Source organism: Setaria viridis, chromosome 9 (assembly GCF_005286985.2).
Source record: "Setaria viridis chromosome 9, Setaria_viridis_v4.0, whole genome shotgun sequence".
Lineage (NCBI taxonomy): Eukaryota > Viridiplantae > Streptophyta > Magnoliopsida > Poales > Poaceae > Setaria > Setaria viridis.
In genome coordinates, this window is record NC_048271.2 from 20,472,998 (window position 1) to 20,542,734 (window position 69,737).

The 69,737-nt window shown below is 46.1% G+C and overlaps 4 protein-coding genes, 1 long non-coding RNA gene and 1 pseudogene across 9 annotated transcripts; 4 read left to right on the forward strand and 2 right to left on the reverse strand.

Moving 5' to 3' along the window:
- The first annotated feature begins 1,471 nt into the window (after window positions 1-1,471).
- LOC117837549 (phospholipid-transporting ATPase 3) lies at window positions 1,472-14,075 on the forward strand. 4 transcript variants are annotated; one of them, XM_034717222.2, is made up of 27 exons: window positions 1,472-2,077; window positions 2,774-2,839; window positions 3,573-3,634; window positions 3,738-3,819; window positions 3,908-4,018; window positions 4,163-4,240; window positions 4,356-4,452; window positions 4,990-5,096; window positions 5,855-5,920; window positions 6,020-6,141; window positions 6,747-6,831; window positions 6,907-6,984; window positions 7,063-7,179; window positions 7,567-7,719; window positions 7,821-7,925; window positions 8,073-8,215; window positions 9,450-9,551; window positions 9,634-9,697; window positions 9,775-9,987; window positions 10,405-10,570; window positions 10,690-10,769; window positions 11,567-11,806; window positions 12,331-12,552; window positions 12,625-12,792; window positions 12,866-13,228; window positions 13,312-13,418; window positions 13,501-14,075. In XM_034717222.2, exons 1-27 carry the CDS (start codon window positions 1,853-1,855, stop codon window positions 13,796-13,798), a joined length of 3,720 nt encoding a protein of 1,239 aa, XP_034573113.1. In that variant the 5' UTR covers window positions 1,472-1,852; the 3' UTR covers window positions 13,799-14,075. The 4 variants fall into 4 exon arrangements, with proteins under 4 accessions (XP_034573113.1, XP_034573117.1, XP_034573116.1 ...); XM_034717226.2 differs by having other exon boundaries at window positions 2,057-2,077; window positions 3,578-3,634; XM_034717225.2 differs by lacking the exon at window positions 1,472-2,077 and adding an exon at window positions 2,115-2,520.
- A 2,694-nt stretch (window positions 14,076-16,769) lies between these two features.
- On the reverse strand, window positions 16,770-18,484 carry LOC117835439 (uncharacterized acetyltransferase At3g50280-like; annotated as a pseudogene).
- A 1,671-nt stretch (window positions 18,485-20,155) lies between these two features.
- On the forward strand, window positions 20,156-23,962 carry LOC117835543 (uncharacterized). The gene is made up of 14 exons (XM_034714900.2): window positions 20,156-20,305; window positions 20,389-20,433; window positions 20,529-20,627; window positions 21,010-21,120; window positions 21,587-21,761; window positions 21,897-21,953; window positions 22,059-22,195; window positions 22,291-22,350; window positions 22,427-22,504; window positions 22,647-22,708; window positions 22,804-22,868; window positions 23,251-23,327; window positions 23,422-23,508; window positions 23,613-23,962. Exons 1-14 carry the CDS (start codon window positions 20,228-20,230, stop codon window positions 23,685-23,687), a joined length of 1,206 nt encoding a protein of 401 aa, XP_034570791.1. The 5' UTR covers window positions 20,156-20,227; the 3' UTR covers window positions 23,688-23,962.
- A 234-nt stretch (window positions 23,963-24,196) lies between these two features.
- Window positions 24,197-26,248, forward strand: LOC140221509 (small ribosomal subunit protein eS28). The gene is made up of 2 exons (XM_072291223.1): window positions 24,197-24,355; window positions 25,726-26,248. Exon 2 carries the CDS (start codon window positions 25,727-25,729, stop codon window positions 25,922-25,924), a length of 198 nt encoding a protein of 65 aa, XP_072147324.1. The 5' UTR covers window positions 24,197-24,355; window position 25,726; the 3' UTR covers window positions 25,925-26,248.
- A 496-nt stretch (window positions 26,249-26,744) lies between these two features.
- LOC140221508 (IQ domain-containing protein IQM2-like) lies at window positions 26,745-30,577 on the reverse strand. 2 transcript variants are annotated; one of them, XM_072291222.1, is made up of 10 exons: window positions 30,211-30,572; window positions 29,323-29,882; window positions 29,103-29,217; window positions 28,857-28,922; window positions 28,679-28,767; window positions 28,494-28,584; window positions 28,234-28,380; window positions 28,043-28,135; window positions 27,863-27,964; window positions 26,745-27,764 (listed from the first exon to the last, which is right to left on the reverse strand). In XM_072291222.1, exons 2-10 carry the CDS (start codon window positions 29,772-29,774, stop codon window positions 26,970-26,972), a joined length of 1,950 nt encoding a protein of 649 aa, XP_072147323.1. In that variant the 5' UTR covers window positions 29,775-29,882; window positions 30,211-30,572; the 3' UTR covers window positions 26,745-26,969. The 2 variants fall into 2 exon arrangements, with proteins under 2 accessions (XP_072147323.1, XP_072147322.1); XM_072291221.1 differs by having other exon boundaries at window positions 27,863-28,135; window positions 30,211-30,577.
- LOC117835544 (uncharacterized) lies at window positions 29,795-30,801 on the forward strand. Its single transcript, XR_004635950.2, has 2 exons — window positions 29,795-29,935; window positions 30,012-30,801. It is a non-coding gene; the product is annotated as an uncharacterized lncRNA (long non-coding RNA).
- Window positions 30,802-69,737: the final 38,936 nt, after the last annotated feature.

The window sequence follows — 69,737 nt, forward strand, 5'->3', positions numbered from 1 at the left end:
AGCGAGGCAGCGTTCAGCTCAGATGCAATTATCCATCAATCCCTTTGCTCGTTTCCCACCCACGCTGAAGCCACCACGATACCTCCAGATGGCAAAGCTTGCGGCGTCAGAGAAAAAAGACCGGCTGCTGCCGAACGATATGGCGTCCTCAGTGAAAATCCAAAGAGCGAGCCTAGCCTCCGTGAGCTATTGCCTGGACAGGCTAGCTGGGCATGGCAAGGTCAGCTAAGAATCCAAACGTATAGTTGTCAGTGTAGTACCTAGTTATTTCTATACAATATATATTTATGCCAAAAGAAAAGGACGGTACCATACATTGTGCTCAGTATGCGCGACATGAACGGGTATTTTGTTATGATATCTATTGTTTGGTTTTTTCTACGACAAGGAAACTACTCCTTCCGTTTTCAAATTGTGGGTCGTTTTGAAATTTTTAGATTCATAGATATTATTATGCATCTACACGTACACTATATCTAAGTGCATAACAAAAACTATATATAAAAAAGCTAAAAGCAATATGCACGTAAATGCAAAATGGCTTATTAGCATCTTAAAATATATTTATCATTAAAGAGGAACTAGATCCTTTTGCATATTTCAAATAAAATTAAGGAAGGCGTGTTTGGATTGGATCCATAAGAGGATTATGTGGCTAGAGCATCAGGTAGACCTTTCACCATTAAGTTTCAAACTAAATTTAGTTCTTAAGTTTTTCATGTGTTCTAATAGTCTCATCAATTGCCGCTCCATCACAACCATGTGTTTCATTTTAAAAAGTATAGAAGTAAAAATTATCAAACTGAGTTCAACTGCTCGCAAACAAATTGCGTTTTTTCTAAATAATAGTGATTTTGTGCAAAATAAATTTCAAATAGTTTCCATACAGACTTTCGCTTGCTTGATCACATATTTATTCTTTTTACCTCTTCATATAGGTACACTATATAACCAAATTAAACACAACAACATACCTTATGGGCATTGCATGCAATGAACAATCTATATCATACGAATATAGTTATGGAAAATGATTTTTTTCTCTCGAACAGAAGACTTGTCTTTTTTAAAATATTTATTTATTATAATATTTTTATATTAGAATGGAAGAAGAGCATGTACGAGAGATTTTTTTAAAAGTTATTCATTGAAAAAGAGATTCTCTCGTGGAAAGGAGCGAAAGAAGAAGATTCAACCACACGGTTTCAACTTTCAAAAAAAACACCATAGTTTCCAATTAGTTTAGGCAAGTATATTAGTGTTATCTAATAGACGATCTCATACATTGATATGTCTTCAGACAACTTAACAAACAATATATACAATAAGTTGTAATTCTATTTTCTTAATATGTGCATAGAAAAAATATATTATGAGTTGCGGGCTTGCAGCGCAGCCACAACTCGTATGTTAATCGTCTCATAGTTCTGAAATGTTGACTACGAGGTGATATTCTTTCTCTCTCCTCACAAGGGGCATCTCGCAAGAATCCATCCACTTCCTCACGTCCAGGCTCCGCGTCTCTTCCCCTCGGCTCCCCTCCGTCTCCTCTCCCCGGCGAAGGCAGGAAAAGAGAGCCACGCGAAAAAAAGCTGACGCCCACGCGCCCACGAACAGCACCGGCGACGCGTGATCAGATTCGAGCTCCCAATCCCCTCCTCCCCAGCACCCCCACGCCCAAATCCACCCGAAGCCGCGCGAATCCGGCCTGATTCGCGCTCCCGATCTCGCGCTCGATCCCAACTCATTGGGAGGTCATCGAGCCTACCGCCAGATCTCAGCGCCGTTCGTTCGATTTGGTGGCGCGTTCGATTTGGTGGCGGGAGGCAGGGGAGGGGAGGGGGAGGGCGGGATGAACGCGCGGATAAAGGAGATGGTGCGGGTGGCCACGGCGCGTCTGGGCGGCGAGCAGCCGGGTGGTGGCGGGGCCTCCTCCTCGGGCCTCGGGCGCAGGGAGTCCACGGCGCGGCTCGGCGGCGCGGGCACCAGCTTCCGGAGGCAGCCGCAGCCGATGGCGCCCACCGTGCGCACCGTCTACTGCAACGACCGCGAGGCCAACGCGCCCGTCGGGTACAAGGTACGTCGTCGCGCCTGCTCCCCGTTCCGTTGCATTCCGTTTGGTCGGCCCACTGGCTGGATCTCGATGATGTCTCGTGTGGTATGGTCGGGTTGGAGCTGGATCGTCGGGCGCGATGAGCTAGCTGGTTCGTCCTTCGCGCAGGTCGTTTAGGATTCACTTCACGAAGTTTGTGTTGCTGCCCAGCTGTGAGTGCCCTGGTTGGATTGGAGCTTTGCCTGCAGCTTGGACAGATGGTTTTGGGAGGTGGAAATGGCAGATATTAGGTACGACGATAGGATGGTGCCGTGCTATTGGCAGGCAGCAGTACGGTTTAGACGTCCATCCTGTGGGAGGTGTGGTACAACATCTTGCTGTTTTGTTCTACTTTTACAGTTCTACTCTTAGTCCGGGAGGTGCAAGGCATCCTGTGTGCTGAACTCTTGTGTGCCTGCCTGGATGAGGTATCAAGCTTGCCACTTGATGGAACTAATTTTACAAGCTAGTATCTGTGGTTATTGTCTTAAGATTCTTCATGTTTCAATTGACATTCTTGTGGATCATACTATACCTGGTAACTGTGGGTTAATGTCAGTGGAACACAAACACAGCAGATTGTTCTGAAAATTGTTTGATCTCACCTGTTTTCTTTACTGTTGGCAACTAATATTATTTCACTGTTTAATATTCTTTTGCACGCTTTATTTGTATTTCTAGGGAAATTCTGTGTCGACTACAAAGTACAGTATCCTGACTTTCTTACCTAAAGGACTATTTGAGCAGGTATCAATACATTATTTTTGTTCATCATGTATGTTACTGATCAAGCAAGTTCTTTAGATTCAGCATCTATTATCAAAATGCTTCCTTCATTTTTAAATGGAAAGACACTATTTGCGTATATCAAATTTCATATGTGCATTAGAATGAATTTGCTTTGCTTTCTTTTCTTTTCTGTTCCACAAAAACTAATTTGTTTTGGCAATAAGTGTGGAATTATTCTTAATTCAATGAAACACATATGGTCATTTTCCTCTGTGCAAACTGATCTCCCCTAAAATTGTTCCTTTTCTGATGATCGTTGGATCTCTTAATTGGCTTAGCAATGGATTGATGATATGTCTACCGGGTTGCCAAATGTTACAGTGAATCTAAGAATTGATTCTATTGTCTTTTCATATTATGCATGCGCTGCAAAATTGTACTACCTTGGGTGATGTTAACGCACATTGTGCATTCAGTACAATCTAAGCTGATCTGTGCAACTTCTCGTATCTTGTAGCTTCCTAGTTCAGATCTTTGTTAGATGAGGGGAGATAAGCTTTCTAATGAGCCTCATAAACAGTTTTTATTGAATCAAGTTATAAGTGTTATTATTTATGTTTCCCATGCCTAACAAATCAGCCTTTGCACTCATTAATGCAACAGAGATTTGAATGTTTTATCATAACAATATCATGCGACAGTATTTGACGAGAGGAACCTTTCATAATTCATTTGTCTTTTGCTTTGACAGTTCAGGCGGGTTGCAAATCTTTACTTTCTCATGATTTCAATCTTGTCGACTACACCTATTAGGTCTCTCTCTCTCTCTCATGTGCATCTTCCTAGTCTATTAGTCAACTTGCTCATTCTTTGCTTTCCTTATGTCTTAATTTTAACTTTGCACTTGTGCTTACAGTCCAGTTCATCCTGTCACTAATGTCGTTCCCCTAAGTCTTGTGCTACTGGTGTCTCTCATCAAGGAAGCTTTTGAGGATTGGGTTAGTATTGCTATTCACTATTTTGTTCTGCCATGCTTATATTAAGAGACCTGATGCCTGTTCCTTTTCTTTGCTGCTCTTTGTACAGAAACGTTTCCAGAATGATATGTCAATTAACAATGCACATGTCGATATATTGCAAGGTCAACATTGGGAAAGTACTCCATGGAAAAGACTGCAGGTTGGAGATATTGTGAGGGTAATGTCTGAAATGCCAATTTAACATCTTGTTAGTTAATCAACATGTTCCTTTTTGAAAGTAGTTTTCCTGATCTTTTTTTTTGTGTAATATTGAGCTTTAATGGCATAAAAAGCTAATAGTGATGGCACTTCTTTAGAGCAGATCAAGCAAGATGGTTATTTCCCTGCTGACTTGCTCTTCCTATCCAGTACAAATCCTGATGGTGTCTGCTACATAGAGGTCCATATTCATTTATATCTTTTAATTTATTATCTCAATTTAACTGTAAACCCTAATAAATGTGGTTAGGAGAAGAAAATTATTTCACTTATTTTGGATGAAAATTTTATTGCAGACAGCAAATCTTGATGGGGAAACAAATCTGAAAATAAGGAAGGCTTTGGAGAAAACTTGGGACTTTGTTACTCCTGACAAGGCTTCTGGGTTCAAAGGTTTTGTGCCTTTTATCTTCTGCTTGAGAGCTTTTAATTTGTAGTTGATTGAATTAAAGAAGCTGTGTCCTTTTTCTTAACTTCATATTCTCTGTCTGTCTGTGTTATGTTACTTGGAATAATAACCTTGGTATGTGTATTGTAACTGTTCCTCAAAATATTTTTCAATGGTCAGTTTAGTTCGCACAACAAAGTGAGTGGCTGGACTTCTTTGTTCTTTCTGGTTGTGAACTCTGGCTAGAGTATAACCAACCATCGAACCCATCACCAGGTCACAGTCACCCACCAGGAAGGCATAGAGGCAAGACAGAAAGTCAAAATAGCAGGAATCGAATGTAGTCATAGTAAAATGATATTTCAAAGTAGACTTTTGTCATAGGGCAAAGGAGCTTGGAAGGGCGGTGTTAGGAAGTAGTAAGGGATGAAATCACTTACAGATAGAAGTATGTTGTATGGCAGAAGGATGACTTAATGCTTTAACTTTTGCTTTAGAGATGACGTATGTCTTCATATTTAACTTAGATATACGTCTTACAGGTGAAGTGCAGTGTGAACAGCCAAACAACTCACTTTATACGTTTACCGGCAACCTTATTGTGGACAAGCAGACTATACCTCTCTCACCAAACCAGTTACTCCTACGGGTAAGCTTTTTCCCCATGTTTTTTTCTATTATTAACCATACCGTGTTAATTATCAAAAAATAAAAAACCATAGTGTGTTTGCTTGTTCCTACATTTGGGACATGACAAGCTATTTGATAATCCATTGTTCAAATCCTTTTCACTTTGACCAGCAACATCTCTGGAGTTCCCTAGATTAGCCACATGATAGTGTCTTATCTAGATCCTTCATGAAATGCTTCTAAAATGTAATTTATGTAGCTTTTGCAGAATTAGGATGACTATTGCTTGTGAATTGCATAACAAAACCTCTGTACCATTCTAAAAATATACTATACTAGAGGAGAATGGTGAAAGTTGTATCTCTCAAGATTGAAAAGTAGTGACCTTATAACCATATCTGGGGACTTTAAAGCATCTCTTCTGCTCTATGTTATAGGGTGCTTAGAGTTCATTTGCCGTGATAAGAGAAAGTCTCTAAACCTGATATTGGCTCCTTTGGCTAAGAGAACATTGTTTTAGGGCTCCATTGACTTTTGATATTTCAAGTCTTGCATATATTTGTGCTCATGAATCATTTCTCCTTTGTAGCCACCATCCTCTTGCATTACCGCATTATGAATAATTAAATATTCATTTTTATCTTTCTAATTTTTGCTTTCATCATATTGATTTGTCTTGTGCGCGCTTAATGGTCTACTCTTTTTCATGCACAAAGTAGCATTGAATTATCTCTGTGTGCGAGTGAACATTGACTTAACATTGCCTTCCTGCTACAGGGATGCAGCCTTCGTAATACAGAATACATTGTTGGGGCTGTCATATTCACTGGGCATGAGACAAAAGTATGCACATCTATCTGTTCCCTATCTATTCGGTGTAGAAACTTGAACTGGTGATTTTCTTCATGCTTTGAAATTTACTCCTGTGGAAAACTGTCATAGGTTATGATGAATTCTATGAATGTTCCCTCCAAAAGAAGTACCTTGGAAAAAAAGCTAGACAAGCTTATCCTTGCTCTTTTTGCAACCCTCTTCTCAATGTGTGTTATTGGCGCCATTGGAAGGTCAGTTCTCATACAATCCATTTGTTTGTTTATTCAACATTACTCTTGATGTCAAAACATGTCTGCTTCATACATGAATACCTATATCATTTATCATCATAGAATATGTGTAGTCAAACTATTTTTGACTTTGGGAACAAGGTTCTTCATATTAAACTGATATAAGTAGATTTATCATGAACAATACTTTCACACTTTTAAGTTATTAAGCTTCACAACAGTATTCAGGTAGAATTGGTGGCAAAGGCTATGTTTTGTGGCACTTGTCATGTCCAAAACTTGTCACTTGAAGGAGCGTTTATTTTGAACAGTTGATGTTCCTTTTAGGTTCATGCTGTGGATGCTTACAGTTGCATAGTCAATTAACAGAATTTCATAATTATTTAGCTGAGAGACCATATATTTGTTATTGTGGCCATAGGCTACCTATTAGATTTATATTCCTTGTTAGCATAAAAAATGAAATTATGTAACCAGATAATACAACTTCATCAAGCGCATGCCATCTTCATCTAATAAAAGGGTTATGCAGCCAGTTCTAGTTTTCTTTACATACTACTGCTTTTGCTGATCAAAAGTGGACTTATTTTTCCTTTTGCCAACAGTGGTGTGTTTATTAATGAAAAATACTTCTACCTTGGATTGCGTGGGCGTGTGGAGGACCAGTTCAATCCCAAAAACAGATTTGTGGTATATACTGTTTTAGACATTTTTTGTTGTTGTATCTAATCCGTACATGTTGATCTAACACTACTTCTGCCGCAGGTGACCATTTTGACCATGTTTACTCTAATAACTCTATACTCGACGATCATCCCAATTTCTCTTTATGTGTCCATTGAGGTATTATGTTCAACTTGTTATTATAATGTTCTATCCTATTTCCGGACTATTGGAGCTTATATTACCTTTGGTTGCCAGATGATCAAATTCATCCAGTGCACACAATTCATTAACAATGATCTTCATATGTACCATGCTGAGAGCGACACCCCCGCTTTGGCACGGACTTCTAATCTTAATGAGGAGCTTGGGCAGGTAATCTTTCCCTTTTGCCCCGTGATCATCTTTTCAGTTTCAAGAAAACCCCCATTTCGTTACTCGAATGGGATTATGAGACTATCTGACCAACCCTTCGTGGTTGTGTAAGGTGGCATATATTACCCCATTCTATCACAGAATCATTCCACAAGTTGGATGAATTGACAGCGCTTGTGGAATGGGATGTGTCCACTGTTGAAAAATGTGGAATGGCTTATTCTGTTCAAGCTGTACAAATACATAATCAATCATGGGGGCATTCCATTTTTCATGAGACTAAATGGAATGCTCAGTGGGATCTTGTCAGATTTTAGCGATTACAAATAATTTTTTTACATTTCGTCTTACTTTGGACTTAACTGATAATTAACATTATGGTTCCAGGTTGAATATATATTTTCTGACAAAACTGGAACGCTCACAAGAAACCTGATGGAATTCTTTAAATGTTCGATTGATGGAGAAACGTATGGAACTGGCATTACAGAGATTGAGAAAGGAGGAGCAGAGCGGGCTGGAATCAAAATCGATGATGAGGTGCACCCCCTTTTCTTTTTTGCTGTTTTAGTCATTAAACTGTGTCATTATGTTTGCAAAATTAACAATGTTTATATCCTTTATCTACTTTCATTTCATAGGGTAAAAGATCAGCCAGTGCAGTTCATGAGAAAGGATTCAACTTTGATGACGCTAGAATCATGCGTGGTGCGTGGAGAAACGAACCTAATCCTGAGGCTTGCAAGGTAGATATTTGGGGTATTTTTGAAATAATTTTGACTCTTCTGCATGCAAAGCCAATTTTTTTTATTCTTTTCCTGCTCATCCAGATACTATGATGAATTCTAATTTGTACTGAAAATCAATCTTTTATTTGCTCTTGCTTTGTTTAGGAATTCTTCAGATGCCTTGCAATCTGTCATACAGTTCTTCCAGAGGGTGAGGAGACACCGGAAAAGATCAGCTACCAAGCCGCCTCACCAGATGAGGCTGCACTTGTGGCTGCTGCTAAGAATTTTGGTTTCTTCTTTTATAGGTAATTCTTATCTTGCCAATAGTCTTAGATTCTCAGATTTTTTTATTCTTTTATGTTATATCCAAATAGTTGACATTTTCTGAGAAAATCTCAGTATCTTAAATGGAACACCCATGAAAATACCTGTGTATGGGTCATAATTGGAAAGATTGACTTCACACCACCATTTTGTTCAAAGCCTTTAGTCCCAAGCAAGTTGTGGTAGGCTAGTGTCATGCATGGGAGCCTGTGGAGTGTGCTACCAAACTGGACAGGTGTAAGCCGTTGCAAGGGTACGCAACGAGAAATTGAACAGCTGCTTCTCAGGGGCGTCAATGGACAGAGCAGAAAGCTTCATCTTCACCTTCACCTGTTTTCCCTTGTGCAGCCATTCACCCCCAATTCTTATCTGTGATCTACTGCCTGTTCTCATTCTAGTGCTTTTGCAATCCTTGATTCCAGCTCTTTGAATTGTATTACCAAATGTCTGTATCTAGAATTGGATTTGGAATTTGGTATAGACCTGGAGGTGTTGGTGTCGACCGGTTTTGATTGAGTGGGCAAGTATATATGACAGCTAGAGGTAAAACCCAACAATGGCTGCACGAACCAAAAAGATCGTATAATATAACAATGGTATTCAGTATTCTCTTCTTAATGAAATGATACACAGCTCTCTTGCACATTTGAGAAAAAAAATATAGCATAGTATTCTGAGAACACTACAGTAGGCACAAGGACAACCTGAACTTCTCATTAAAAAGCATAGCAAATCCACAGAGCACAGCAGAAGTTGTGAGCACAATGGAAGATATATACCAGGGACGCAGGAAACAGCAGAAAGATGCGGAGAAACACAACTCCCAAAAAATCCCAGAGACAAGACCAAGACTGCACTCGAGCCAAAGAAGAATCCACTGATTAGTCGCCACCAAGCAACACACTTGCCAGTATTACATGAGCCATTGTGCTTCCGTAGCACCCCTCATAGCCATGCTGCTCTGCTGCCACCTGGTCAGAGTTTGCTAGCTGTATATTTTGAGTATTGTTATTAGAAATTCTGAGTAAAATATTTGTACCACTACCCTATTTGTAAACATTTCCCATGAGTAGGTCTATTTCCTACGGGTTTTATGGTTCTACATGAGTAGTTCCTTCATCCAATTTTAGATGTTACATTGGTGAATGGTAATGTTTCAAGGGTGACATTGTGAGATATTATATTGTGAATGGTAATGATGTGCTTGTTTTGTAGGCGTACGCCAACAACAGTTATGGTACGTGAATCACATGTTGAAAGGATGGGGAGTATACAAGATGTTCCATATGAAATTCTAAATGTTCTGGAATTCAACAGGTGTGGTTTATTTGTTAATTTTGAATATAATTCAGTGTGATGCAAACATTGTTTGATAGTTTATATTTTATTGTACTAACAGTACGAGAAAGCGGCAATCGGTGGTTTGTCGTTTCCCAAATGGAAGACTAGTTCTCTATTGCAAGGTAATACAATAAAGACGAGCTTGATTTGGCTTCTATGTTGTTATTGCACTAACCTGAAACTGTCTTTGTGTTAATAGGGTGCTGATAATGTCGTATATGAACGATTGGCTGATGGAAATCATGATATGAAAAAGACCAGCAGAGAGCACCTGGAGCAATTTGGTTCTGCTGGCTTGCGCACGCTTTGCCTTGCCTATCGGGATCTTAGCAGGGAGCAATATGAGAGCTGGAATGAGAAGTTTGTTCAAGCAAAGTCATCTTTACGAGATCGTGACAAGAAGCTCGATGAGGTCATTAGATCAGCATCTTTTGGCTATTACTATGATGATTGAATGATAGTCTGACAATGCATTTGCTGAACTGGGCCCTTTCTGATAGAACTTTTGCTAGTGGATCTATGTAGTACCCCTTCTTCTCTTGCTTGGATGATTCTTATTTAAACGGGTGAACCTCATACAATGTTTGAAGGAAGCTTGACTTAGTACATGGAACATTTTGAACTCTACACATTGTTATTAATTTTTCCCTGAAAACATTATTTGTGACATTTGTTGGAACTTATCATTGGTTTATCTGAGCATTTATCATACAATAACAGACTTAACTGCATTGTAGAAAGAGAAATCGATCCTTCATGTTGAGGCTAAATTGTTCTGTTATTGCTGGCTACATTGTGATGTAATTTGACTTCCTTCTTTGCCCTGTAGGTGGCTGAATTGATTGAAAAAGACCTTATATTGATAGGGTGCACAGCTATAGAGGACAAACTGCAAGACGGGGTGCCAGCCTGCATTGAAACTCTCTCTGCAGCTGGCATAAAAATTTGGGTGTTAACTGGAGATAAGATGGAAACAGCAATTAACATTGCATATGGTGAAGCTTCCATCTATCTTGATTAGTTTGCTTTACTTGTTCTGCTTATACTATTCTTTCAGTAAATTTTGGATTCTGGATGTTATTTTTTCCTGATCTCTTTCATCTTACATATTCAGCATGCAGCTTGGTAAACAATGATACCAAGCAGTTCACCATTAGTTCAGAGACAAATGCTATTAGGGAGGCTGAAGACAGGGTAAGATGCACATACTACTGCTCTTTGGAAAACATAGGTAGTTTTTTAGTTGGTTTATTTCTCTAGTTGAAGTTGTCATCCATAAGATTTGGAAATTAAAATAATGGGATTGCTTAAGTGCAAAAAGTTCATGCAAAGTGCCAAAGTAGGATTCTGAGTTCATTTGGTACTTGACTTGTGTTACTGTGGTAATTGTGCATTTATGTGGGTCTGGTATATATGGGATATTAACATTTTGTTTTGACTTGTGTTTCTTGATATTTAATTTGAAGGGCCCTGCTAACTTTTTTTTGGGAATACATGTAATAAAGTGGTAGTATTTAGTTTTCTTGGACCTTGTTACTTATTGCTTTAGTGCTTTGGTCTCTCTATTATCTTTCTGTTACATATCTTATGGTACTTATTTTCTTTCATAATCAGTTATTTGATTGTTTCCAGTGAGTATAAAGCGACTTCTTTTTTCAATGGCAGTGATATATACTTTTGGGGGGATATTATGGGACTTGTTTTGGAGAAAATGCATTCCTTATTCTGCTACCAATTATTTTTTAATACATATCACCCATTATTTTTTTCATGGTTCTGTGTGGATTGTGCTTCTAGTGCTTTAGCCTCCCTGTTTTGTTGATGGTTGTCTTGCACGTATCTCGTGGCTTCCATTTTCTTATTTGTTGTACTTGGGGTCAAGAATAACCAGCTATATGATTGCAACCTGATGCAAACTGACTTACCGCCAGTAGCGCATACTTTTCCGCGTACCTACATGTGCCGTATATAACACTCGGTTCTTTTTTCAGGGTGACCCTGTGGAAATTGCGCGTGTTATCAAAGATTCGGTAAAACAGAGTCTGAAAAGCTTCCATGAGGAAGCCCGGCATTCTTTAAATAGCACCCCTGAAAGGAAGTTGGCACTCATTATTGATGGCAGATGCCTGATGTATGCACTGGACCCAACTCTTCGTGTGGATCTTCTTGGATTGAGTCTAATTTGCCACTCAGTTGTATGTTGCAGAGTTTCTCCACTGCAGAAGGCACAGGTAAATAACATTTCTTTCTGTACCACTTGGCTCCTCAGGGAAGAATTAATGACTGTTTTGTTGTTAGAAAAAAAACACACGGAGACCAGAAACTGAATTAATGTAGTTTTATTACTAAACTAATCCGGTTCTCTCTAGCATACTGTGTACACATGTACTTTAGCATTTCTGATGGGTGACCATTCTGTTATCACTATCCTTATAGGGGTTCTTTAGTTATGTACTAATCTAGTATAGGGTGGTGCACCATGGTATCATCCCGCAGTTCTGGTATTGTGACACCTTTCCTCATGTTTATACTGGATATGTGCATACAAGGGATGAGGTATTGATTGGCCACCCATTCCATTCCTCAAACCAAACAAGTAGAAGCGAGGATTGGTTGGTCCCATATGATCGTTTCTCAAACCAAACATGGCAGTAGTCTCTGATTGATTGTCTAGTTTCATTGTGTAACCTAGTTTTTGTTAAATTTATGTAAAAATGTCAAATGCTGAAATTTAAGTATTTAACACATGTTGTAGGTTACAAGCTTAGTCAAGAAGGGTGCTCGGAAAATAACTCTCAGCATTGGAGACGGTGCTAATGATGTGAGTATGATTCAAGCTGCTCATGTTGGGATTGGCATCAGTGGCCAAGAAGGAATGCAAGCTGTTATGGCTAGTGACTTTGCCATAGCACAGTTCCGTTTTCTTACTGATTTGCTTCTTGTACATGGGCGGTGGTCTTACTTGAGACTCTGCAAGGTATGGCAATTGTTGCTCAGCTTTAACTCTGCATATAGTTCAAAGTGCTAAATATGAGATGTTCTGTTGCAGGTTATCACATACTTCTTCTACAAGAATCTGACATTTACACTAACTCAGTTCTGGTTCACTTTCCAAACTGGCTTTTCTGGTCAACGATTTTATGATGACTGGTTCCAGTCTCTATATAATGTTATTTTCACGGCACTTCCTGTAATTATAGTTGGATTGTTTGATAAGGTATGGTTGCTCTTAGTTGTTTATGAAGTTAAGCCGCCTCCTTCCTTCATTGCACTAAACCGACTCCTTTCAGGATGTGAGTGCTTCACTGTCGAAAAGATACCCACAGCTTTACAAGGAAGGAATCAGGAATTCATTCTTCAAGTGGAGAGTGATTGCAGTGTGGGGTTTCTTTGCCTTCTATCAGTCAATAGTATTCTTTTACTTCACTGCAGCTGCGAGCCGGCATGGTCATGGTTCATCTGGCAAGATTCTTGGCCTATGGGACGTTAGCACTATGGCCTTTTCTTGTGTTGTGGTAACTGTGAACCTCCGCCTTCTCATGGCATGCAACTCGATAACGAGATGGCATTATATAAGTGTGGCGGGCAGTATAGTAGCCTGGTTTCTGTTTATTTTCATATATTCAGCGATAATGACATCGTTTGACAGACAGGTGGGCAACTTCTTTACATTTTCAGTAATCTATTATTCCATTGGTGACTTTCTTCCTTCCTCACACTATCATTGCTTTTGCAGGAAAATGTGTATTTTGTGATTTATGTTCTGATGAGCACTTTTTTCTTCTACCTGACACTATTGCTTGTTCCGATCATCGCTCTGTTTGGTGACTTCCTATATCTATCGTAAGATACCTGATTCCTGTGAAATTATGACCAAGTTAGCGTGACCATGTGAGCCATCACTGATCTTGTGTTGTTGTATCAGGATTCAAAGATGGCTGTTCCCCTACGATTACCAAATAATCCAGGAGCAGCACAAGGATGAACCCCATGAGTACAGCAGGGTGCAGCTGCCTGAGACCAGCCATCTAAGCCCAGAGGAAGCAAGGAGCTACATGATCTCGATGCTCCCTCGAGAATCTTCCAAGCACACTGGCTTCGCCTTCGATTCCCCGGGCTACGAGTCGTTCTTCGCCTCGCAGCAAGGTGTTGGCGTGCCACACAAGGCGTGGGATGTGGCCCGGAGAGCAAGCATGAAGCAGCAACGAGCTGGGAAATCCTAATCGCGTGATGACCTCAGCATTTTTTGTAAAGTTTTGTACATCTTGTTTTTTGAGCGCAGATCACAGGGGTGTGTATAGGTAGCCTTGTAGCCCTTTTTCGTGTTTGTCAGTGGTTCACCCATATGTTGTGTTGGGATGAAGGGTAGGCGTTGATCCATTTGGATGTTAAGAACCACGTAGGGGACGGAGTACTTGGTAGATAAACATAGGTGGTATTGGAAATGCAGTTAGCAAAATTCTTTCCGACGTTTATGGCATGTTGCACGTTGTTTGTCAAGTTCATTGCGTTACCTTTTCGAGTTTCGGTTTTTGAGTAAATTGGTTAGTCTATGCAACCACAACTGATACGCTGAAGCCTTGAGTTGCTGCAGTTTAAATTCTTTTGACATCCTATTCCTCTCATCGTCTGTCTTCATCAGCTCAAGGCTTTTTGGTTGGTCGATGTATGCCATCGCCTCCCCCTGAGGATTACTAAACAATTGTTTATATCCGTCACGCCTGATGTCTCAGGGTCAGGCCCGGACTGGCTGCACGCAAATCATCTCGTAGTAACGTGTTTTATTGTCTCCTCTAGATTTGAAAATTCGAAACCTCAAGAAAGAATGGACGACCAACGACTTGCATCGGGAAAGTTCTTCATTCAGGGTGGCGAGCAATACAAATTTACAGCTGCAGTTGGCCTGTAAAATAGAATTTCTTAATTTCTTCGACGACGTTGACTAACAAATACTATCGGTAGACTTCTATGGTGCTCCATCCGTTTCAAATTATAGATCGTTTTGATTTTTCTAGATTTATAGGTGTTTGTATGCATCTAGACAAACACTAAACTGTTTGTTCTATACCATGATATCACTAGATTTCCAACAAGAACATCATGATGCTACTGGGTGTCCGGATTTAGTTTCCCAATTGATCATTTTAACCCTTTGTATATTCTGCACATGTGGGCTACAATTGTTGCAAGCATTGTTTTCCCGTTGCTGTGTTGGAGCATCCAATGGGAAACTTCTCGTCCTACGTCTTAGAGTCTTGACCCTACTTGTCTTAAGAGGGGGAAATATTAAATATTTTGAGTAAATCTCTTCAAGCTCATATATAACATCTAGCCGCACACTATGATGGTGCAAACCATTTTGTATAAACTTTGGTAGACTTGATGATAACCTGGCTCATGGGCTCATAGCATGGCTGATTGCTTCTTGTTCTTCTTTTAAAAAATGCATGTCTGATTGTTTGAATCAGCAATGTGCAATTATTCAGTGTGCATGGTTGAAAACGAGTCATCTCAAACTTTGAGAGACTTGACAACCTGACCCATGCAATGCCTGATCAGTTGATTGAGATCTTGCTTATCTATTAATCACCCAAATTTCTACTAGAAATTGAATGGAGATGGGATTCAAAGTTAGGTTTGGAGGTTGGCTGTAAGGGAAGCCGAAGAAATATCGATGTTGCACTTTGAAGGGGTCGTCGGTGGGAAGCGGAGGCAGCGGAGGCACCGCCGGAGTCAAGCGGTGGAGGCGACGGGAATGTCGAGGGCCAACCAGTTAGCAGCGGCGGAGGTGGCGGTTCGCTGCCGGAGCCAGGCAGGGAGGCAAAGGTTGCGGGGGAAGAGCGGAGACGGCGGCGACCATCCGCTCGCTTTCCATGTCAGGCCAGGGAGGCGAGAGAGAATATGAAGGACATGCATCTGGATCGTTGGATCTCGATCCAACAGACGAAAACGTTGATTGATAGAAAAACAAAATCTCAATCGGTTGATGAGGAGACAGATTCATGCCTGATTGCCTGAGCGGCTGAACCCTGAATCGGCAATATGCATTTATTCAGTGTGCAATGTTGAAAAGGAGTCATGATGATAATAGTTGCTAGCAACATTAGTTGGTAACTTGGAGTAGTACTATACTACTGTATGTTGTCAGAGCAATTCCAATAGATTGAGAAAACTAATCCCTTTTTCCTGTATTCATGGTTAAAGGGCATTGAGGGGAAAAAGCACTTCTCCAACGGATTGAGAAAATAATCCTCTTTACCTATATTGTTTTCTCAATCGAGAAATCACCCGCTACTCTCGCTTTAGAATGGGATCTCTCTCCTCTCCCCTTTCCTCCCTCCCACTCCGGTAGCATTTTCCCTGCCCTGACGAGCTGCCACCGCCCCTGCTCCGGCGAGCTGCCCACCGTGCGCGGCTCGCTGCAGCGCCATCCCACCGCGCGGCGCCTGACCACCCCGCCGGCCAGCTGCAGCGCCGTCCCGTCCTGCTGTAGCGCGGCCGCCGCACCGTCCCACGGCGCCACCGTACCTGCGCGCCGGTGCCCCACGGTGCCGCGCCGTCCACCCCACCGTCGGCGCCCCGCTCCGGCGTGCCTGCTTGGGCCGACGAGCCACCGCCGGGATGCCCCTACCCCAGCGCCGAAGACGTCCCCGTGCCACCGCCGGGCTCAGCGGACGAGGTGGCGCGGTCCAGACGGAGGACCTCCATCTGCGCTCGCCTCTACGCCAGGCTGCTGCCGCCGCCCAAGGCCGCCCTCCTCGACTGGGCCGTCCACCTCATGGCGGACGTGGCGACGGAGGAGCAGGCCTTGACTGCTGCTAGCTTGTCATTGAGTCCATCGATCGATCGAATTCAATTGATCATCATCGATCTTGTCTTTTGTTCAAAAAAAAATCATCGATCTTGTCTTCTTCATGATCATCAACAACTGGTAATACTGCAATTGCTTTTGCGTGCCGGCCGTGGATCCCCTGGCGGTGCTCAAGCACGCGGTGCATGCGATGAACTTCCGGCGGAGGAAAGACAGAAGAGAGGGAGAGTTGATTGTGCCACTGACATCTTGGACCCACATGCTGGAGGAGATGAAAAGGGGTTGGGAAAATCAATCTGCCGGAGTACCTCTCCCCAATATTCTTGAATTTCACATGAGGATCTTATATTGTACTCCCTCCGTCCTAAATTATAGGTCATTTTGGATTTATTAAATTCATAGATTTTGTTATAAATTTTGTTATGTACTTAGATATATCCCATATCTAGATTCATAATAATATCTATGCTTCTAGAAAATCAAAAAGACCGATAATTTGAAACGGAGGGAGTAATACACTTCGTCATAGACAGCAGCGGTAAAACGCAGAAGACTCATCCTTTCCTCGCCGGCGGCACGTCCGGAGACACGGCAGCCCAGAACTCATCGTCCAGCTCCAGCGCCGCCATGTGCTCCGGCGCCAGCACCACCTCCGCGTCGATGCTGCCACCTCCCTCCCTTCCGGGGAACAGCGACACCTTCCCGTCGTACTTGTTGGCCTTGCCGCTCCGCGCCGCCAGCGGCTTCCCCCACCCGAAGTCGCACCCGTACATGTCGAACCGGGGCGAGCTGCTGATGAACATGCAGTTCGGGTCGAACAGCCTGAACGCCGACAGCCCCGGCTCCACCGCCCACGCGGCCGCGCGCGCCCGGACGCCCGCGTCTGTGTGCGCCGCGACCGCGCGCCCCACGGCCGCCGCCGCCCACCCGTGCCCCCGCGCCAGCAGTTCCGACGCGCGCACGACCTCCGTCGACACGGCGCCGATGGCGTTTCCGAAGTACCCCGCCGGCAGCGGCGGCCGGAGCCGCGCGCGGTTGTTGGCGGACGCGCGGAACATCACCTCCTGATCCGGCGCCGTCCGCCGCGCGCGGACGAATCACCTCCACAGCAGCGAGCCCAGGGCCTGGAGCCTTGTCACCGCGGCCGCCCCGGCCGCGTCCCTGGCCACCAGGAGCTCCTGCCGCGCCCGATCCTTGAGCACCGCCAGTGACTCCTCCGAGAAGCGCAGCATCCGCTCGCGCTGCGGCGGCGGCGGCTGAGTCGGCCTCGCGATCAGCCCACCCAGATCGGCGCCGCCGCGCCGCCGTCGGGCGACCAGCGCTCGAACAGCGGCGCCGCGCGCGGCGGCAGCGCGCGCGGGGCACCCATCATGGCTCGGGAGATCTCCGCCCACGTGCCGATGTAGTCCCAGAAGGCCGTACCGTCGGAGAGCGCGTGGTTGACACGAAGCCGACGAAGACGCCGTCAGCGAGCTCGGTGATCTGGACGGCGAAGAGCGGGCGCTCGTGGCCGTCATAGTTGATGGCCTCGTCGAGCGGGAAGAAGGACCTGACGAGGCGCGGGACGTCGGCGTCGGGAAGGATGACGTCGGAAACAGCGACGCCGCCTGCGACGGCCTCGAGGAGCTCGACGCCCTGACCGGCGCAGTCGACGGAGACGGAGCAGCCGACGACGCGCCCCCTGTCGTCGCGGTGCTGGTCGGTGGCGAGGCGGCCGGCGACGGGGTTAGTAGGCGGCGAGCGCGTCGGCCAGGGAGGCCTTGAGGTGGTCGACGAGGTGTGCGGTGGTGGAGAAGGGTGGCGGCGCGAAGAGCAGGCCCTTCTGGATGTAATCGGCTGAGAGCAAGGAGAGGTCCCACGTGGTGAGCGGGATGCGCTCGCGGTCACGAGGTGGCGGCTTCACGGTGCGCCTCGACACCACCTGCACGGCTGCACCGGCGACGGCGGCTGCATTATTCTCGATCTCGGAGGTATGCTTGCTTGGACTTGGAGTGGATTGCAAGTGGAGTCGAAGTCGATTGGGCAGCTGATTCCCTTCTTTGGTGATGCAACAGATAACATTCGTGGGGTAGTATATATATAGCACGTGAAGATGCATGCCTGCATCGTCGTCATGGCGGCTTCGCCAATTTTATCTGACCATTAAACAACAAAATAAAAAGGTTGGAGTCAAGCTTAGGTCGTCTGTTGATCCACACTTCTGGTTCCTGCAAGGTCGCCATGGAATGCTCAGGGAAATTGCCGTGCCCAATGGCAAGTGTCCGTCACTAGAGCTAACCGAACCTTATTAGTACTTTTAGGAAGACACAACGCAAGCGATCTTCAATTCAGAGTGGATTTGCTTGCTCTTATGTTGGAATAGTCACATGTTAGTTATATTACACATGCTGCCATGTATCTAGTCGTTAGCAATGCCCGGCACCGTAACATACAACAAATTAGAGACGTCGCTTTCTCGATGACATCATTGCTGATGTTGGCGAGGAAAAATTGATGTATTTTCTTTAAATGAGTATCGCTCTCTCCTCGAGCATTCGTTTTCAAATTTGTTCTACAAAATAAGATCCATATTTAATATGCTTTGAAGCTGTTTTATGCTACTAGCAATTTATGTTGAATGCCAATATTAACTTCTATACGAGATGTATAGCAACTTATAGTGTATTTTGGATATATCAAATTCATTTGTTTGTCTAGTGGAGATTATGCATGGATAGGTAGCAACTTATGCTACAGTGTAATAACTTGTATGTTTACTTATTACTATCAATTACGTAGAGAATTTGTGACAACTTCTATATCCTCAAGTACTTATGTAAAGACAATGCAACGACTTATATAGGGACAATGTACCAATTTATGTACATATAACGTAGTAGTTTATGTAGATACTTCAGATAGTTAACAATGTCATGTGAAATCGTTTCTCAAAAAAGATATCATGTAAAATCATTTTTGTAGCAATTTATGTATATTGTCTATTAATAGGTAATATATATGTAACTACTACATATCAACATAAGTTGCAAGCATATTTTTTTTTAAAAATATATGCATCGTGGATCTAGTTATAGAACTTGTCGTAATGAACAAGAGCAAACGGAAATTCAAATGGACACTTTGAGATAAATTTATCGTATTCTAAAAAAAGGGTAAATGACTTAGTACAAAACTCTAATTAGCATCTCCACTTCGGCATCTACTTCAGCCTATATGCATGCATAGTCTAAGTTGAAAGAATTGTTACGTGTCAATTAACTAACTGCGGTCCGTCAAAACTGTTGGGTGCAGACCGCGCAGGGTCTGCTCGCATGGGGTTGTGACTCACGCGTTCTAGCCCAAGTGTGAATCCGCGCATAGTAACATTTTCCACTAAGGAGATGTTAAAGTGGAAGGGTCATTTTGAGAGATATTTTAGGAATATATCTATTTGTGGTTATAAATGTTGATAATTGTTTTTATAAACTCGACCAAATCTAATAGTTTGACTTAGTACTAATTAAAATTGTATTATTGTTAGGATGAGGAATACTCAATAGTTATTAGTTAAGCAAAGGAGGCTACTGCAAATGCAGCCAGCGAAATTATTTCTCACGTTCGCGCAAGAAAGTTGAAGTTTCCGCTGAATAGTCTGGGCTTTTGAGGGCTTGCCGTTGCTCGATCAAATCAGTCCGCTCGCTGCTTTTAACGATCCAGCCCAAGCCTAACGTTTTAGTGGGCCTAAACTATCTGAGGCTTCAGCGGTGCCAGAAGCGCCGAGCGGACGAACCGTTGGATCATCATCGGGAGCTGGGGACCCGAGCTCTCTCAACCTCTCCCCGGCGCGGCGCGGCGCGGCGCCATGGAGACTGAGGCGGCGGCGCTGTCGCAGCTGCAGCTGCAGCTCCTCGCCCTCGTCTCCGAGCTTCGCCTTCTCCGGGTGAGCCGCCCGCCCGCCCCGCCTGGCCTTCTCGAACCTTCTGAACCCTTGCCGTAACCATCCGCCGCGTGTCCCATTCGCAGGAGCGGGAGCGCGGCGCCCGCGACGAGCTCCGCGACGCCGGCCAGGTGCCCCACCCGTCCTTGCTTCTCTCAGTGCTTAGGGTTCTACCGTGTCTATGGGTTGTTTCGCCCGCTGATGGAGTTTGGCGCTTTGGCCGCAGAGGTGGGAGGAGGCGGAGGAGGAGCACCGCAGGGAGGCTCGGGAGCTACGCGCGGAGGTGGCCGCGCGGGACGACGCGCTGCGGAAGCTCGAGGCGAGGGTTCGTGCTCCCTGACATTTCTCCCCAGATGATGCGTTCCTTGGCTGGGCCGCGCCTTCTGATTTGACGTGATGTTATTGTTGTCAGTTTTAGACTGCGTTCCTGTGGGACAAGAGTTCATCGCTAGGCACGAGTTACGCATTGTTAATCATGCTCTGGGAGATCATTTTGTTGCTATCTCTGCTTGTCCTTTTAACCATATGTGCTTAGAGTCCTAGAAACTAGTAATTCTGCACAATATCATTAATTCATTATATCAATCATATGTGTGCCATTGCTTACAAATCAGTGTCATCGTAGTATATGGATAAATCTAGTTGACGATTCTGCTTTGTATCTATTAGGCTCATTGTTGTGGTTCCAATTATGTGCTTCTGTACAGATAAAGTGCCTTGAGAATGAGAATGAGTTGCTGGAGAAGAATGAAAACAACTTGAAAGAAACCATGGAGGGGCTGCTTCAATCAAGGGAGGCTTTCATAAAACATTATGAGGCAGGTATCCAACTTTTACGTTCTTCTGCTTCTTTTGGGCTACCATTGCTGTTTTGTTGAATTTATTTGTATGCTTTCTTTCTAGATACTTAACTTGCTATGTATATCTAGGCCTTTGCACCAATTGCACGTCTTTTAAAGGGCCCTTTCAATTAATCCGCTGAGTTTTTTTTTACAATATTTATCCACATAGATAGCTTCTGAAACTAAGATTAAAATACAACAGATTTACTGCTCCCTTTAAGGCATGTATAGCTTCAATACATGCTTTTTTTCTTGGTACATTGCCAAATATCTCTAAAGTGTTATAGAAGCATTCATTGGTTTGAAAAAATGGGACACCATTTACTTTCATGCAATTCACATTATTTGATTCCCCTTTTATTTGGAGATTCTAGATTAGGTTCTGAATGATCCTATACGGAAACAAACTGACATTTCGCTCATATACCATGTTCGTAGGCAGGACTCTACTTGTTCTATGCAATGGACCATCCAGATGAAGGATAAACAGATCGCCGTAATTTCAGAGAAGTTAAATTCTCATCTTGTTTTATTTAGTTCGGTACAAAAGGAAGTTGCGGCGGTGAAACAAGTATTAGGTGATGTGCATTTTCTGGTTGGTGAGAAGGAAAATGTAGGTATGGCTATGATCACACTTAACACTTCATTTTCCTGTCATCTAAGCCATTCAATTTCATCTTGATTATTATGTTTTCTTGCTTTTCTGATGTGTATTCTTTACACATTACTGTGGACTACAACTGTTATTTCAGTTGCTGATTTGAAGGATAAGGTCCAAATGATTTCTGTGCTTGAGAAAGATGTTGTAGGTATGGCCACATCTTGTAGTCTCGCTTGATCAGAGTGTGATTTCCGTATGATGACAGTGTTTTTATCTTATGTTTTGCAGTAACTCTCATGTTTCATTTGTGCAGATAAACTTAATTTCTTGGAAAGTAAAATTAGTGCTTACCAGCTTGAACTCCGGAGTAGGGCAAGGATCATATATGAGTTGAAAGATCGCCTTGAGGCTGAGAAGCTTAACAACAGTTTTCAGCCCCAACTGGAAGAAATATCCATTAACTAAGTTAAATATATTGCATATATTTGATCTTTAGTTTATAACAAAACTATGACATTGGTTGTTTTGTACCTTAATGGTGTTACCTTAAAAAAGCTTTGTTGGTGAAGGATGATATTATTGAGAGATTAACTTCAGAGAAGCAGGTAATTCTGTTACCAATATTGCAAAATTCCAGTTACCTGGAAGACCCAAATTGATCGTGCCTGTTATTTTGTGCAGGCAATGCATGTGGAGCTTCACAATATGGAGATTGCTTTACAGAGATTTCAAGATTTATTCAGTAGCATTGGTCATGGGGTAAGATGCAGATATCAGATAAAAAAAACTTGAATGCAGTTTTTGCTGTCATATATCGATCTTGCAATATATTTTTATTTATTTGAGGTACATCATGCCCATAGCTAATGTTGTTTATTTATGATATCCTAATTGTATATAGAGGATGAAGAACTTTTTAGCAATTTCTGGAAGTCAGGATGTGAATAATGGGCAGCCTGAAAGGTGAGAGGATTGAACATTCAGTGCTCGTGGTATTAAATTGATATTTTTTGTTGTAGTCTTCACATTCAGTATATGCTACTTGGTGAAATCATTAGCATTCCGGGTACACAGGGAGGTCTAGCCAATGAGCATAACTCGGTAACTGCAATTGACGAAGCAGGCAAGTCCTCCTTTTAAAGTTCTTGTTCATTCTTATGAGTTGTTTTTGGGGCGGTTTTGAAGAGCTCATTGAATGTGAGGTGACATGTGAATGTCGTTGTATAAATTTATATTGCCTTCCTGCAATTGTGTCTTGATTCCGAATCTTCTGAATTTCCTTTCTCCACATGTTGTAAGATCCACCTTTTTGGTCTATCAAAGACACTCTTTAGATTCATATCCAGTTCGCACTTGGCATATTATCCTTTGACAGAACTATAGCATTAACAATTCCTTGGACAGGGACTGCATTGTAGCCTGTATATATACTTCATTTCCACTTCCTGTTTCTGATTTTCGTGACTTTGTGTCTTTTGTGTAAACTATGTTTTTGTTTTCTACAGCTACCACTCAAAATGTAGACCATCAGTTGGAAATTAGTCCAGGCAGCATGCAAGTACAAAGCCCAACATGCCTCAAGGTAAGTAGCCTTACTGACTTAATTGTTTGTCTAGCATGAGCACAAACCCCATTTTCCGCTGTATGAACAAACTGAATTATCTTTATGCTTGTAGTCTGGTGCATTGTCATCTCCGGAGCCAGTAGCAGCACATACAGAAAAAGCTGACTGCCTTCCTGAGCTCAAAGAAGACATTGTCATGGTATGGGCCATGACAAGCTCCTTGCTGCGCAATATACTACAAACAGCAAGCATCGTAATTACTACTTATAACTCCACAGCGTGGCTGAACTTGCTGTTTTGCAGGGTGATTTATCTCCCACGCATCCAACAGATTCTGTGAATCCGGAACCTGACTCGGAGAATCAACAGATTCTGTGAATCCGGAATCCCTCGTCCCTTCGCTTCTTCACCATGAATTTGGATACACAAAGCTACCGATTCCGGTGGCGATAGTTGCTGCACATTTGTCTTGTACTCATAGTTAACCATCCCATGTTTGTATAGATCGTTTAGCGGTTCAGGTTGGCCACGAGCTTAGAGATATTTTCTGCTCGTCTGAAGTTCTGTCAGCTTGCTGTGTGTCAACGGCATTACTGTACGACTGTACGTTGCAGTTTGTTCCTTCCAACGATACGAAATTTTCTTTTACTAAACTTTCCATGATAATTTCTTTATTTCGGGAAGGTAAGCAAAACTATTTGTTTTCTTATCCACTGATGATCCTTTACACGGAGAATTTCATGTTTAAGAATCATTTCGATGTGGTCCATACAGGGAATTTCTTTAGTATTATTTATTGAGAGAGAAATATGCATAAAACAGAGCGAAGTTCACAAAATCCACCAGGCCCATGTTTTCGTGTCGGCCCAATTCGCTCGCGACCGCTAGTCCGCTACGGGCCTGCCCCCAAAATCAACGAGCCCCTCTATATATGACCACCCGACGAGCCTAGGGTTTTGCTTCTGCCTCCTCTCTCCACACGACTTGCTCGCGCCGCCGCCGCCGCCGCCGTTGCAGCAGTCACCGTGACCAGCAACCGGAGAAAGGTGCTTGCCCTTTGATCAATCCTCGTTCCGTTGGTCGTTTCGTCTCAGATGCTACCCTTGCTGTAGTTGGTGTGTTCGCTCGTGGCGGATCCAGGATTTGGGATTCTGACCTGGCTCCTGGCCGTTCCGTCAGTGTCATCCCTGTGCGTTGTGTTCGGTGCTCGCCTGGGGCCTGCTACCACCCTCGACCCCTCACTGCCTCTTTCGCTTGCCGGCGCGGCTTCTGACCTGCCGTGCCCGTGACGGTCGGTGCTGCTGGCTGCCAGTCGCGCCATCGGCCCGCCGCCGCCCCGTGCCGCTGGCCACCTGTGCGGCACTTGTGGCTAGGGATTTGGTTGGGTAGAAAAGAAAGGGGATTGGGGAGGGCAGGGAGGGGCGACGTCGACGTGGAGGTAGTGAGTGCTGGGATCGATCCTCGTCTTCATGCGTCGGTTATGTCCGGGACCTGGCTTGTTACCTGAGGAGCCTCTGTGGGGAGTGTTGGGCCGCGAGGATGACTAAGAAATGAAGATTTGGCCCAACTAGAATATACATAAGTATATACTTGTTTCATACTCGATTTTTTTGGGCAAAATAGTTTGGGTATTCTCGGGAATTCCCTGGCATCTATACTGGATCCGCCCCTCCGGCATTATTGTATCTTAAGATAGTTGCTGCAGGAAGGTAGTGGGCAGATGGCCAGGGAGATTTATGAGTAGGGGGTCAAAGTTAGAGGAGCCCCGTCCAGATTTATTTACCTTTCTCGTGCTAGTAGATGTGTGCTAGAGAGATGTTATTACTTTATTTCTTGTGGTTGTCCTGTTTCGACTTGATCATAGTAGGGTAATGCATGAGATGAATTGACGAATTGCTTTTGAGTTGACATAGTTTTATGTTCTTTACTAAGTTAGCTGTTTGGAGCTGTGAATTTGTAGTACCATTTGCTGCGTGTCTGCGTCCCTTGCTATTTGTCATTGTAGAGAGGTGCTTATAAGGTTTTGGAAACTTATGTGAAGGAATTACCTTTACTCAATTTAGGCATTTGTTTCAATCTTGCTGGGTGATGAAATGTTATACTATGCGGTCTCGGTATTTTGTTTACCCTTGTAGCTAAGCTAGCATTTGATTTTGTACAAACAAAATGTGTGGAGGATCTAGATGTGCATTGCTCTGCACATAAAAGCTTTAACAGATTACACTCTTATATTTCAGTTTTTGCTACAACTTTGATTCATGGACCTAAAGAATTGGGACCTTGTCAGATTAATTCAAACTTGTTACTAGTTTTTATCATGAACTTTATTCCTGAACAAGTAAACTTGAATTACTACACAATGAATATTTCTTACCATCTCTTCCGGGGCTAATTGGAGTCGATTCTGTTGGTGCAGCATGGATACCCAGGTTAAGCTCGCCGTCGTGGTCAAGGTGATGGGCCGCACCGGCTCCAGGGGTCAGGTGACCCAGGTCAGAGTGAAGTTCCTGGATGACCAGAACCGTCTCATCATGAGGAACGTCAAGGGCCCAGTCCGTGAGGGTGACATTCTCACCCTGCTCGAGTCGGAGAGGGAGGCCAGGAGGCTGCGCTGAGGCAGCTTGTCGTTGTGCCTGTTGTCCGCTGTTCCTGTCTTCAACAAGTTAAATCATGGATTGTTGCCCACTTTACTAGTACTGCTTTCATATCAAGTTATTGAACAATGCTACTTTGTCCTTTGAGTAGGCTATGGAGAATTGAGTTAAGAGCAATGGAAATGTAACTTGAGCACTTGTCCTGTTGCAAGTTTTGGTCTGTTACTGCGTGAATTTAAGGCTCTTGATATTGTGTGACATGGTTATGTACTTAAGTTGCAATCTTGGGTATCAATCATGAATGGCTTGTATGGTTGCTACTTATAATATGAATTCTTGGGTGAATGCTGCACTGTCACTGCAAATCCAAATTATTTGTTTGGGATTGTAATTTGCATGCCTGTTTATTTTAGTCACTCCGGTGTGCAATCACATTAGGTTGTGTCGTGCTTTGTTGCATATGTTGAATCACACGTATTTCATCCTAATTTGATAAGTGATAACTTTTGCCTTCCTACACTGTGATCATCTGCTTAATTCTTTTAAGTTGCTATACATAATCTGCTTAGGATGTGTGATTGGTATGCAATGTTTAGGCATCCTAGATGTTTTCAACACGGAGCTCTTGCACTTGGAAAACTACCATGAACATTGACTTTGAATCAACCTATAACTGGTGTAGTGACACCTGTTTTCATGGTAGCGTTTGCTCAGTTGCTAAATTTGGCTTCAGTCATTAAATGGTACTCCATTTAACCAGGAGTATTATATTATCTGCTCATTTGTGCAGTGTGAAACGTCGTACGATTTTCTCACCGAGCTAAACTCTGCTGCTCCTATCTACGTATGCACTAGTAAGGTCTCAAGAACATGTTCATTGGACCATCTATTAGTGAAGCAATGGCACCATCCAATGCTGCCAAATGTTAATCCTAATCCTTGTACTAATCTACTTCAACAATAAGAATCATCATACCATCTCACTTTTCCCTCTCAATATGCACAGTTGGCATCATCCTCCCGAGGAACAAAACAAGAAAGCAGAGCAATCCACAGCATCGGCCTCTCAGAATGCAGTCCAGGTAGCACTCCTCTGCCTGGGCTTGAGCGACATGCTCACGCCGTCGCCGTCGGCGGTGAGGCTTCCGCACTTGCCGGCCGGAATGCTGTTGGGCGTCAGCGCGCCCAGCCTCGGCGACGGGAACCTCGCCGGCCTTCCCCCGCGGGGCGACAGGCTGACCTCCTCCAGCGCCCTGAACTGGAGCTCCGACGGGTAGTCCCGGACGCACCCGATGCGCGGCCCGGCGCCGGTGCTCCACTGGAAGGACAGCTGCTTGCCGAGCTGGTACGACCGCATGGCGCGCTTGGAGTTGATGCGGCTCAGGATCAGCTCCTCCGGCACCTCCGCCAGGTCGTCCAGGCCGTGGTCATCGAGCCAGTCCTCCGCGAACAGGTTGCGCTTGCAGAAGTCGAGGCACTCGCCTAGCATGGCCGAGTCCGGGTCGATCTCCTTGCCGCCCGGCGACGGCGACGGCCGGGAGCTGCTGCTGCAGTGCGGAGCCGGTGGCAGCGGGATCCTGTTGTTGGAGCTGATCAGCAGCCTCGGCGGCCGCTTCCCTTGTAGCCTGTTGTCCGAGGAGGCCTTCCTGATCGTCGCCGCCGGGGTGCTCGTCTCGGTAGGTGGCTGGGTGGGCTCGGCGTTGCAGGTCTCGGCTTCGTCTTCGGCTTCGCCATGGCGCTGCACGGATTGTGCCTCTTGTTCTTGGTTCTCTTCTTGCTGGCAGAGCTTGGTCAAGTCCAGCTGCGAGTGGTTGCCCCTGAGGCTGAAGTCGCCATCTTCTTCACCTTCTGACGGGCTCAACTGTAGGAAAACCGAAAAGAAATACAGGTATCGGTTTTAAGTACAACTTCATTCGTGGTGATCATTCAGCATGATATATATTGCATTATGCTTCTGACCTTCACGTCGCTGAGATCCACACTCCTGTCCTTTAGGAAGTTCATGAACTCCTGGAAGTTCTGCTCTGTCGGTCGATAATGCCCGCTGTGAGGCCACACAGCCTGAAATGGACAAAATTTAGAGTCGAGCGAGAACAAATTTAGTGTTGCTATTGTGCATCCTACTGATTGCCCTGGTACCTTCAGATGTCCATCCTCTACAACCAGCCTCCCTGCAGCAGATGTCGCTCCTCCTGCAAGGAAGCTTGAGTGCTGGAATACGCCCTTCTGCTTCTGCAAAGATGTCAAAATTTCAGCCTTGAGTCAGTTGCTGAAATGCTGTCAATGTTCAAGAAAGTTATACTGGAACTACTTGGGAAATTGTCATTCACCTGACCGATGTAAAGGGTCTTGCATGTACTCAGCACGAAGATCCACTTTGTTCCCCTGGCGCTTCCGGTTGTATCAACAATCTGACGGCTCAACTTGTACATCAGCCTCTTATTCTCGACTATCACTTCGTAAGATTCCCTTTCTTTCTGCATAGTGCCATGACAGCATATCTTGTTAAAAGGATGTAACATCTGCAACCGAGCAGATTCTGCCTGAATGGGTTTTCAGTTTGAATCAGAGGAAGAACAGTTAAACTTACAGGGCCAAGGTACTTGATACATTGCTTGTGCATCTTCCATCTTGGGCAATGGTCCTCTAAGTTGACATCTTTCCCTTCACCTACATCCAACCTGTCCAAAGAGTTTACAGAACCATCAGTACTCAGTAACTATGTTGTTCATTTGGTTCGGACGCATGACCACTACAGTTTTGCTATGTCTGTACCAGTAGAAGAATGGTTGCTTGCTCTCGCAGTGGAGCCAACGGTGGTAGTAAAAGTGCAGGTTGTGGCCATACCGATGTCGAGGGTCAATCTGACAATCAGAAATGAGTTGAAATCCAGTTTTGGTTGCACAATAGCATCATACGAATAGCATCGAGATATTATATTCTCTGTTCATACCGCCTCAAGCCAATGCTGCAGGGCAAGTTTCTGGGCCTTTTCATCCTTGGAGAGACCTTTGCCAACCTAAATGTGATAGCAAACACTACACCCGTGTCAGAAATGTAGTATATTCCGAGAAAACTGCTGACCCAAAGTTGGCAACGCTGTATTGCACCGTACAAGATTCACCGTACTGAAGCTATGGTTGCCAGGAGAAAAAAAACCAGTTATGATGATATCTGAACAAAAGAATACAATTGTTACCTTGGCAGCCCTCATTCTTGCCCGGGACCATTTTGACACAGCAGTCTCAGGCTTCTCTATATCGAAGAATGACACCGAATTCCGCTTGAGCAGCGCAAAGTCGAGCAATTTCCACCTGCATTTGAGGATCATAAAATTCAGAAATTGCCACCTCAATGTCAAGAACAAGGTCCCCCAACTATGACAATCAAAACAACAACATAGAACATGGCAGTCTTACCATCGTTGTTCCACAAGAACGGCACAATCCGCAAGCTGCCGCCTTGTCCTGAAGCTCTTGTACACCTTCTGCAGCCTGAGTGCCGCGGCCTGGTGCCTCGGGCTTTCACTTCCGTCTACAGGATGATCTGGTGGACGGTCTCGGGCTGGCCCGAATCTTGATGAACTAGAAGTGCCAGCACTAGGACTTACATTGCAACTGTCTCTGTCAGGTTTGGGACTCCTGACGGACATGAGAGTCTGCATCTGAACGTTGTCTGCCTCTCTCCTCTTGAAGCTCAGGGACCCTTCTATGATCAGCTTCCCGTGGCCGAAGCCAGGGGGCAATGAGGAAGGTGAATCGGCTGCGTCCTCCATGTCGTCGAAGCTGAGGGACCGGATGAACAGCCGGCCCATGTTGTCCTCCACTGCTGGCAGGTAGTCATCCGGTGGGTATGAGATTGAGAGCCCCATTTTCCCTGATGGCAAGATGTGGTGCCACACAAGCCTTTCGCCGGCTTTCTTTTTCTGCGATTAGATTTGGTTGTTGGATCTCACAATCTGTGGTCCGTACCAATCAACCTGTGCCAACAAAAGCTAATTATTGGAACATCAAGTTGATGTTCTTTGAATGGGTAAGAACTTTTCTACAACACATTTGAAGCCCTTTTTGGTTCATGCTGCAGTTTTCAAACGATTTTCCATTTTCAGGAACAGATAGGTCAGGACTCAGGATGCATGGACAGGAGATGCTAGGAATAAAGAACAATCAAAGAAGGGAAAATCATGCAACTCAACAAGAACAGCTTGCGTCTCAATCAAACTTGTTTGTTGCTCCCAAAATCTGAATGACCATGATCTGGGAAAAGCAAAATGATATAAACATGAAACCAAGAATGAAGAAACACACCTTGCAAATCCTTGTGCCAAGTTCCAACGACCTTACAGAGGCTCCTTGATTATGGGACAGGCTTGCTGTGAGGCAGAAAGCTATTTTGGTGAAGTACAGGGCCAATGGAGAGGAGAGGAGATTTAGGAGGAACAGAATCTAAATGGGGTGGTGGCCATACAGGGAAGGTAGGTGGCAGGAGGTCAAGCCCCTGCACGGCTGCACCTATAAATAAACAAAGCAAAACTTGGGCTGTCCTATCCTAGTGCCTTGATTAAAAGAAAGGATCACTGGCAGACTTGTTGAATTAAAACACACTACAAAACAGGCTAACATGTACTGTACTGTGTAATACTACAAATTAGAGTTTTGTACACATTAGCTAAGAGACACGCAAAGCATGGATTATGGAGCTTTCGCACTGGTCCTCCTTGAAGAAAGCACTCTGAAAGTTTTTTTTTAAAAAAAAGGGGGGAACAGGCAAGAGTGTGTTGGCAGCAGATGGCCCGTCTATTCTGACTTTTTTGCCTTGTTTTGTTTATCTTCCGCTGAAGTGAATCCAATTGTTTAAATGAAAATTTTGAAAATAAAGAAAAAAATTCTGGAGGTCTCCATTACAGTGACTTATTTTTGAGAGTGGTATTTAATATTTACTTTAACTGGCGTGTTACGTTCTCAGTCCAAATATTAGCGGAATAAGAATTCCGCTTATCTTTATTTTAGTCTATTATCCAACTGACCTATTTCTGAACGCGATTGCCTCTTGCTTTCCTTTTCTTTTTTCGGTTTTGTGAGCATAGAACGCGTCAGGAGCATTTTGCCGACACATAACGTCATGCCAAGACATCAAGGCTAATAAGTGGTATTTAAATGGAGATCTCGTGATCCATATTCTTATCCAAGTCCCCATCAGAATGAAAAAAGAGGAGTCGCTTTCAGTTGGTAGTTGCTGAATCTTACTTGAAGAGCCACTAACCCTTTGCCAAATGTTAGCACGGGAAAGGAAAATAAGAGAAAAAAGGCGGCAAGAGTTGCAGCCCGGCCTCCATGCTACACGATGTTGAGCTGCAAGATCATGATGACGCCTTTATAATCCCCTTTTGAGAGGGATGTGATCCAGCAGAGCAGAGAGCACTTTAGCCCATTCCTAGCTAACTTTTCCCCATTATTGCAATTGGACAGTAGAAGTCCCCCACGTCGCCCCGCTCGTGCGACACGGGCGGAGCAACCACCCACACCGCCAGCCCTCCTCCCCGTCCTCTCTCTTTACCTCACCGCTGCCGGAGTGCCCCGTCGGAAGCCCATGCGGGCACAGGGATGGCGGCGGCGGGGCATCTCCTCTAGCCAACACCTACAATAGCTCGAAGGCGGTGTTGGGCACGGCGGCGGCCACCGCCGCGGTAGCGGCAGCAGCCTGGGGAGGTCGATTCGATGCCCCAGTGGCTATGTGCCGGACTGTGTGCGTGCAATGGCTAGGGATGGGATGCTCCGGGTGAAAACCTTTGTCGGCAATCTTGCTGGTGGCGATGGCGGGGCACCCTAGAGCGTCATTCTGCCCGTTGGGGGTGTCATGTTAGAGCTCCATCCCGTTGCACGGGGTTCTCTGGGTGAAAACCCTGTCCAGTTTCTGGACGAGTGACGGCGGCGCCATTAGCGTCATGTCCTCCTTGGAGGTGTCGTTTCTAGAGACCCAACTCGGCTTGTGGCAATACTGGTGATATCGATGGTCATGGGAGGCTGACGCCAGTGGCAGCGGTCTCGCCGCGACGGGCTTGCAGAACGGTAAGGCAACATGGTGGAGCATGTCAAGCTGAACAGGGGTTGCCGAGCTCACATGGAGGCAATTGTAGTTGTGGTGGCGGTCAGGGGTTGCCGCATGTTTGTCGGGTTGGCTGCTTGCAGCAGACCGTGGTGGCTGGTGTTTCTTGGCAGCTGTCAATGCGGCGTGGGACTGCGTCGGAGGACACAGCTTGTAGCAACGACATCATGGGTCGACTATGCTTGCGGCAGTCTCTGCGGCGGGTTGCTCAGCTTTGCTGAGCTACTCCGGTGCGGTACATCGTTGGAAGACGACGCAAGCGACTTAACTTGCTGGCACGGTGGCGGAGGCTATGTGCGTGGGTTGTGCAACGAGGTGAAGTCGACCTGCGGCGGCGGTTTGGCTGTTTGATGGTGACCCTAGGAAGTGGGGCAATATTGCTCATCATTCTGATGGCGACTTAAGAAACGGATCCGTGATATGGAATACTGGGTGGACGTGGCAAGACCCCTGCGCATAGTGTTTCTTTGAGGCGACGAAAGCGAGGTGGAGTCCAACGGCGGATGTGGCGAGGCCCCCGCGTGTTTGTGTTTTCGTGGTGACGACTGCGAGGCAGCCTACGAGAGGTCCGGATCGATGGAGTGTGGTGTTGCAGTGGCACTACGGTGAAGGGTCCTGCATAGCGGTGGTCTTCTTAGTGCAGTGCGGTCTACTTTCTTGGTTCCTATCGACGCGGAGTCATGCCTAGAGGGTTCGGCGACTACATGAGCGTGAGACTGAAGGGGGTTCCGCGATGCTGGCTTCGCCTTTGCGTTTTTGCAAGTCGTGTGGTGTGGTGTGCTCTGCTGCCGCTGTTTGAGTGGAGTGTTGCGACCGCGTTGATGCCATAATCTAACCGGTCGGATTTAGTGATTTTAAGTTGAGTGCGTACCCGAGTTGACGTTCCAATCCAACCGGGCGAGTCGAGCTATTTTTTTTCATTTTCTTTTTTATTTCCTGCCTATGGTCTCTTAGTACTGTAGTCTTATATTTTTTTTTCTGCTATATGGATTGAAACTCGCACTATCTTGTTCGTATCTTGTTCGTTAAAAAAATCTATATCGATTGAAACTCACACTATCTTGTTCATATCTTGTTCGTTAAAAAAAAATTAGACAGTGACATATGTACGTGGATTGCTGAAATGGCCTGGAGCATGTCGATACGTCGCAAATAGCATATATACGCGGATTGCAGATTGATCAGCTAGCAATCTCTGTAAAAGAAAACTTGTATATTGCATCAGACTTTAACGTCGTGTTCCTTTTTTTTTTGGGTTGGGAAAGTTGAAAAAGAGTTGAAGTCCCTGTAGTGTCGTTTAGGAAAACACATCTGTGAAATTAGCTGCAATGATTATAATTATTATTGAGATTTTAACGATGGATTTCTGTGTAGAAGAAGAAAGGCAGAGCAGAGGTGGATGGTTAGGAGTTTTAATTTTGGAAATTTGCTCGGGGGCGACATCTTACAGTCACTTTTGAATTTGCCGTACTATTGAATACCCACCGACGCCGGATGGCAGGTCTTGAAGTTTGAGATCACACGTCTATTTCTCACCGCCGCCGGCGTCGGCGTTCTACCCGTACAGGCCGTACCGACGCCCTGTCCTTGCTAGTACATGATATGACTGGGTCAGCGCACCAGCTGTGTCCAGCTTTCCAACCAAATGCACGAGAGAGAGGAACCAAGATTATTTTATTTCAAAAACAGAATCAAGATTCCTTCATTTAGGGGCCTGTTTACTTTGACACTATTAAAAAAAATTCCCCATCACATCAAACTTGCGGTACATGCATGTAGTACTAAATCTAGACGAAATAAAAAACTAATTGCACAGTTTTGTTGTACTTTGCGAGACGAATCTTTTGAGCCTAATTAGTCAATATTTGGACAATAATTCACAAATACAAACGAAACACTACAGTATGCTACAGTGCTAGCACAATGATTTTGGACATCCAAAATCAGGCAACTAAACAAGGCCCTAGGATGGATTCAATATATACCGTTGGTAGGTCGCTCTCTCCGATTTGAGCCTTCAATTCGTCGTCCGGCAAGGTCCTCGCGAGTGAGGCCAATGGAGGGACGGGCGAGGCGGCCGCTAATGTGGGGGTGGGAGTGCGGCGGCCGACGTGGGTGGGAATGCGGCTAGGATCCACACGCCTTCGAGCCCCTCGCCGACGTGCACGTCCTCGACGCCACCATCGGCGAGTGGCACCGCGGCGCACCGATGCGGTCGGCGCGATCCTTCTTCGCGTACGCGGAGGTGAGCGGCAAGATCTACGTCTGTGTACCCGCTGCCAGTGGCGCGAGGTCGGGCCGTACCCGTTGGGGCTCAAGGCCGGCACGGTGCGCGCCATCGGCGGCAGGAAGGAAGGAGAAAGGGGGGAGTGAGGGGAAGAAGATAATACTGTGGCTGGGTCCCACTTCCACGTGTCATCCACTTCAGCGAAACCATCAGCTAAAATCTAGCGCTAGATGGTCAAACGTGAACGATTTTAATAGTTGATGAGTGGTTAAAAGATTTCTAATTTTTGAGAGTTTAATGGTGAAAATCAAACCGAATCAATAGTTGGATGGTTAAAATGAACTTTTTCTTATATAATACGTATCCTATTTCAAATCGGTTTCTATACCAGCATTTAATGAACTAAGTAGGTCGGATGAGAATATGTACATAGAACCTACAAAATAAATATTAGGCACACAATCTCCTCTCGTTTAAATGCATTTAAAACTACCAGCTCTCTCCTCCATCCCTCTCCTCACAGATCTAGATGCGCATGGAGAGCAGCACCGAGCGCGGAGCCAATCGGCGGCGAGCGGCACGATGCGGAGGCCGGCACGGTGGGGGCAGCGGGGCCGCGGCGGGGCGGGCATGACCAGCGGCGGCGTGGAGCGGCACGACCAGAGGATCGGCGCGATCGCCCTAGCCTGGCCACGGCATTGGAGCATTTAATATTACACACGAGAACATGAGTGACCAGATACAGTCCATTTGCATGTGAAAAAGTTATCTAGACCTTGTTTAGTTGCCCAAAGTTTGGAGGTGCAAAATTACTGTTATAGCACTATAGCACACTGTAGCATTTCGTTTGTATTTGTGAATTATTATTCCAATATTGACTAATTAGGCTCAAAAGATTCGTCTCGCAAAGTACAACAAAACTGTGCAATTAGTTTTTGATTTCGTCTACATTTAGTACTCTATGCATGTACCGTAAGTTTGATGTGATAGGGAATCTTCTTTTTGCACCGTGTAAAAGTTGGGAGTTTTGAGTAACTAAACATGACCCTACTTGCATGGGCTGCTGTAATTTTTGTCCTTTTACCGGTGCAACGTGCCAGCCTTTTCCATCATAAAAGGTACCTTTATGTCTATCAAAAAAGAATCCAATCACCTTTATATCACGTCGGTATGAGTCATAGTAGTACATCACTGCACATACGATAAGAAAAAAAAAATCAAAATACATCCGGAATGTATATGAATGGAACAAGAAATCAGGGAGGCGGATGTAAGATGGACGGTCAGGATAGCATTGTCAGGTACATAAAGGCATTCCACAGAGAGATCATCAAACCATGCGTATGCGTGGGTGACAGGGTGAGGTAAGGTAACATGGACGACCGCTTCATTGAAGCACGGGCAGGATTATGAGTACCTGCAGGGAGATCACCGTCCTCCCTCGACTCCTCCGTGCCGGCACCGGCGCCTACTCCAGCTAGCCCTCCAGGGCGTTGAGTCGGTGACTGGTTGGAGTGATAAAAACGCATCAGGTCGGCACGCGCGCACAGCTGGCACCGCGTCGGCCTGCTGCAGTGCAGGTCCTGGCCGCCCAACTGATCGAGAGGCGACAGCCACAGCCCATCCAGAGCAAGATGTTGGATTTCAGTAATTCAATGAAAAGAATTAAAGCTCACCTAGAGAGTTAAAGGTAGTTAATACACATTGTTAGTTGAGGAGAATTCCAATCAACTTAAAGGTGGACTGTTTGTATACCCTATGTGAAGTTTGAAAAAGGAAATTGGCAAGCCACACATGCTCACTCACTCACCTCGTCGAGCCCGTGGGTGAGGCAGCACGACTGGATGGTGCGGTGCTGCGTGGATGGGAAGTTTTTGCACCAATTGAGATTAATGGGATAGTGGTGATTTGATTAAGTTTTTGCCTGCGTAGTGCTCGTAGAGATCAAGGTGAATATAGTGATACTTGAACTAAACTAAATAGTGACTTGCATTAACTATTTTGCTCTGCTGAATAAACTGGCCAGAGACGAAGTCCTACACTGCAGCATTGTAAATTATTTTTCGGATATTATAGGTTACCAAAAATAATTCGAATCCAAGCTATGCTCATCAGTTCCAATTTCTCTATAGTAATATCCAGGCTTAACGAAAGTGTCTATGATCTTTTTTTATAACAGTTCCAATCGGCTGCGTTCATCAGCCACAACTATGACTGAATGTTCTGGTCCAATCCAAGCTTGAGCATTTCATCAAATATGTATAGACCATGGGCATCTCAGCTTGTCTAAGGTGTGGCAGCAAGATGGGCAGATGGCTTTGATGGGGTAAGAGCTTGCAAAATGATAGTCTGTTCGCTTCAGCTTATCAGCCGGCTTATCAACCACCAAACAATATTTTTCTCTCACAACAAATCAGCCATTTTAGCTTTTCAGCCGACTTATAATTCCATCCAGCTTATAACTCCAGCTTATGAGTTGTTCGCAAGCTGCTGCGTCTACAAGTCTAAAAGCACACACGGCAAGGATGAGCCACACACAGTGCTTCCGGTGAGTGCTGGCCGCTGCTAGCGGACGTTGCTCTGTAGTCTGCACCCAGCCAGTCTACCATGTTTTGACAGTACATAGCCGGTCTCCATCACCCACTCAGAGAATTTCATCAAACGACACATTGCTGACAGAGAAGATGACTCCATCGACTGCCAGGAAGAGTATGTTTGATACTAGGTGCTAAACTTTAGCAGTGTCATATCGGATGTTCGGATGCTTAGGTGCTAAATTTTAGCAGTGTCACATCGGATGTTCGGATGCTTAGGTGCTAAACTTTAGCAGTATCACATCGGATGTTCAGATGCTTAGGTGCTAATTAGGAGAACTAAAAATGAGCTAATATAAAACTAATTGCAGAACCTTGTGCTAATTCGCGAGACGAATCTATTAAACCTAATTAATCCATCATTAGCAAATGGTTACTGTAGCACCACATTATCAAATCATGAACTAATTAGGTTTAATAGATTCGTCTCGCGAATTAGACTCCATCTGTGCAATTAGTTTTATAATTAGCCTATGTTCAATACTTCTAATTAGCATCAAACATCCAATGTGACAGGTACTAAACTTGGGGTGTATCCATACACCTCTAAGACATGGCCGAGGATGTTGTTGGCCTGTTGCTGCTCTGCTCCAGGTCTGAGGACGTCTGGGCGCAGCGTTATTTAAGTGAGCAGCTTGCCTTGGAAGCATTTCGTCGAGTAGCTGTTGGGCGTCGTCCATATTGATGGCCGTTCCACCTGGGGCGCTGGCCGGCGTGCTCTGCAAAGCGGGAAGGCGCACGGGGCGCGGGTGATCCGCTATGGGTTGGCTCTGCTTGCTTGCTCCGTCGTGTGTGTCTTGCTTGACGCCGATGCGGATACCGCGGTTCCTCCGCGAGCGATGGGCAGTGAAAGTCGGGATTGACCGGAGGGAGGGAAGAGTAAAGGCTGGCGACGACAAGGGTAAGCGCCATTCCTCTGACCATGTGCGTGCTCTCTCCTGGCGATTCTGCCCCCCGTGCCGTGTGGCCGCCAGATGCCTTGTGCCTCTGCGCCGTGCACCACCGGCCACCTTGCGCCTTTTGCCCTTGTCCATGTGGGTCGCGCGGCCCTGTCCTGGGAGCGCATGGCGGAGGAGCACCGGTGGTAGGGACTCCCCGCCACAGCTGCAGCCTGGACGAGCGCCGCCGGCGAGCCCATCACGTGGGGCCGCGGCTGCAAGGCAGGGAAGCGGCGACGGCGACGGCTAACTCTGGAAATGCTATTAGGCTTTTGAACGGTCCGATCGAAATTCAACGGTGAGGAAAAATGGGTGACGTGGCCCAATGAGGTACCCGATCTTGAGGTCAGGATTCGGTCTCTCAAAATCGGAGAACTTGGGCTGCCAGAGCGCGCGCTCCACTAGCCGCTAGCTCGCGAGGGTTCTCTTTCCTGATTAAATACAGCACACGTCGGCTCGTTTTGCTACCATGGCAGTATAAAGACGGCCGTCGGCTGTGCGTTGTACGTGCCTAATAGTCAATTTAGATCATGTATTTATGATATGGTTCTCATCCGGTTCCTAACACATATATTTCTTTTTTGCTCCTTTACTGTACACACGGTCCTCGCACTCTAAAAATCTCATTTATTCCCAGTTTCCCCCACCCAAATAAATAATAAAATTTGTGCAAACAAATATATAACAAAACTTTCAAAAGTTTAAAATAGAAAAAAAAGGGAAATACAAAATTCTGAAAAAAATTTGGAACTCAAATTCACGTAGCGGCAGGAATTTTAAAGGACTAGGATTGTGCCCGTGCGTTGCTACGGGCGATAAAAGAAATTCAATTCATTCATCTGAGAAGTGTACAACATACCAATGAAAAACATAATCCTTCTGACAAAAATAAAAAATTAATTCAAACAATTTGTCAAGCACTATAATTATAGGGCAGGCGAAAGTTAAAGAAACATTATCAGTTTTACAAATTCAAAAAGATGTCCATGGCACCATAATATTTTAATCCATATTGAGGTACACAAACATTAATTTTAATTTTTACATAACAATGTCAAAAGCATGAAGAAATCTAAGTAATATGATAACTCGACAGCTTGTGAAATGCCTTTACCGTATGGTTATCTGTTGGAGAATTTTCCTCCTCCACCGTCTACAGAATACAGTTAAGTTTATTCCAATTTTAAAAACACTACAGGTAGCTGGATGATTTAGACAATTAGCTGGACAAAACAGTGAGCACGTCGTTTTACTTCATATGACTCGTCGCATCCACAAATATTTATAATTAACACACAATCTACCGAAGAAGACTTCTACGAGGTAAACAACACTTGTATTCAATGAGCATTAACCATTGAACTTCGACTGTAATAGGGTTGTTGACTCCTGACTAATTGTGCAGGTTCCAACGGTGACAGTCTAATAACGAAACTAACATCTCTTCCTAAGATGCAATTTTGCAAAAGCTTGTTGGAACTCGATCGGGATTTCTTTTGTATCCACAAGATCGTCAGTTCATATTTTTAATCAGATTAGAAGACATCTGAACACCTCCTTCTTCATGGAAATCATTATCCTCATGTCTTGGAGTATTTGGACTACAAGGAATGACTGGACATTTAACAATGTGGATCCGTCGATTTCAGGAACTCGATCCAAATTTCTATCTGAATTTTTATTGGTAGCCTCGCACAGGATGAACTCTGTTTTAGGCCAGGAATGTTTAGATTGGATTCGCTCCCTCTGATTTTCCCCCTTGTTGTTTGTTTCTTTTATTTCCCCTGTGTCTTTTTTGGTGCTGTTCGCTTTGTAACCTTTTTAGACCTTCTTTTTAATATATTTCAGTAGAGCTAGCTCCTCCTATTTCATTCAAAAAAAATAACGAAACTAAAAGAGACAGAATCATGGGAGCATAAGCAGCTTAATCTTCTGCGATACCTCTTATTTTTTATATAATTATAATCAGTAGCTGGGAGACCCCTCCCATTTCATTAAAAAACCGGTCGACCACTCAAGAAGAAACACAACTATAACTATCTCACTGCAGACAGATCATGCTGCACAACGGCCATCTTAATTTATTCATGCAAGTTCTTCGGATGGTTGGTGATCCAGAACAGAATATGGACAACAGATAGATTGGCGAGGCGGGATGGCCGTGCAACCCGTGTTGTGTCCTCTGTGACTCTACGCTAGAAACGGGACTCCATCTATTTAGGAGCTGCACCTATACGACGACGATAGAAATGAATAACTGGTCCCACCGTGCAATTCTAAACCTTACCCATCGTGGTAGCCAGGACTCCGTACACAAGTGGTGGACAACACTAGCAAGTGCCCAGGTGGCTGGCCGGAAAGGGCTAAAAAGCCTAATTCTCCTAGTACCGTGGGAAATTTGGCTTGAGCGGAATGTGAGGATCTTCCAACAGAAACAGCAAACTTGCAATGATGTAGTTACAAAGATCAAAGATCAAGTGTCGATTTGGATAGCGGTAGGAGCAAAACATCTAGCGCATTTTCTTCGTGGTGTTTGATGTACATAGCTAGCCTACAGGGCTCTTTCTCCTTTCCCTAAATGGGGGTGTGAGTATATATGCTGTGCAGTGCTTCCGTTGTTTTTGTCCATTGGGCTTTCCTCTTTATTAATATAGCAGCAGCTCTTCTGCTGGCTCGTTTAAAAAAAAATAGTAGAGTTTTCTTTCTATATTGCATATAGCATCTCAAACTTTGCCATTCATGCGTGTGCGCATGAGGCCATAAAACCCAATGGAACTTTGCGAGATCAGCATTCATATTGGTCTCTGGTAGAACTTTATTTAGCCCTTCCAAACTTAATACAGATCCATCTGGAGTTTTGATGGTTGGGTGGGGCATATAAGCGCATGATGATTCTATTCCAATCGTCAGTGCAAATGTAAGAGTAATGACTGGAGCAGAACTCCTCCTTGCATTGCTCCTCTGCTGAATAGATCATGCTCCTTTAGCTCACCATCTAATATTGGTTGGTTTCCATCCCTGTCTCATTGGGTCCGGGAACTCTAGCTCTTCGCCTCTTCCTTCAGTATTGGCGTAACCAGTGATGACAGTGCCTCTGAGAAGGGCAAAATGAGAATGACCATACATGCCCTACAATGGAAAATACTCAGCTTTCAGAATTGCACATACCAAACAAACAATGACCATACCCTGCATGATGATCTTGATAGGGTCCTGCTCACATTCTGATGAATTCTTCTGACGTAATTTTATTATCCTCGTGAACCTGATGGCTTTCCTCCGTGGCCTAGCCATCCTAAAACCATTATGCAGAGGATTCTTTAGAGAAATAAGGTCACATATACAGAGTTTTCAACTAATATGGATACAAATCACATTGAGCTAGCTATAAGTAAAGAAAATCACAGAAGGCATGCTTCTCAAAATCACAATAAATTTGTGCACCTAAATAATGAGCAGTTAGTTGGCCTCTAATGCTCAAATTGCTACCAAACAGTAAGCATATGCCAGCTTGGTGAAAACAAAGTTAACTGTTCAGAGTATAATGAAATGGAATAATAGACTCACAAGTCACAAGAGTCATGAGATTCAGCAGCAGCATGTAATCAATAGGATCCAGCTGATCTTTAGAAAAGGAATCGAGTCTCAAGGTCATGTGATTCAGTAGCATATAGCTAATATGATCCAATTAATTTTTAGAAGAGGAATTGAGTTTTAGGGTGATGTGATTCAGCAGCATAACTGTTACAATTGATTCAGCAGCAAGTGCATTGCCATGTAGACCAAATTGCAAAACTCTATGAAACTGAATTGCAGGCAAACATGTTTCACTCGACAAATAGGCCAAGAGTCTTATCCATAATTTAGAGCTTATGACTGTCATACTGTTCAAACAAATAGGCCAAAAGTGTTATCCAAAATCTCTGAATTCAAATAGACATAGTTCTAACCTTCCAGGTGCCAGAAGTGCACTTGATATGAGTTCTACGAAGTCTTCAGAACCTGAAGGCATTCAGAAGAGAAAATAATCAATTCCATGCTAGTCCTCAAAAATAAAAACAAATCGATGCTGAGTCACTGTAATCAATATGGCACAGGCTTACCTGTAGACCCAAATGAAATTAATTTTGATCCATGCATGTTAAGCATTCAGTCTCATACTGCCAAGCCACACGAAACAAATATCCTTTTCATTGGAAATGTAAATAGAATGCAAATTGAGATATATCATATCACTATTTTCGTAAGCTCTTCTGAAATCTCATTCTTACATGTTACATGAAACCACACATACATGTACTCAATTCAGGAGCATCTACACTATGATTCAGAAGCACCAGTTTTTCACACCAACATAATTCAGAAGAATCTAGATACACAATACATAAGTGCCTCCTAGCGGTGGTGTGCATGGTGCACAAGCAACAGATTGGCTAATGTTTCGTAAAACTACAACAAGTCCACATCATGAATTGTTGTGCAACCATTAAGATTGGTAACGCCTGATATATTATGCTTTTCCTCACAGAGAGTTGGACTGTATGTCAACGAGCACCATGGGAAATTGTCCTGCTGCAATCTGCCTAGCTAATTGAAGCTCGTTACACTTACAGATAATGCAAAACATATTTATTCTAAAGCACTTAATGAACACATATTGACAAAGTTGGTGTGGTACCTGATGGCATGGATCAAGAGTTTTACCCACAAGAATAAGCCATGTGCAATGGGCTGGCACGTCCACCGTCCACATAATAAGTTGTTTAGATCATTAACTTGAGAACTTGAAGTTTCAGACTTCTAAAATCTCACGATGGAAAAACCATATATAAACCAACACACCTGTCCATACATCAAAGCAATCGAGTTCCAACATCACCTCCCATATCCCAGGCAACATTTATGAAGGTCACGCTTTAAAATTATTGTGAAAAAAAGGAACTAAGCAACTCCTAGAATTTAACACTATTCAATAAGTATTATTTTTGCTATTTTATAGAATACAAAAATGTAGAAGTATCATACCTGGAGTACATCTGGCTTATGGAATCTCTCAATGCTGAACGTAAACAAAATGGTTTATATTTCTCCCTCTAAACTTGTTTATTCCATATTATTTGCAACAAAAGCCCGCAAACACTACTCAAGAAAATGAAAGCTCCTGTGAGGTAACTCAATAACAGAAGCTTGAGCTTATTATTAGAAAAATGAACAGAAGCTTGATCTTGACCCAAGAAGAAAATATACAATTACATCCCCTCGCAGTTGACTCTGGAATGCACCTCGACCGAGAGTTCATAACCACCATGCTCAAGATGCAACCCCAGTTTACATCTTAAGCCCAGGATTTTGTGAACAGGCTATCTGGCTATGTATGTCTTCTGAAATTGAAGGAGTACCTCGCATGTTCATTACACACTGAAGGAACATGTAAAATTCCAGTTGCTTAAAATTTACATGATGAACCAATTAGATTATTATAATTTTTTTCCAATTTCAAGTTACAGAATGAAAGTATACCTGCACGCATTGAGGTGTTGAGAACTAAGAGAAGAAAATATAGTAGAATAGAAGAGAATTAACTATATATAAAATAATGAGATTGTAAGTAAAAGGACAGATTTAGGTAGGTAACAGAACAAAAAAAAGTTAGATCGGAGACTGGAGCACAACCATATATAGATGATACTTACGTGATGATACGTGATGGCGATACTTACGTTCATTCGCCGGGCTCCCTGCTGAATGTAAGTATATATAGATTTTTCTACTCTCCATTACCGACCCTCACATTCGATCTACGATGTCGATCTCTCTCTTCCCAATGCATAGGCCACAAGCACCCTAGGCGCTTATCACACTCTACCCTAGACCCCAAAGATTAGTCTCTGCGGGGCGTCAATTGTAGCAGCCAGAGCGGTGCGTGGTAAGTTTTCCCCAGGAGTCTCTCCATGCACCATGTGGCCAAACAATTCGGCATTGGGATCGGCCTGCAGCAAAAGCAGCATCGCCGTTAGAAACCAAGCTATCTAGCATCCTAGCTATGCGCCAAGTATCGCCCAAACCACCGCCATTACTGACGTCAATTTTGCAATTCTAGATTATTTCTCTTTGCGGATACCAAAATTTCTCCACATTTCTATATATATAGAAAAATGCCTGGCTCCACTTTGTGTTAAATACATGCACTGAATTTTAAATTGGATCTCTGCTCTATGCGTGCTAAACATATATTATGTACATATATCTTTCTGTTTATCATGTTCCCTCTTCAGTACATATATATCTTTCATGTATACTCAATTAGCATATATATGTATCTAGCCTTGTTATTTTGGCTGCTTCCACAGTTGCTACTTGGTTCTTATATTCTCGTAGCATTGAGCTTACATCTAGGTACACTCAATTAGCATCTACTACCTCGGTCCATAATGAATATATGATGTTTAGCTTGTCCTAAACGTCATATATTTAGGGACGGAGAGGTAGTATATGCCTAGCTCATGTAGGCATCTCAAATGAGAAACTACTACCTCCAACTCTACATAGACACCAATTCAATTACATATGTATTAGCTCATCAAGCCATCTGAAATGAGCCATACTATCTGCGACTCTACACACCGTCATCTTCAGTGTGCCCGTTCGCCATTTTCTTCAAGGATATGGGGCTGTCTTGCGTGGGTTTTGCTCATTGTGATTGGTAGACTGCAAATGTGCTATATGTTCATTTTACTGCTTATAAAAGGTTAAATAGCTCTGCAGATTATAGCACTTTGATTTTTCTCAGTTTTATTCATAGAAGAGAAGAATTGTGCAGCCATCGATTAGCCATCATTAGCACAGAATTGCCTCCCCCCACCCCAACCCCCCAACCCCCCCCCCCCCCCCCCCCCCCCCCCCCCTTTTTGAGTTTTCGCCACGCTTTCCACCACTGTGAGTGACATTGTGTTTTACATCTATAACTGCATGAGCAATGTCAACATGCGAATTGATAGCCTTTTGTTCACATTTTTTTAATTTCTTTAGTCGACACGTTAAAGAATTTTGTTTAGGTTTTCACTAGCCATATTTTGTAAAGAAACAGTTCTGCATGATCTTTGTAATATGTTTTTACATTTCTGAAAAGATTCATGCTAGATACATGTGTATCACGTAAATATGTACTAATGAACACAAAAATTTCAGCAGGTCATCCTCAGCGTCTGGAGGCCAGAAGTGGTATACCTGCTGCTGCAAATTTGACATCATTAGATGAGAGCAAGATCAAAATAGTATGGTGCCTCTCAGGGCAGTGTGATTATTTTGGCCATGGTATGCAGGATTGTTACTGCTGCGGGGATCCTTATCAGAAACAGAATTGCCACCTGACAGCAGAAGAGTGCAGGTCTAACTGCTTTGTTTGCAACCCTCAGTCCCCGCCCTAGCTGCCTCTTCCATGGATGAGGAAAGGTTGAACAATAAAAGGATCCAGTGGAGAATGGTACCTTACACAAATCATAAGTCATGTGGTCATAATAAATTATATTAGCTGGTAGTAACCCAAATAAAAATGTACTGGTGCTTACAAAAGATATATATTCTTGAAGAGAATTGTTATACATGTTCCTTCATTTTTCTTAATGACTAGTTTTTACATTTGCTGGTTTCCTTGCTCGTGATTATGTCTTGCTTGTCCCCTTTTGTTGTGGTTTCTGTTGATACTAAGCAACCATCGGCAACTTGCATAGAGGGCCGGCCAGCCATGTTGTGGAAGGCAACTGCCTCCGGCCAAAGTTCTTTGATTCCTTCCCCTTCTCTGATGCAATGGTTCTTCATTTGCAATACAAAGGTCCAAACGTTCAATGTGCCACCTTCCTCAGACAACTCACAAATAATATATTTTTACCTTATTCTTAGGTTATCATATTTTCCTCGCTGAAGCAAATGAGTGGTGATATCAAGTTGATAAGCATCTAGTTGTTGTAGCAGAATTCTCAAGTGAAACGGTGAATGACGTGGTCGCCAAATAAAGTCCATGTTCAATATTGCAGCAGATACGTTGGCAATGTTGATACCACGAGCAAAGAGCGATGTGAAGTCACGGCAGAAGATGGGCTGTCTATTTTACTTTTCAACGTGTTGATGGTACTACAATATTTATATTATTGATTCCAACTTAGAGCAAGCAAATAATATGATCCTTTTGCTATTTGTACTTGAACAACTACCCAGGATCATAATTAATTTAGATAAATGCTCTTTTCCCATTGTGATGAAAAAATTATATGAAACAAATATGCAAACGTATTTGGGTGCACTACATGTTACCTTCCCTTTAATTACCTTTGCAAACCAATGCACCATACCTTCCCTTTAATTACCTTTGCAAACCAATGCACCAGAGGAAAATGAAGAAACAATAATTGGAATGGAGAAGAGGAGAGCATTTTAAGAGATAAATTAGTTGGAAAGGCAAAGTTCTATCTGTGCGTGTCGGTGTTTAGACCCGGCAACCTACTGAGGTGATACCTGAGGTAGTGTTTTATGCGTGGGGCTCACCGAAGGTGAACTCGAACACACGATTTAGACAGGTTCCGGCCGCTTATGTCACGTAATACCCTACGTCCTGTGTGTTGGTTGGATTGTATTGATTGAACTTGTCTGGAGGGGGTTCCCTGCCTCGCCTTATATTGCCTGTGGCAGGGTTATAGGTCAGTTGTTTACGAGAATACTAGTCGGATACGACTAGAGAGTCCTACTCTAATTGCTACGAGTAGTTTTCTAATCTTTGACTAGTTCTTGTCCTCCATGTAGACCACGCCGTCTTGCACCGTAGTCTCCATGTCTGACACATCTCGGTGTACAATCTTGTATCTAGGACTGTGCTAGCCTCCAAGTGGGCCCATAAATGTATGGCCGACAATCCCCTGAGTACTTTTTAGTCAAATGCAGCAGTCCCGAGTACTTCTGTAGACATCTCCGACTAGTTTGTGGTGCTTCTTTGAGTACTCCATCGGATTGAGTCTTCGAATGTGCTCATGTACTGCCATGTGGCTAGAAGGTGCTCAAGCCTCATTTAACTTGGTCTTGAATCTTAAATCTTGAATTTTATATGGAAGTGCAATGAAAATCGCACTCCATATGGAGTAGCCCCCGAGCCTTAGGTTGAATCGAAGAATTAGGCTGAGGGTCAGTCTTGTAATTTCACATCTTTTTTCCCCTAAAGCCCAACAAAAAAACTTTTTGTCCAACAGGCATGTGGCACATAGCTCCCGAGCCGTTACACGACTAGTTTGGGTATAAGGGTCAACCTTTGGTCAACGTGACCGTTCGGCTTCAGAAACCTTATCTCTTCCGAAAATATTGAAAATCGTTCCAGCGATAATTGAGGGCTTTGAAAAATGGAATATTCCCTGTAATTCTCACCTCTCGGTTAACTGTGCCGCGGTTATAAATAGCGGAGGGATTCATCCCTTCCATTTCACCCGAGCTATTGCGTCCGTTCGCCTTCTGCACTATAGCTCTAGTGCCGCCGCTTGCCATTCCAGAGCTTGAGCGCCACCATCCCCCACTGTCTAACCTTCCAGCTCATGTGCCAGAAGACCATATGAGTAATGGCACCAAAGAAGGCTTCCTCCAGCAAGGTGGCGGAGACTAAGAAGTGCAAGGCCGCCAAGAAGGAGAAGGAGGTCTAGCTGACGGCGCCAAAGTACGGCAAGATAGACCAAACAACACCGTCGAACCAAGTCTGTGCCTGGAGGAAATTGACAATGAAGGAGGCAGATATCCAGACACTGGTGGATGCGGATCTTCTCCAGGAGAAGGAGTTCATCGATTGGAGGTAAGCAGTCGGCAATCCCTAGCCTCTGAAGAGCTACTCCAATTAGACAGTCATCTTCGCACATTTCGTCGAGCGTGGGCTGGCTCTCCTGTTGTCCGACTTCTTCCGGGGGTTATTGAGGTACTACAACCTAGAGTTAATCCACCTCAACCCCAATTCTATTTTGCACATGACAATCTTTGTGCATCTCTGCGAGGCGTTCCTCGGCATACAACCACACTTCCAATTGTTTAGGAAGTTTTTTAGAGTGAAGCCTTACCCCAGATTGGAACATACAGAAGTAGTTGGGGGAGGAGGGGGGTGGAGATCCAGCTTCAGGAGCAGGTCAAGGGCCAGTACGTGGAGTACGAACTCGTGGATTCCCACTTTGGATGGGAGCAACGATGGTTTTACATTGGAAATCATGAGCCCCATCTTCCCAAGGTCACCGGCCACCGTCCAGTATGGAATAACCACTGGCTGGACGAGCCGAGTACTGCTGACAGCTTTCAACTACCATATTTGATTTAAAAGATCGTGCCCTCAAGAGAGAAGGCCTGACCAACATCGGTGTGGCCTTCTGCTTCACGAAGAGATGTGTCCAGCCCCTGCAGCTACGTTGCATAGCATGGTATGACTACTCAGGTCCCAGTGACCCATCGCGGATGACGTCGGAGGAGTTGTCCCCTGACGAAGTGATGGTGCATCTGAAGCGCTTCTTCAAGAATGTCAAGGGCATCCCGACGATAGTGCAAGAGCACTGCGCCGTCAACCCGCCGAATCCCATAAGTACCCATGGCCTGCAGCCCCCAAGTACTAATTTTGGCGTCTGTTATTTGGCTAACTAGTCTTCTGTTTGCAGGATGAACTCAACTTGTACATCTCCAACCCTCCTCCTCTTGGAGTTCATGTCGCTCCCCGTGTACAGTCCCTTGTGGCTGCATAGAAAGCAATCGAGGAAGAGGAGGAGAAGGAGCAATCACCGGATTGGTCCTCCCTCAGCAGCTTTGAATCAAAGGCTGCTGAGAAGTACGTCGTTAAGCCCTGCCATTATGACAAGGTGGGGTCGTCTTCTGGGATGTCCAAGCGTGAAGCGAAGGACATTCTGGAAGTTGAATTGGCGTCACACCCGAAGAAGGCGCGCACTGTCACCGTCAAACGGGCGGTGAAGAACTCGTTGGCCCATGAAGTCCCGCCTCTAATAATTTTATTTGAAGGAAAACAAGATCATGAGGATCGAGTACTCCTGAATTATTTGATGTACTCTCATCTTTGACTTTGTCATGACTGATTTGTAGGTAGTCGAGGTGGAGACAGAGCGGAAGAATCGACTACAATAGCCGTGGAGCAGAGGCTGCCGTCTATAGAGGAAGTCCCGACGCCAAGTACTTAAAGAGAGGAGATGGCAGCTAAGGCTGGCGAGGATCCAACTGTGATCTGACGAGCCACGCCAAAGAGGCCGTCGCTTGTTATTAAAGCACGGCGCTTGGAAACCGGACCCTCCATCAAAATAAAGAGGTCCACCAAGTAAGTATTCGTGTACTGAGTTGAAGCGTCCCCATATAAGTAGAGACTAAATGTGATCCAATTATCAGTCCCAGGAGGCTGATAACACATTTAGTAACCGAAACATCAAGTGGGGTTGATCCTACCCAAAGGATCCAAGTTTTATCACTACCGGACTCCCCGTCCGCCGTAGCGCACAACACAATTGCCGGACACTTCCAAAATCCAACACACGCCATAAAAACCAACCATCCCCAAATGCTAGTTATGTGACCATGCCTTAACTCGTCCAATGCCGTGGACACGGCTACCCAGATAGGTTTTAACTCTGCAGAGGTTTTACACTTTTCCCACAAGTAGGGTACCGCAGCACGATCACCTTGGTGCCGGTGCGGATCGTAACAAAGCCATTATCCACCTTAGCCAACACTGACTAGTCAACACGGAAGCACCCAAGGGGTTAAAGACCTATCCATGAGGCCGGAACCAGGACCCAAGTCACCAAGAGCTTACTCCTTTTCCATGGGCTCCCGTAGCTCACCAGCACACCTGAAGACTAACAGTTTAGCTAGTGGGATTTATGCTAAGCCGTTGCCCATACAATGGTCGAGTGGTTGCACGATGGTTGAATTAGGCAAGATGACACATCAACTCGGTCCTTAACCATGACAAGATGGATATCTCCCAACCTTTCTCAACCACTAAGGTACGAGCCCAACATTCTGGCATTTCACACAAGAAACACCCATCCATCTCATCTATGCATCCCATCTCCTTGCACCCGAAAACCTATTTTCTCATTCGAAAACACGCACACATTTATTCTCTAAATAAACCATTGTAGTCATGATTGAAGTTGAGTAACGAGTTACTAAGCATTCTAGCAGTATTTATCATCCAAACAGAGCAACTCATATTTAGAGATAAATATAGGACAACAAGGAATAACCATAACAATCAAGGGGTGGCTATCCAACCATGTCTTGCAATAAAATAATATGCATTTTATAAAACAGGCCAATAGGTTGTGTTTGAAAAACTAGGTATTAAATATGCATCAAAGGGTGAGATTGGACTTGCCGTTCCCAAAGCCCTCCGGAAGCTCCTGCTCGCGGTACAGGTGCTCGGGCTCAGGCTCGCGGTCGAACTCCTCCTCGTGCTCCTCCTCGGGTACTCCGCGATCTACGGCACACACAAATGAGCACACAATAAATAAAAAGAAATAAGATTTTACCCGTCGAGCTCCGAACAGAGAATGCGAACAGAAAATAGGTGGGGTAAGTATTTTCATGAAATTTGGATATGCCTCAGCAGAAGTATATGGGAGGAGGCCGTGGCCGAATTTGGGATCAATTGGAGAAAGTTTGGCGCATGAAATGAAGAGTTAAAGGAGTGTTAGGGGCTTAAAACAAGGTTTTAGGACTAAACTGCGAGAACCAGGGACCTATTTATAATTATTTCTGGAAGATGGAAGGGCGTATTCGCAAAACTTCTTTGAAAGAGATAGGAGGGCTGGTTTGTAATTAGAGGAAAGGAGGGGGTTATATCGAAATTGAAGGGGTTCTTCCCTTCTTCTTCCTGGAGCACGAGTACAATGAGGTAGGAGGCAACCCGGCGGTGGGCCGGCCAGTCAAGCTCGCCGACGGCGAGACTAAGCGGCGGGGGAGGTAGAGGAGACCGAGGGGACTCCATTTTGACCCTCACCTTGGGGATTCGGGGTGGGAAGCGAGGGGGCCGGCATGGGGAAAAAGGGCGGCGGGCGGAGCTCTAGCGGTGGCGCACGGGGTCGATGGAGAAGGGGGGGGGGCAAGCTAGGAGGCGAGGCGAGGTGGTGGCAGGGGCGGCCGGCCTCGGCCCCTTTTATAGGTGACGGGAGGGGCGGGCGGAGGTCGGAGGTGATGATGGCGGGCGGACTTCCGGCCGGTGGCGTGTCGGAGTGGACGTCCTCGTGGATGGCGTGGTGGCTCGATCGACGAGGAGCACAGGGAGTCCACCGAGGTGATGGCCGGCGTGACGTGCGGTGGGACGGTGGCGACTGGCGGCCGGCGACGCGACGTGTGCGGCCAGGCGCTAGGCGCTAAAGGCCAGGCGTGCGGTGCGCAGGCGGGCGCGGGCGAGCGGGCGCGGGCGAGTAGGCGAGCGCAGGCGCAGCCGGGCGGCCTTGTGCGGAGGAGCGAGCGCGCTCTGGTGCGGGAGTGGTCGGGCGCAGCGCGTGCGTGCATGGATGAGCATGGACGCGTGCGAGGGAGGAGCTGAGCGCTAGGCAGCAGTGTGCTAGGGTGCGTGCGTTGTGCAGGTGGGACCGGGTGCGGCAGGAGGTGGCGTGCAGCAGCTATGCGAGCAGCAGGGTTCAGGGGGGCCAGCGCTGGGGGCTAGGCGCAGGCCCAGGGGAAGTACACGCACGCCAAGAAAAGCTAGGCACCAGGTGACATGCACTGGAGCATGTGACACGCACTGGAGCATGCGGCAGGGGGGAGAAAGGAAAAGAACCAGGCGCGTGTGTGCGGAGCTAGAAGCGGTGCATGCGGCCAGCTCTAAGTTCCAGGGGGAAAGAAAATAGAATAAAAGAAACGATGCATGCGGCCAGCACCAAGTTCTAGGGGGAAAAGAAAATAGAATACATGCATGCATGCGGTACGTAGGAAAAGAAAGTAAGGTGCTGATGGTGCGAGGAAAAAGGAAGAAAAGAAAGTGAAGGAAAATGAAAGAAAAAGAAAGAAGGAAAAGAGGGAAAAAGAAATAGATGGCGGCGATTGCGGAAATGGTCGCGGGCACGCGCGGCGGTCTTCTGTCCGGCACGCGGCGAAATTTGCGGGGAACGGAAAAAGAGGGTTGACGACGTCGGGTGCCGGGACGACGGGTCCGGCGGAAAGGAAAAGATTTCTCAGGAGCTCGATGGTCGGGAAAAAAATTTGAAATGAGTTTTTAGCGAGTGATTTGAGTTGGTAATTTTACGGGCGTTACAAACCTACCCCACTTAAATTGAATCCCGTCCTCGAGATTCGGCTGAATTCTGAAAAGATGGGGAAACTCCTTCTTTAACGCATCCTCGCGTTCCCAAGTAGCTTCTTATTCACCATGCCTACTCCATTGGAATCTGCAAATCCATACTACTGAATTCCTTGTCCTTCTGGTGACGGTGTCCAGAATCTTGACAGGCACCTCCTGATACCGTAGATCCTTTTGCAAATCTATGGTTTCCACCGGTACTTGCTCTTATGGTACTCTCAGGCATTTTCTTAGCTGGGACACATGGAACACTGGGTGTATATCCAACATCTCTTCGGGCAGCCGAATACGGTATGCTATAGCTCCAACTCTCTTTAACACCCGGTATGGTCCAATATACCGAGGGGCTAATTTTCCTTGCACTTGGAACCTTCGGGTACCTTGAATCTGGGAGACCTTGAGGTAGACGAAGTCTCCTTCATTGAAAATCAACTCTCATCTTCTTTTATCTGAGTAACTCTTCTGTCTAGACTGTGCTGCCTTCAGCTTCTCTCGTATTTCAGCCACTCGTTCTTCTGCTTCTTTGATAAAGGCGGGTCCTACTAGAGTGCGCTCTCCTACTTCCGACCACATCAACGGGGTCCTGCACTTTCTTCCGTAGAGAGCTTCAAACGGTGACATGCCTAAGCTGGCTTGGTAACTGTTATTGTATGAGAACTCTGCATAGGGTAGGCTCTGTTCCCAGTCCTTGCCATAAGTAAGGACACATGCCCTCAACATGTCTTCCATAATTTGATTCACTCTTTTAGTTTGGCCATCGGTCTGGGGGTGATAGGCTGAACTAAAATCCAGTTTGGTGCCCATAGCTTTATGCAAACTTTTCCAGAATCTAGAGGTAAATTGGGTCCCTCTATCCGAAACAATTCTGCTAGGCACACCATGCAGCTTCACTATATTGTCCACATAGAGCCGAGCTAGCCTTTCTCCACCATAGGTGGTCCGTACCGGTAAGTAGTGGGCAACTTTAGTGAGTCGATCCACTATTACCCATATGGAGTCATTCCCTTTTTGAGTCTTGGTTAAACCCACTACAAAATCCATGCCAATTTCGTCCCATTTCCAAATTGGGATGGGTAGTGGTTGTAGTAGGCCGGCTGGCTTCTGGTGCTCGGCCTTAACCCTTTGGCAAATATCGCAATGTGCGACGAACTGGGCTATGTCTGCTTTCATCCCATTCCACCAGTACTTCTATTTTAGGTCCATATACATCTTAGTGGATCCCGGATGGATGGAGTATGCTGAGTTATGGGCCTCATCCATGATGGTTTGCCGAAAATCACCTTCCTTGGATACACAAATCATATCCTTGTACCACAAGGTCCCTTTGTCATCCACTCTAAAGTTTGGGGCTTTATTCTCTCCGGTTTGCTTGCGAATTCTTACCAAGTCCTGGTCTAAACCTTGGGCCTTTCGGATTCTATCCTCCAAAGTGGGCTGAACACTTAGCTTGCAGCTGGTATTCTAAGGAATAATGTGTACATTTAATCGGACCATTTCCTCTTGTAAGTGGGTATCCTTAGGTCTGATCTGTCCATAGGATTTTCTGCTTAAGGCGTTCGCTACCACGTTAGCCTTACCGGGGTGGTAGTGAATTTCCAGATTATAATCCTTGACCAACTCTAATCACCTTCTTTGCCTTAAATTCAGATCTGGTTGAGTGAAGATATATTTTAGGCTCTTGTGGTCTGTGTAAATCTCACACTTGTTCCCAATTAGATAGTGCCTCCAGATCTTGAGAGCATGCATTACTGCTGCAAATTCTAAATCATTGGTGGGGTAATTTTGTTCATGGGGCTTAAGCTGGCGGGAAGCATATGCCACTACTTTCCCATCCTGCATCAGGACACACCTTAACCCTTGTCGGGAAGCATCACAATAAATGACGAAGTCCCGCTGGATATCCGGTCGTCAATCTTCTCTTCAGTTCTTGAAAACTCCTCTCACATGACTCTGTCCAAATAAATTTCTTGTCCTTCCTAAGTAGCTCTGTCATGGGCCGGGCTATCTTAGAGAATCCTTCAATAAACCTCCGATAATACCCAGCTAAACCAAGAAAACTCCTGATTTCACTAACATTGGTGGGTTGCTGCTAGTTGGAGACGACTTCAACTTTCTCAGGATCAACTGCTACTCCTTCTGTGGTCAAAATATGACCAAGAAATGCCACTTTCTCAAGCCAAAATTCACATTTGCTGAATTTAACATAGAGTCGGTGGGCTCTCAATTTCTCCAACACCACCCGTAGGTGCTGCTCATGTTCTTGGCCACTCTTGGAGTAAATAAGTATGTCATCGATAAAGACTACAACAAACTTATCTAACTCCTCCATAAACACCTTGTTAATGAGGTTCATGAAGTAAGCAGGGGCATTGGTCAATCCAAAGGACATCACTGTGAATTCAAATTGGCCATAGCGGGTGACAAAAGCTGTCTTCGGGATGTCACTTTCCTTGATTTTGAGCTGATGGTACCCTGACCTCAAATCTATTTTAGAGAAATATTTGGCTCCTTTCAACTGGTCAAATAGGTCATCTATTCTGGGGAGGGGGTATTTATTCTTGATGGTGACTTCATTCAGTGCGCGGTAATCCACGCACATCCTCATGCTTCCATCTTTCTTCTTGACAAAGAGTACTGCCCCCCCCCCACGGGGATGAGCTAGGTCTGATAAAGCCACTCTGTTGCAGTTCACCTAACTGTTTCTTCAGCTCTGCCACCTCAGATGTTGCCATTCTATAGTGTCTCTTGGCTATAGGGGAGGTTCCAGGGATAAGATCGATTACAAACTCTATATCCCTGTCTGGGGGCATTCCAGGTAGTTCTTCAGGAAAGACATCAGGGTATTCACTCATTACCGGGACTTCTTCTATGGCCTTGGCTTCCATGCTAAAAACCATTTGGTCGGGTCCACTTCCCCGAGTGTGACAGGTCACTTGTACACCATCCTGATTAACCAGGCGTACTACCTTATCAGTACATCCTATGTGACCATCATGTAGGCTTAACCAATCCATTCCAAGGATCACATCTATCCCCTTAGACTCAAGTACTACTAAGTTTTCTAGGAATTCTACCCCACTTAAATTGATCCTTACCCGGGAACAACCTAGTTGACACTGGATGTCGGCTCCAGGCGTCCGGGTTATTAGGGGTACCTTTAGTAGTACTGTAGGTATGTGGTGCTTATCCACAAAGCTTGATGATATAAATGAATGTGATGCTCCAGAATCGAAGAGTATTGTTGCCAAGACTGAGCTGACTAGAAACTCACCGAGTACCACGCCCTGAGCTTCTTGAGCCTCTTACGCGCTGATGTGGTTGACGCGGGCTCGTCCAAACGACTGCTGGGGCTGCCTCATCTGCTTGTTGTTGTTGTTGTTGTTGTTGTTGCTGGGGTTGTTGTTGCTACGGACAGGAACATGGTTGGCTCATGACACTGCTGCCCTTGGCCCAGTCATTGCATTGGGGAAGGCTGATGCAGCTGGCTTGTTGGCGTAGGGGCAGTTGGCGATGAAATGCCCCGGCTCACGACAGTTAAAGCATGCCCTGCTGTTGTTGGTGACTTGACTGGCGCTGTTCTGTGGGGCCTTGGCAGGGTTCTGGCTTCTGAATGGGGCATTGGGTTGATGGAAACTGGAGGCTTGAGACTGGGTTCGGTACTGCATGGGAGCTTGGGACCTAGGCATGGGGTGACCAAAGCTCCTTGGTTTCTAGAACCTGTCCTGCTGGTGGGCCTTGCTGTCCAGGAACCGGTGCTTGTTGTCCCTCCTTTCATCTGCCTTGGCCCTCTCAGTCAGGATGGCCATGTTCATCAAAGTGTTGAAATCAGGGTAGATCTGAGGAGTAAGCAGGGTCCTCAGTTCTGCGCTCAAACTCTTCTTGAACATGTCTTGCTTCTTCTCATCCTTGTCTACTTCTTCTGGAGCATAGCGGGCCAACTCCATGAATTGATAGGTGTATTCTTCCACGGACTTGTTGCCTTGGCGTAGTTCACGGAACTCATCCACCTTGCGCTTCATGGTGGCCGCAAGGATGTGATAGCGGCGGAACTCAGTCACGAACTCATCCCAGGTGATAGTAGAGGCATCCTGGGCGGCAGTGCAGTAGTTCTCCCACCAAGCTAGAGCAGTCCTGTTGAGTTGATGAGCAGCCAGGAGAACCTTGTCCCTGCTCTCACAGCCAAACGACTCTAGCTTCCTCTGGATGACCCGCAGCCAGTCATCTGCGTCCAGAGGGTTGATGGACCCGCCAAAAGTGGGTGGCTTGATCCGGAGGAAGTCTGTCAGCTTCTCATTCATGCCCTGTCCGCGGGGCCTTTGGCGGGTGATGGCATTGGCCAAGGCTTCCAGTAGAAGGGTCTCGTTGTTCATTACTTGTACCAAATCAATGACCGGTGGGGGCGGTGGCTGCTGTGCTCCCACTTGACTTTCTCCCCTGCCCTCGGGATGATTCACTTCTTGCTCCTCATGGTGCACCGCTGGTGGTGGTTCCTGCCTTTCCAGCTGTCTTTGTGCACTAGGGGTGGCACGTGCTTGACTCGAGGAGGTCCTGGTAGCACGCTTGGGAGGCATATGCAGATTGAGTGAACTTTCATGAGACTTGATTTTGGATATTAAGGTGATGTTTAGTTAATTAGTTCGGATTTTCGAAGAGACAGAATCCACCTCCTGTCGACAAGCACACAGACTAACGAACAACAAGCACATATGATTTTATTATTTTGTCGGGGCGGGTACAACACTTGGGGTGAGGCCAAAACACGCACTACATGGCCAGTACAACAACACAACTGGGGTACAAGTCTAGACTCGGGACAGCTTCTGGGGTACAACTCTAGGTGGGGCACTCTACTCACGGGACGAGTCTTCACCCTGCACGGAGTGGTCTTCTGGCAGAATAAGGAGGGCCAGCACCTCATCTTTTAGGGTCCCACCTGCGGGAGGAGGTTCCGAGGCTTCTCCGTTGGCCACCTCAGAATCCCTTTCCAAAGGCGGTGGTGCTGGTGGTGCATCAGGGCTCTTCCGCTTTTCGGACCCCTGGGCAACAGGGACTCCATCCAAGATTGGGGCCTCGTCGTCCTCCACGACCCGCATCTTCCTTCTTGCACGGTTCGAGTGGTGGACCTCCTTCAATGCTCGAGCGTGCTGATCTTCGGCCTCCTTGAGGGCCTCTATGGCGACGGCCTCATTGCTTTGGGCGGCCACGGCTCGTGCCTCAGCTGCTGCCAATCTCACCTGGAGTCTCCTCACCATGACCGCTGCATCCTCGGCTCTACGAATCTGCTGCTTCAGATGGGCAGTCTGCTCATTTTAGAGTTCATCCAAAGTGAGGAGGTAGGCAGCCATGTGGAGCACGGTGGGGTCATCCTCGCGCTGTTCACGTCCTTCCAAAGTCCTCACCCGGGCCATCCAAACCGGGCGATTCTTCTTGACAGGTGGGTAGAACCTCATCAGTGTGCGGCCGATGTGCATCTCATAAATCTGGCACAGGTAGCGCAGGGCTTTCCGAGCTGGCACCTGGTAAGTGTCTTTCCGCCGGAAACCAGTGGCAGACACATTCCAAGGCTGAATGTCGGGGAAGCGACTACTCCTGCCCACATAGATGGTCATCTAACACCGGAGAGTTCCACTGTCTTCATACTCCCGGCTAGAGTACTCTGGGTGCTCATAGATCCCGAGGCGATCCATGCAGGCGAACAACAACCTGGGAAAACCGGGCTCCTCCAGGCAATGGTTGTTGACCCATCCTTCTTCGATCATCTGGAAAGGAATCGGGGTGTAAATCAGCTTTGCAATTGAGCAGAGGAAGCAAGAAATTTTGTAAATCATTTATTTTGGTCAAAAAGGCTTTTCCGGTCCTAATGGTTACGTCCTATGGCCAACGACGGCTCTAATACCACCTGAAGCATCCCCACATAAGTAGAGACTAAATGTGATCCAATTATCAGTCCCAGGAGGCTGATAACATATTTATTCAACAGATAGTTTAGAAACCGTACAGCTCCCGAAGGAGCGGGCGGGCAAGCCACACCCAAAGTAAAACTAAAGCAATAACAATACAAATCCAAGTTGCAGTCCAGTCGGACTCCGGGCTGCAATCGGAACTATGCGTCAGCGGAAGCATCCTGCAAAAGGGCCAACACCGCAGGCAGCGTTGGGTGCAAACGCAACCTCCTACTCGAGATCCTCGGTGACATAGTTCGGATCCTCCTCTGAAGCAACAAAACAGGGGTGAACACAAAAGTACTCAACAAGTCCAACCCCATCCATGGAGGGGGATACAACAAGAATATGCACAGGATATGACAAGGATAAGGTTAAGGTTCATTTGCAATAAAGCTAGATTTTCAACACATGCATGGGTTCATTTTCAAAGAGTTTTTGCAAAGTGTTTTATTTAGTAACCGAAACATCAAGTGAGGTTGATCCTACTCAAAGGATCCAAGTTTTATCACTACCGGACTCCCCGTCCGCCGTAGCGCACAACACAATTGCCGGACACTTCCAAAATCCAACACACGCCATAAAAACCAACCATCCCCAAATGCTAGTTATGTGACCACGCCGTAACTCGTCCAATGCCGTGGACACGGCTACCCGGATAGGTTTTAACTCTACAGAGGTTGTACACTTTTTCCACAAGTAGGGTACCGCAGCACGATCACCTTGGTGCCGGTGCGGATCCTAACAAAGCCATTACCCACCTTAGCCAACACTGACTAGTCAACACGGAAGCACCCAAGGGGTTAATGACCTATCCACGAGGCCGGAACCGGGACCCAAGTCACCAAGAGCTTACTCCTTTTCCATGGGCTCCCGTAGCTCACCAGCACACCTGAAGACTAACAGTTTAGCTAGTGGGATTTATGCTAAGCCATTGCCCATACAACGGTCGAGTGGTTGCACGATGGTTGAATTAGGCAAGATGACACATCAACTCGGTCCTTAACCATGACAAGATGGATATCTCCCAACCTTTCTCAACCACTAAGGTACGAGCCCAACATTCTGGCATTTCACACAAGAAACACCCATCCATCTCATCTATGCATCCCATCTCCTTGCACCCGAAAACCTATTTTCTCATTTGAAAACACGCACACATTTATTCTCTAAATAAACCATTGTAGTCATGATTGAAGTTGAGTAACAAGTTCCTAAGCATTCTAGTAGTATTAATCATCCAAACAGAGCAACTCATATTTAGAGATAAATATATGACAACAAGGAATAATCATAACAATCAAGGGGTGGCTATACAACCATGTCTTGCAATAAAACAATATGCATTTTATAAAACAGGTCAATAGGTTGTGTTTGAAAAACTAGGTATTAAATATGCATCAAAGGGTGAGATTGGACTTGCCGTTCCCAAAGTCCTCCGGAAGCTCCTGCTCATGGTACAAGTCGTCGGGCTCAGGCTCGCGGTCGAACTCCTCCTCGTGCTCCTCCTCGGGTACTCCACGATCTACGGCACACACAAACGAGCACACAATAAATAAAAAGAAATAAGATTTTACCCGTCGAGCTCCGAACAGAGAATGCGAACGGAAAATAGGTGGGGTGAGTATTTTCATGAAATTTGGATATGCCTCAGCAGAAGTATATGGGAGGAGGCCGTGGCCAAATTTGGGATCAATTGGAGAAAGTTTGGCGCATGAAATGACGAGTTAAAGGAGTGTTAGGGGCTTAAAACAAGGTTTTAGGACTAAACTGCGAGAACCAGGGACCTATTTGTAATTATTTCTGGAAGGTGGAAGGGCGTATTCGCGAAACTTCTTTGAGAGAGATGGGAGGGCTGGTTTGTAATTAGAGGAAAGGAGGGGGTTAGATCAAAATTGAAGGGGATTCTTCCCTTCTTCTTCTTGGAGCACGAGTACAATGAGGTAGGAGGCAACCCGGCGGTGGGCCGGCCGGTCAAGCTCGCCGCCGGCGAGACCAAGCGGCGGGGGAGGTAGAGGAGACCGAGGGGACTCCATTTTGACCCTCACCTTGGGGATTCGGCGATGGGAAGCGAAGGGGCCGGCGTGGGGAAAAAGGGTGGCGGGCGGAGCTCTGGCGATGACGCACGGGGTCGGTGGTGAAGGGGGGGGGGCGAGCTAGGAGGCGAGGCGAGGTGGTGGCAGGGGCGGCCGGCCTGGGCCCCTTTTATAGGCGACGGGAGGGGCGGGCGAAGGTCGGAGGTGATGATGGCGGCCGGACTTCCGGACGGTGGCGTGCCGGAGTGGACGTCCTCGTGGATAGCGTGGTGGCTCGGTCGATGAGGAGCACAGGGAGTCCACCGAGGTGATGGCCGGCGTGACGTGCGGTGGGACGGTGGCGACAGGCGGCCGGTGACGCAGCGCGTGCGGCCAGGCGCTAGGCGCCAAAGGCCAAGCGTGCGGTGCGCAGGCGGGCGCGTGCGAGTGGGCGAGCGCAGGCGAGCAGGCGCAGCCGGGCGGACTGGTGCGGAGGAGCGAGCGCGCTCCGGCGCGGGAGTTGCTGGGCGCAGCGCGTGCGTGCGTGGATGAGCATGGACGCGTGCGAGGGAGGAGCTGAGCGCTAGGCAGCAGTGTGCTGGGGTACGTGCGTTGTGCAGGTGGGACCGGGTGCGGCAGGAGGTGGCGTGCAGCAGCTATGCGAGCAGCAGGGTTCAGGGAGGCCAGCGCTGGGGGCTAGGCGCAGGCCCAGGGGAAGTACACGCGCGCCAAGAAAAGCCAGGCACCAGGTGACATGCACTGGAGCATGCGGCAGGGGGGAGAAAGGAAAAGAACCAGGCGCATGTGTGCGGAGCTAGAAGCGGTGCATGCGGCCAGCTGTAAGTTCCAGGGGGAAAGAAAATAGAATAAAAGAAACGGTGCATGCGGCCAACACCAAGTTCCAGGGGGAAAAGAAAATAGAATAAAAGAAATGATGTATGCATGCATGCATGCATGCGGTACGTAGGAAAAGAAAGTAAGGTGCTGTTGGTGCGAGGAAAAAGGAAGAAAAGAAAGTGAAGGAAAATGAAAGAAAAAGAAAGAAGGAAAAGAGGGAAAAAGAAATAGATGGCGGCGATTGCGGAAATGGTAGCGGGCACGCGCGGCGGTCTTCCGTCTGGCACGTGGTGAAATTTGCGGGGTACAGAAAAAGAGGGTTGACGACGTCGGGTGCCGGGACGGCGGGTCCGGCGGAAAGGAAAAGATTTCTCGGGAGCTCGACGGTCGGGAAAAAAATTTTGAAATAAGTTTTTAGCGAGTGATTTGAGTTGGTAATTTTACGAGCGTTACATGAGTGTAAGTTGATGTGATTGAGTAGTGTGTTGTAATACTTCTCTTGTTTTTAGGAAATCCGCTAGCGTGGAAGCTGAGGGCCCGAGTTCAAAGTCTTAAGCCGATGGTAGTAGCCACTCGGCCCAGGAGGTCATCCTGGAGTTTGCAGTTCCGCTGCCAGATGAGCAGCTCGCGTCCGAGATTGTTCCAGGTGTGGTATCCCTTGTCGCAACTCTTATGCATGACATCTTGGTGTCACTTAACATATCTGCAGTGCCAGCCCCCGAGATGTTGGAGGCTGAACCCATCGCGGAGAGTACTTCCGTGGTGGTAACAGAGTTGGTGGCTCTTATGCTGAATCCAGAAGCCGAGCTGGAGCTAGAGACTGAGGTGGAGCCAGAAGCCGAGGCGGCCACTGGTGAAGTCAAGGCTGCATTTGCAGCCCCTGAGCCCGAGCTGATGTGGAGGCTACTGGGGCGCTGCAAGTATTGGCAGTTGCCCCACCGTCCGAGGTGGGGCCGTCAGCTAGTCATGCGGCGACCTCCTCCTTGCCTTCCAGGGCTGGTCCATCGACTAGCCAGGCGCTGGTCCCTCTTGGCACCCGGAATGCTGAGGTGCACGAGGAGCGTGATGAGACCTGGATTACTCCCGGGGTGGACCCGGAGAAGATCCAGTTGATAGCTGACCCTCTGGCCACCATTGATATGGAGGCCACGGTCATGGAGATGCATCGCTGTGTAGGCGAATTCACATAGGTAAGGTTTGCTTCTGCCTTGGTTTTTGACTTGACAGTTGGTACTCAATAGTGACATGAGTACACGCTCTACTTTGCAGAAACTGATCAAGCGCTCCCGCGAGAAATCAGAAATGATCTAGGGGTATGGGGACACCATCTTGCGAGCTGAGGCGCTAGAGCAGAAACTAGCCAAGGAGCGGCAATATTCCTCCCAGCTACTGATGAAGTATGACGGCCAAGCTGCCCTATACCAAAATGCCATGCAGAAAGCCGCGGAGGAGAAAGAGCATCTTCAGAAGCTCAACAAGGGTTTGAGGAACCAATGCGAAGGTAAGCTGTTATCCTTTGTTGTATCCGAGTACTTTTTGCACTTGAAGTTTCTGACTTGCTTTTTTGCCTTTGTTCTTCAGAGCTCACCAAAGAGAACAAAGATCTCCAGGGTCGCACTATGGATTGACAGAACTCATACTACCGAGTTACGGATGAGTACGACAAGCTGACCGCGAAATATGAGACCTTGGAGCACAAGCTCGAGAAGGAGAAAAAGTTGCGTGTTGATGGAGAAGTCTAACTAGTAGATCCGATGACCAAACTTCAAGCGCAAGAGGATGAGCTGGCGGCGACCAAACTCGCTCTGAAGGAGCTATCAGAAGCCGCTCAGCCCGTCACCGACATATTGGAGCCCCCTGAAGAAGGCGTAGAGCCCTGCCCCTTGGCGGAAGTACTCAAGGAAGTACCTGGGAAGATCACCGACTACGTCCAGAAGATGGCAAATTCTGTCTCCAAGCAGCTGCTGGCAATGGTGAAGTCGTTCTACCCACAAGCCAACTTGGCTTCTGTAGCGGGAGGCATCGTCGAGGACTGCTTTGATGAGCAGTTCCAACAGTATCTGGAGGAGATGGCTCTTATTGCCAAGGAAGTAGCCGGTCAGATAGAACTTGAGTAACTGCAAAAAAACATTAAATTGTTGTGATATAAACAAGTCATGAATATGAGATGTAAGTTATTTGAAGTCTTGTCGCAATTTCTATTTGCTTGTCGACTTGTTTGAATCTCTTTCGGTTAAGTGCATCTCACGAACTACCCTGATGTTTGCTCATGTGGTAGTCGTGAGTGTTTATGCACAAGGCTACTCTTGTGAGCCTCTTCAGATACACCATGTAGAGTACCTTCAAGTGGCGCAACCCTTTTTGCGGGGTGTAAGTACTCTAGTATCTGGGTAGTCAAACTCCTTAGACGAGTAGACTCTTCAGGACTTCGTGATCTAGAGCCTACATTTGCAACCTCTCTGGGTTGTTCAGGTGTTGTGCTCCGAAGATCTGGAACTGCAAAACTTGTTATTACAAGTTGCGACTAGACAGGCTTGTCTAGGTAAGATCTCAGGTAGTATAGATGACTCCCAAGTTGCTTGACAACATCTTTTTGCAAAGGCCATCGATGGACAGATTTGTCTAAGGAGCTGACAAGCTCATGATTGTGTGCACAGGCTTGCTTTGCTGCTATGAAACGAGTTGAATAACCCGAAAGATATATGTGCAGACTTGTGAGTACAAGCCGCGAATTTGGGTAGAAGTACCCGGAGGAGCTGGATAGCTCGACAAGCTTTGCTTTTTGCAAGCCGTAAATAGTCAGAGACTAGTCTTTTGATAAAAAATAACTCTGCTTTATTGAATTATAGTTATACAACTGAGGCCGATGGCCAGTTTACATGAGTATGTAAACTATGGTAGAATCGACACAAGTGTTCAATTTTCCACGAGCTGTTGATTTCTTCACCAGTGAGAGTTTGGACCCTATACGAGCTAGGTCCAGTGACCTTGGAGACAATGAAAGGAGCCTCCCAAGGTGAGTTTAGCTTGTGCAGCCCCTTAGTGTCTTGAATACGCTTGAGGACCATGTCGCCCATGTTGAACGAACGTTCTTTGACATTGTGATCATGATAGTGGTGAATTCCATCAGGTATCTTGCTAACTGGACAAGTGTTGCATAGCAAGCTTCTTCGAGGCTATCTAAATCTAGACGCCTTGTTTCTTCAGCCACACCTTCCTCGTACTGCTCGACTACTAGAGATTTCCACATGACGTCGGTGGGGAGGGTGGCTTCCTATCTGTAGACCAGGAAGTAGGGTGAGTACCCTGTAGGCTTGCACGGTTGTGTGCAAAGCCCCCAGAGGATGTTGGGTAGCTCCTTGAGCCACTTGCCTCCTTTAGTGTTGCCAATATCATGTAGTCTCTTCTTGAGAGATTCCAGTACAATCCTGCTGGCGTGCTCAACCTAGCCGTTGGCCCGCGGATGAGCGACAGAGACGTACTGGACGTCGATCCCACTATTCTCGCAATACTCCCAGAACTTGTGATTATCGAAAGTTGAGCCCAGGTCTATGATGATGCGATTGGGGAAGCCATAGCGATGGACGATCTCGTCAAGGAAGTCAAGTACCCTGTCTGCCTGGGACAGGTTACTAGTTTCACCTCGATCTACTTGGTGAACTTGTCGATTGCCATGAGTACTCGATTGAAGCCCCCGGGCACTGAAGGCAGAGGACCAATCATATCTAACTCCCAGCATGCAAAAGGCCAGGAGGGTGGTATGGTGATCAGCTTGGAGGTAGGGACGTGCTGCTGCTTGGTGAAGAATTGACAATCTTGGCACCAACAGACTAGTTCTTCGACGTTAGTGAGAGCTGTAGGCCAATAGAAATCCGCTCCAAAAGCTTTGCCCATGATCATTCTTGATGATGCATGGTTGCCGCAGATACCTTTATGGATCTCCTCCAGTATGTTCTTACCATCTTGCCGTGAGACGCACTTCATGAGTACTCCTGATGATGCGCCTCGTCTGTAGAGCTTATCCTCGACTAGAATGTAATTCTTGCCGCATTGTGAGACTTGCTCGGCTTCTGTTTTGTCGGAAGGCAACTTGTGCTCCTTGATGTAGTCGATGAAGGGGGTTCTCCAATCTACGCCGATCATCATAACCTCTTGGTCTGGTGTATCGTTGCCTCGATCGGTGGTTTTTGATAGTGCCAGCTCCACTATGGATGGCTTGTGTAGTTCATGGATGAAGACCCCAGCTGGGACTTGGGCACGAGTAGATCCAAGCTTGGACAAGACGTCTGCGGCTACATTATTATCACGAGCCACGTGATGGAATTCCAGACTAGAGAACTTGTTCTCTAGCTTGCGTACTTCAAGGCAGTATGCGTTCATGTTGTCCTTGTGGTGATCCCACTCATCATTGACTTGATTGATGATTACTAGTGAGTCGCTGTAGACCAACAACCGCTTGATTCCCAGCGAGACTGCCAAGCGGAGCCCGTGCAGAAACCCTTCGTATTCAGCTTCATTGTTGGATACCTCCTAGAATATTTGCAACACATATTTGAGTTGTTCGCCTTTGGGAGAGATTAAGAGTACTCCTGCACCAGCGCACTTGAGCTTGAGTGATCCATTGAAGTACATGACCCAATGCTCCGGGCGTTCTGCTGGTGTGGGTACGTGATTTTTCCACCATTCTACCATAAAATCGACTAGTGCTTGCGACTTGATGGCAGTCCTTGACTTGAATTTCAGGGACAAGGCTTCGAGTTCTACTATCCACTTGGAGATTCTTCCTGTTGCATCTCTATTGTAGAGGATGTCACCCAAGGGAAAATATGTGACGACGAAAATGTTGTGTTCCTTGAAGTAGTGTCATAGCTTCCGCGAGGTGAGTAGTATTGCGTACAAAAACTTCTGAACTGGCGGGTACCTAGTTTTTGAATCTGACAACATCTCGCTGACGAAGTAGATGGGCCTCTGTACTTTGTATACATGGCCTGGTTCTGGTCTTTTGACCACGGTCGCTGTGATGATAACATTAGGAGTCGCGGTGATGCAGAGCAGCAAGTCTTCATGGGAGTAGGTGCCGTGACGACCGGTGTCTTTGATAAGAAGTCCTTTAACTGTAAAAGAGCTTGATCTGCCTCCTCGGTCCATTGGAATTTATCTTGCTGCTTGGGTAGTTTGAAGGAGGGTAGTCCCCGTTCTCCAAGTCTTGAGCTGAATCTATTGAGGGCCGCCATGAATCCAGTTAGCTTTTGGATGTCCTTGATGCATGATGGAGCGTGCAAGTTGGTGATGGTAGCAATCTTCTTGGGATTAGCCTCGATTCCTCGATGACTTATGATGAACCTGAGGTGTTTTCTAGAGGGTACACCGAACACACATTTTGCTGGGTTCAGTTTCCACCAGAAGCTTCGTAAGCTTGCAAAAGTTTCTTCTAAATACGCAATCAAGTCGTCGGGATTTGTGGTCTTTATGACCACATCATCCACGTACGCCTCCACGTTGTAGTATAGTTTCTTCTTGAAGCACTCCTGGATGGCTCGTTGATATGTGGCACCCGCATTCTTCAACCCGAAGTGTGGTGTAACAGAAGGCTCCATACGAGGTGATGAACGCGGTCCTGATTTGGTCTTCTTCCTTGAGAGCTATCTGGTGGTACCCCGAGTAGCAGTCAAGAAAGCATAGTAGAGCACATCCAGCTATTGAGTCGATGACTTGATCAATCCTAGGGAGTCCAAAGGGATCCTTCGGACAATGCCTGTTGAGGTCTGTGTAGTCGACACACATCCTTCACTCGTTGTTGTTCTTCCTCCACACCAAGATGGGGTTGGCCAACCACTTTGGATGATAGACTTCTTTTATGAAGCCAGCCGCGAGTAGTTTGGCCAACTCTTTTTTGATGGCTTCTCTTCTGTCTTGGGCGAATCGACGTAGTCATTGTCGTTTGGGCGTAGCTTTGAGATCCACATTTAGTGAGTGCTCGATCAACTCCCTGTGCAACCCTGACATATCAGATGGCTTCCATGCGAGGATATGTCGGTTGGCTCGAAGGAAGCTGACGAGCGCATCTTCCTATTTGGGGTCCAGCCCTAAGCCAATCAGGGCTGTCTTGGAGCTGTCGCCAGTGCCAAGGTCAATGGATTCGATGTCGAGGTCACTTTCCAGCTTGACCTTGGTTGCCCCCGACTTCTTCTTTGGGATCTCGTGTTCTGTCGGGGATAGTTTCTTGGAGGCAGTGAAGACTTGCATCATCGAATTTGGCACTTGAGTAGTCGCTGCCAGCTCCACAGCTTCTGTGTCGCAGTCGTATGATCTCTTCAAGTCTTCGCGCAAGGAGAGTACTCCCTAGTGTCCCGGCATTTTGAGTACCAGGTACACGTAATGTGGGATGGCTATGAATTTGGCTAGTGCTGATCTTTCGAGGATGGCGTGATACGATGTTTCGAATTCAGCCACCTCGAACCGGATGTACTCGGTGCGGTAGTGGTCCTTTGTCCCGAAGGTAACTGGCAAAACCACCTGACCAAGGGGTAAAGCCGCATTGCTCGGGACAATCCCGTAGAACGAAGAGTTCGTCGGGGTGAGCATATCCGTTATGTCGAGGCCCATATTCCTCAAAGTCTTGGCGAAGAGCACGTTGAGACCACTACCGTCGTTGATGAGTACTTTTGTGAGTCGAGAGCCTGCGACTACTTGATCCAAGACGAGAGGGTAGCATCCTGGGTTGGAGAAACTGGTCCACTGATACTTCCTTGAGAAAGTGATTGGCACCTCGGACCACTTGAGGAACGTAGGCATTGCTGCTTCAGTGGACATGATCTCCTAGAGGGTTAGTTTCTGGGACCGCTTGGTAGCAGTACTCGATGTGCCGCTGAAGATAACATTGACAGTGTTGGACGGGTTCTGGAGTTTCCTGTTGTTGTCCTCGTCTTCGTCTTCTTTGGCCTTGCCCTTGTCCTTTGCTCCAGAAGGTTCTGGCAGATCTTTCATGACTCTGTGGAGGCTATAGTAGTCCATTGCAGAGTGTTTGGAGTGTGGGTACCATGGGCATTGCTTTTTCAGGAGCTCTTTGAACCGAGTCCTCTCTTGATTTCTGCTATTTTTCTTGGAGGATTGGGACATCGCCGTGACAATATTGTCTGGCTTTCTTTTGCGGTTTTGACCACCCGAGTAGTTGCCTCGGTTGCTATTGGGGTGATCGTTGCGGTTCTTGCCGTTACTTTTGCCGTTGCTCTGGTTATTGTTGTTCTGGCCTCTGTTACGACTAGATTCGAACTGCTCGATCTCTTTGTCTTCTTCATCCGTCCAGGCTTGTAGCATGGTCTTGAGAGATTTGATATCTTTCGGGCGTCTTCTACCAAAGTCTTGGAACATCCGGCGGTCATAAAAACTGTTCAGGAAGCACTCTGTGGTGTCCCGCTCCATGATGTCCACGACAGTGGCCTTCTTGTCGAAGAAACAATGTAGATAACTGTGCAGGATCTTGCCTTGTTGCTATTTGATTTGCGACAAGTCAATCCTATTCCCAGGATGTTGCATTGTCTCTACGAAGTTGTTCGTGAACGCCGCCTTGAGTTGACTCCAAGTGTCAATGCAGCCGCATTCTAGGGATTCGAGCCATGTGAGTGGCCTACTTCCATGTTAATGGGAAAGTAGATGACTTTTATGTCATTCTCTCCTCCTACCGCCTGGACTGACAACGAGTAGCACCTTAGCCATTGGATGGGTCCTGCTTCCCGCCGTACTTGGTAATACCTAGAGGTTTAAACTTGTCGGGTAGAACCGTTTTGCATACTTATTTTGAAAAGGCAGGAAACCTGTTAGAGTCTTCACCCGAGTAGTTAACTTTTTGCTCGCGTTCGCGGCGGTGCCCTTTGATGATGTCACGAGCGTCACGATTTTTGTTGAGCTTCTTGTGGAGGTCACGTGTCAGTTGCTCAGGCTCTCGTTGGGGCCCATGGTGGCCATGGCCTCCCGAGGGTCCTGTCCGACTACCTTTCACTCTGTTCTGACTTGCCCTATGATTCTCAATTCTGAGAACCTCATTTTGACTCAATCTGACATCCTCGTTGCGACTGGGTCTGGTGCTACTGCTGTGACGAGAAGAGGTGCGTCGAACCAAGCTGATCGAGCTCTGTCGATCGAATTGCTCATACGCATGCTCTGCCAATAGGGACAATTGCTCGATGTACTAGATGATGTTCGCATCGTGGATGCCTTTCCGGAGGTTCTTTGCCATTGCCCTCTTGAGGAGCAACGATGGCGAGTAGTTCCTGCTCCGGGGAAAAACTAGCTGAGCTTGATGTGATAATCTCTGTAGGGCTGTCTTCTTCGTAGATAGGAGATGGAGGGGTACCCTCCTGGTATGGGAGAGTATCAAGGTATGCAACAAGGTGTGACTCGTCGTCCTTGGCTAGAGCAGATGGCTTCATGTTGGGCCAATAGACAAATCTGCCTTGTGGAGTAGATGTGATTATCAGGGCCTGCTGCGAACCTGATAAAGGAACTTCCTCGTCCGGATCCGAGTAGTAGTTGAGGTCCACGATCGAACCCGAATTGGATTGAGATCTGGACAGGGAAGCTTGGTAAACATCGCTCGAGTTTCGGAGTCCGAATGGGAATCAAGTTGTATCGTAGACCGATTCACACGATGGTTTAAGCGCCAGCTTGTGGGAACCAGTTCGACTGGTGGGAGAAGTCGAGTTGTACTCGGACTCATCCCTCAAGCCTTGGAAGAGGTCGAAAATTTCATTGAATTTTTCAACGAAATCCTCTAAACCTTGGTCATGGAGATTGATGTCGTAGTGCTTCTCCTCCGAGGCCGGCGCGATGTGGCGGTGGAAGTTTCTAGTGCCGTCTGCG

What these genes read in the sequence shown, in the direction of transcription:
- LOC140221508 (XM_072291221.1), bottom strand. Translation starts at nt 29,774, where the DNA reads ATGGGGCTCTCAATCTCATACCCACCGGATGACTACCTGCCAGCAGTG. An exon ending in CAAGAATGAGGGCTGCCAAG is followed by an intron (nt 28,923 to 29,102) that starts GTAACAATTGTA and finishes TATCACATTTAG; the next exon opens with GTTGGCAAAGGTCTCTCCAA. An exon ending in GTATCAAGTACCTTGGCCCT is followed by an intron (nt 28,381 to 28,493) that starts GTAAGTTTAACT and finishes GGCACTATGCAG; the next exon opens with AAAGAAAGGGAATCTTACGA.
- LOC117837549 (XM_034717222.2), top strand. Translation starts at nt 1,853, where the DNA reads ATGAACGCGCGGATAAAGGAGATGGTGCGGGTGGCCACGGCGCGTCTG. An exon ending in ACGCGCCCGTCGGGTACAAG is followed by an intron (nt 2,078 to 2,773) that starts GTACGTCGTCGC and finishes TTGTATTTCTAG; the next exon opens with GGAAATTCTGTGTCGACTAC. An exon ending in CTCTTTATGTGTCCATTGAG is followed by an intron (nt 6,985 to 7,062) that starts GTATTATGTTCA and finishes TTTGGTTGCCAG; the next exon opens with ATGATCAAATTCATCCAGTG.
- LOC117835543 (XM_034714900.2), top strand. Translation starts at nt 20,228, where the DNA reads ATGGAGACTGAGGCGGCGGCGCTGTCGCAGCTGCAGCTGCAGCTCCTC. An exon ending in CTTTCATAAAACATTATGAG is followed by an intron (nt 21,121 to 21,586) that starts GCAGGTATCCAA and finishes GTTCGTAGGCAG; the next exon opens with GACTCTACTTGTTCTATGCA. An exon ending in TTCAGCCCCAACTGGAAGAA is followed by an intron (nt 22,196 to 22,290) that starts ATATCCATTAAC and finishes TAATGGTGTTAC; the next exon opens with CTTAAAAAAGCTTTGTTGGT.
- LOC140221509 (XM_072291223.1), top strand. Translation starts at nt 25,727, where the DNA reads ATGGATACCCAGGTTAAGCTCGCCGTCGTGGTCAAGGTGATGGGCCGC.